Source organism: Oncorhynchus kisutch, unplaced genomic scaffold (assembly GCF_002021735.2).
Source record: "Oncorhynchus kisutch isolate 150728-3 unplaced genomic scaffold, Okis_V2 scaffold3976, whole genome shotgun sequence".
NCBI classification, from domain to species: Eukaryota; Metazoa; Chordata; class Actinopteri; order Salmoniformes; family Salmonidae; genus Oncorhynchus; species Oncorhynchus kisutch.
In genome coordinates, this window is record NW_022265921.1 from 185755 (window position 1) to 246092 (window position 60338).

A 60338-nucleotide genomic window follows, 5' to 3' on the forward strand; every position below is an offset into this window, starting at 1 on the left:
CTGTACTGGTACCCCCTGTATATAGCCTCCACATTGACTCTGTACTGGTACCCCCTGTATAAAGCCTCCACATTGTCTCTGTACCGGTACCCCTTGTATATAGCCTCCACATTGACTCTGTACTGGTACCCCCTGTATATAGCCTCCACATTGACTCTGTACTGGTACCCCCTGTATAAAGCCTCCACATTGACTCTGTACAGGTACCCCCTGTATATAGCCTCCACATTGACTCTGTACCGGTACCCCCTGTATATAGCCTCCACATTGACTCTGTACCAGTACCCCCTGTATATAGCCTCCACATTGACTCTGTACTGGTACCCCCTGTATATAACCTCCACATTGACTCTGTACCGTAATACCCTGTATATAGCCTCCACATTGACTCTGTACCGTAATACCCTGTATATAGCCTCCACATTGACTCTGTACCGTAATACCCTGTATATAGCCTCCACATTGACTCTGTACCGTAATACCCTGTATATAGCCTCCCCATTGACTCTGTACCGTAATACCCTGTATATAGCCTCCACATTGACTCTGTACCGGTACCCCCTGTATATAGCCTCCACATTGACTCTGTACTGGTACCCCCCCTGTATATAGCCTCCACATTGACTCGATACCAGTAGCCCCTGTATATAGCCTCCACATTGACTCTGTACCAGTACCCCCTGTATATAGCCTCCACATTGACTCGATACCAGTAGCCCCTGTATATAGCCTCCACATTGACTCTGTACTGGTACCCCCCCTGTATATAGCCTCCACATTGACTCGATACCAGTAGCCCCTGTATATAGCCTCCACATTGACTCTGTACCAGTACCCCCTGTATATAGCCTCCACATTGACTCTGTACCAGTACCCCCTGTATATAGCCTCCACATTGACTCTGTACCAGTACCCCCTGTATATAGCCTCCACATTGACTCTGTACCAGTACCCCCTGTATATAGCCTCCACATTGACTCTGTACTGGTACCCCCTGTATATAGCCTCCACATTGACTCTGTACCAGTACCCCCTGTATATAGCCTCCACATTGACTCTGTACTGGTACCCCCTGTATCTAGCCTCCACATTGACTCTGTACCAGTACCCCCTGTATATAGCCTCCACATTGACTCTGTACCAGTACCCCCTGTATATAGCCTCCACATTGACTCTGTACCAGTACCCCCTGTATATAGCCTCCACATTGACTCTGTACCAGTACCCCCTGTATATAGCCTCCACATTGACTCTGTACCAGTACCCCTGTATATAGCCTCCACATTGACTCTGTACCAGTACCCCCTGTATATAGCCTCCACATTGACTCTGTACCAGTACCCCTGTATATAGCCTCCACATTGACTCTGTACCAGTACCCCCTGTATATAGCCTCCACATTGACTCTGTACCAGTACCCCCTGTATATAGCCTCCACATTGACTCTGTACCGTAATACCCTGTATATAGCCTCCACATTGACTCTGTACCGTAATACCCTGTATATAGTCTCCACATTGACTCTGTACTGTAATACCCTGTATATAGCCTCCACATTGACTCTGTACCGTAATACCCTGTATATAGCCTCCACATTGACTCTGTACCGGTAACCCCTGTATATAGCCTCCACATTGACTCTGTACCGTAATACCCTGTATATAGCCTCCACACTGACTCTGTACTGGTAACCCCTGTATATAGCCTCCACATTGACTCTGTACCGTAACACCCTGTATATGGCCTCCACATTGACTCTGTACCGTAATACCCTGTACATAGCCTCCACATTGACTCTGTACCGTAATACCCTGTATATAGCCTCCACATTGACTCTGTACCGTAACACCCTGTATATAGCCTCCACATTGACTCTGTACCGTAATACCCTGTATATAGCCTCCACATTGACTCTGTACCGTAATACCCTGTATATAGCCTCCACATTGACTCTGTACTGTAATACCCTGTATATAGCCTCCACATTGACTCTGTACCGTAATACCCTGTATATAGCCTCCACATTGACTCTGTACCGTAATACCCTGTATATAGCCTCCACATTGACTCTGTACCGTAATACCCTGTATATAGTCTCCACATTGACTCTGTACTGTAATACCCTGTATATAGCCTCCACATTGACTCTGTACCGTAATACCCTGTATATAGCCTCCACATTGACTCTGTACCGTAATACCCTGTATATAGCCTCCACATTGACTCTGTACCGTAATACCCTGTATATAGCCTCCACATTGACTCTGTACCGTAATACCCTGTATATAGCCCCTGTATATAGCCCCTGTATAAAGCCTCGTTATTGTTAGTTTATTGTGTTACTTTTTATTATGTTTTACTTTAGTTTATTTGGTAGATATTTTCTTAACTCTTCTTGAACTGCACTGTTGGTTAAGGGCTTGTAAGTAAGCATTTCACGGTAAGGTCTACACTTGCTGTATTCGGCGCATGTGACAAATAAAGTTGAATTTGATTTATCTCCTTATTCCCCTCTTCTCCTCTCCTTATTCCTCTCAACTGAAAGATAATTCGAAGCAAACTATACTCTCACCTATGAGAGGAGATGAACAGAGAGGTGGAGAGAAATGTTCTCAAACTATTTGTGTGTATTGTTGTGAATTGTTAGATATTACACAACATCTGCTAAATATGTGTATGGACCAATACAATTTGAATTGATTTTAGATAAACCCATATATCCATTTGGTTAAGCAGCCAGCATCCCATTAGTTTCCACTCGAGGTAAAGTCAGTTAAATGTAGAACTATCTGTCATCATACTCAGTGTGTTTTCTGGTTCAGTACCAACTAACATAATCAAACGTTGAATGCTGATAAACCCCATAAGAACAGAACTAAACGTTGGATGCTGATATACCCCATCAGAACAGAACTAAACGTTGGATGCTGATAAACCCATCAGAACAGAACTAAACGTTGGATGCTGATAAACCCCATCAGAACAGAACTAAACGTTGGATGCTGATAAACCCCATCAGAACAGAACCAAACGCGTTGTGACGGACGGGGCAGTTGTCCTCTGTTTGTACTTCATGGGATTCCGTAGTTGAAAGTGTAAACAGTGGCGCATGCACCCTGTCGCTTTAAAATATCTTCTCTTTCAAGGTAAGAAAGCGTTTCTATATTAACTGCGTAACTCGTGTAGTTACACAAACCCGTTGTAATAGAGCAAACAACAGCTACCATAGCTAGTTATTTTCTAGGATACAAACAAACCGACTATAACTCGCCTCTTTCCGTGGTTTGCTTGTTAAGCAGAGAGTATTGTAGTTTTGGGACACAACATGGGGAGTCTGTATATTGGTTGGGATGCCTTTTTGGCCGTTTTGGGATGGCAGTAATGACTAGTTGTTTAGCGTACCTCCGTTATTTGGTGGTATGAGTGCCTTACCAAACATCTTTACATTATTCAGCTTGAATAGCTGGTCCAAGTTGAATGGCGGCTTCCTGGGCATTAAGAAGGATCTGCATGTTCAACTTCTCCTGTACGGACAGATTATGGTTCACTATAGCTCCCCTGAGTGATGGCAGATACACTAGCTAGTTCCCCTGAGTGATGACTGGCAGATACACTAGCTAGCTAGATAGCTCCCCTGAGTGATGGCTGGCAGATACACTAGCTAGTTCCACTGAGTGATGGCTGGCAGATACACTAGCTAGCTAGATAGCTCCCCTGAGTGATGGCTGGCAGATACACTAGCTAGTTCCCCTGAGTGATGGCTGGCAGATAGCTCCCCTGAGTGATGGCTGGCAGATACACTAGCTAGCTAGATAGCTCCCCTGAGTGATGGCTGGCAGATACACTAGCTAGCTAGATAGCTCCCCTGAGTGATGGCTGGCAGATACACTAGCTAGTTCCCCTGAGTGATGGCTGGCAGATAGCTCCCCTGAGTGATGGCTGGCAGATACACTAGCTAGTTCCCCTGAGTGATGGCTGGCAGATACACTAGCTAGCTAGATAGCTCCCCTGAGTGATGGCTGGCAGATAGCTCCCCTGAGTGATGGCTGGCAGATACACTAGCTAGCTAGCTAGCTAGCTCCCCTGAGTGATGACTGGCAGATACACTAGCTAGCTAGATAGCTCCCCTGAGTGATGGCTGGCAGATATACTAGCTAGTTCCCCTGAGTGATGGCTGGCAAATACACTAGCTAGCCAGATAGCTCCCCTGAGTGATGGCTGGCAGATAGCTCCCCTGAGTGATGGCTGGCAGATACACTAGCTAGCTAGCTAGCTAGCTCCCCTGAGTGATGGCTGGCAGATACACTAGCTAGCTAGCTAGCTAGCTCCCCTGAGTGATGGCTGGCAGATACGCTAGCTAGCTAAGTGCAGCAAGTGAAGTTTTAAAACACTGTTCCATCGAGTTTATCAATGCTTTGCTATGTAAGATCATTCTATCTTGTTTAATGGACCTGATGATGAGTGTGTTACTGTGTGTTCTGATGTTTCAGGGACCTGATGATGAGTGTGTTACTGTGTGTTCCGATGTTTCAGGGACCTGATGATGAGTGTGTTACTGTGTGTTCCGATGTTTCAGGGACCTGATGATGAGTGTGTTACTGTGTGTTCTGATGTTTCAGGGACCTGATGATGAGTGATATGCGTCAGTCGTTGCTACGTCGAGATGCGCTGAGCGCCGCTAAAGAGGTTCTGACCATGTCTGGATATTTATCAGTCTGCTAATGTGTTGTAATGATTCTGGGTTAGTTGGAGGAAGCCCAGTTAGTGGTTATTAATGTGTTGTAATGATTGTAGGTTAGCTGCAGGAAGCCCAGTTAGTGGTTATTAATGTGTTGTAATGATTGTAGGTTATCTGCAGGAAGCCCAGTTAGTGGTTATTAATGTGTTGTAATGATTGTAGGTTAGCTGCAGGAAGCCCAGTTAGTGGTTATTAATGTGTTGTAATGATTGTAGGTTAGCTGCAGGAAGCCCAGTTAGTGGTTATTAATGTGTTGTAATGATTGTAGGTTAGCTGCAGGAAGCCCAGTTAGTGGTTATTAATGTGTTGTAATGATTGTAGGTTAGCTGCAGGAAGCCCAGTTAGTGGTTATTAATGTGTTGTAATGATTGTAGGTTAGCTGCAGGAAGCCCAGTTAGTGGTTATTAATGTGTTGTAATGATTGTAGGTTAGCTGCAGGAAGCCCAGTTAGTGGTTATTAATGTGTTGTAATGATTGTAGGTTAGCTGCAGGAAGCCCAGTTAGTGGTTATTAATGTGTTGTAATGATTGTAGGTTAGCTGCAGGAAGCCCAGTTAGTGGTTATTAATGTGTTGTAATGATTGTAGGTTAGCTGCAGGAAGCCCCGTTAGTGGTTATTAATGTGTTGTAATGATTGTAGGTTAGCTGCAGGAAGCCCAGTTAGTGGTTATTAATGTGTTGTAATGATTGTAGGTTATCTGCAGGAAGCCCAGTTAGTGGTTATTAATGTGTTGTAATGATTGTAGGTTAGCTGCAGGAAGCCCCGTTAGTGGTTATTAATGTGTTGTAATGATTGTAGGTTATCTGCAGGAAGCCCAGTTAGTGGTTATTAATGTGTTGTAATGATTGTAGGTTATCTGCAGGAAGCCCCGTTAGTGGTTATTAATGTGTTTCAGGTGCTGTACCATCTGGATATCTACCTGTCTGGCCAGGTTCAGAATAACCCTCCCCTCGGTGGACACGCCCACTCTGGAGCTAGTGGAGGAGTTTATCCTGCACAGGGTACCACACACACACACCACACACACACACCGAAACTGGTGGAGGAGTTTATACTGCACAGGGTACCACACACCACACACACACACACCAAATAAACACACACACACACACACACACACACACACACACACACACACACACACACACACACACACACACACACACTGTAACTGGTGGAGGAGTTTATACTGCCTAGGGTACCACACACACACACACACACACACACTGAAACTGGTGGAGGAGTTTATACTGCACAGGGTACCACACACAGACACACACACACACTCTCTCAATGTTGCCTCTTTAGGTTGCCTTTATGTCCTGTCCACATGGTTTCACAAGTATGTGTGTGTGTGTGTGTGTGTGTGTGTGTGTGTGTGTGTGTGTGTGTGTGTGTGTGTGTGTGTGTGTGTGTGTAGAGGATGAGTGCCTTACAGGAGCTGCAGCTGTTGGAGATCATGTGCAGCTGTTTCCAGGAACAGAGTCGAGACGCTGTGAGACAACTCATCTTCTCTGCCCTGTTCACTCTACAAGGTGATCTTTAACCCTGACCCTAACTCATCTTCTCTGTTCACTCTACAAGGTGATCTTTAACCCTGACCCATCTTCTCTGTTCACTCTACAAGGTGATCTTTAACCCTGACCCATCTTCTCTGTTCACTCTACAAGGTGATCTTTAACCCTGACCCTAACTCATCTTCTCTGCCCTGTTCACTCTACAAGGTGATCTTTAACCCTGACCCTAACTCATCTTCTCTGCCCTGTTCACTCTACAAGGTGATCTTTAACCCTGACCCTAACTCATCTTCTCTGCCCTGTTCACTCTACAAGGTGATCTTTAACCCTGACCCTAACTCATCTTCTCTGTTCACTCTACAAGGTGAACTTTAACCCTGACCCATCTTCTCTGTTCACTCTACAAGGTGATCTTTAACCCTGACCCATCTTCTCTGTTCACTCTACAAGGTGATCTTTAACCCTGACCCTAACTCATCTTCTCTGCCCTGTTCACTCTACAAGGTGATCTTTAACCCTGACCCTAACTCATCTTCTCTGCCCTGTTCACTCTACAAGGTGATCTTTAACCCTGACCCTAACTCATCTTCTCTGCCCTGTTCACTCTACAAGGTGATCTTTAACCCTGACCCTAACTCATCTTCTCTGTTCACTCTACAAGGTGATCTTTAAACCCTGACCCTAACTCATCTTCTCTGTTCACTCTACAAGGTGATCCTTAACCCTGACTCTAACTCATCTTCTCTGTTCACTCTACAAGGTGATCCTTAACCCTGACCCTAACTCATCTTCTCTGTTCACTCTACAAGGTGATCTTTAACCCTGACCCTAACTCATCTTCTCTGTTCACTCTACAAGGTGATCTTTAACCCTGACCCCTAACTCATCTTCTCTGTTCACTCTACAAGGTGATCTTAACCCTGACCCTAACTCATCTTCTCTGCCCTGTTCACTCTACAAGGTGATCTTTAACCCTGACCCTAACTCATCTTCTCTGTTCACTCTACAAGGTGATCTTTAACCCTGACCCTAACTCATCTTCTCTGTTCACTCTACAAGGTGATCTTTAACCCTGACCCTAACTCATCTTCTCTGTTCACTCTACAAGGTGATCTTTAACCCTGACGCTAACTCATCTTCTCTGTTCACTCTACAAGGTGATCTTTAACCCTGACCCTAACTCATCTTCTCTGTTCACTCTACAAGGTGATCTTTAACCCTTACCCTAACTCATCTTCTCTGTTCACTCTACAAGGTGATCTTTAACCCTGACCCTAACTCATCTTCTCTGTTCACTCTACAAGTTGATCTTTAACCCTGACCCTAACTCATCTTCTCTGTTCACTCTACAAGGTGATCTTTAACCCTGACCCTAACTCATCTTCTCTGTTCACTCTACAAGGTGATCTTTAACCCTGACCCTAACTCATCTTCTCTGTTCACTCTACAAGGTGATCTTTAACCCTAACTCATCTTCTCTGTTCACTCTACAAGGTGATCTTTAACCCTGACCCTAACTCATCTTCTCTGTTCACTCTACAAGGTGATCTTTAACCCTAACTCATCTTCTCTGTTCACTCTACAAGGTGATCTTTAACCCTGACCCTAACTCATCTTCTCTGTTCACTCTACAAGGTGATCTTTAACCCTGACCCTAACTCATCTTCTCTGTTCACTCTACAAGGTGATCTTTAACCCTGACCCTAACTCATCTTCTCTGTTCACTCTACAAGGTGATCTTTAACCCTGACCCTAACTCATCTTCTCTGTTCACTCTACAAGGTGATCTTTAACCCTGACCCTAACTCATCTTCTCTGTTCACTCTACAAGGTGATCTTTAAACCCTGACCCTAACTCATCTTCTCTGTTCACTCTACAAGTTGATCTTTAACCCTGACCCTAACTCATCTTCACTGTCACTCTACAAGGTGATCTTTAACCCTGACCCTAACTCATCTTCTCTGTTCACTCTACAAGGTGATCTTTAACCCTGACCCTAACTCATCTTCACTGTTCACTCTACAAGGTGATCTTTAACCCTGACCCTAACTCATCTTCTCTGTTCACTCTACAAGGTGATCTTTAACCCTGACCCTAACTCATCTTCTCTGTTCACTCTACAAGGTGATCTTTAACCCTAACTCATCTTCTCTGTTCACTCTACAAAGGTGATCTTTAACCCTGACCCTAACTCATCTTCTCTGTTCACTCTACAAGGTGATCTTTAAACCCTGACCCTAACTCATCTTCTCTGTTCACTCTACAAGGTGATCCTTAAAACCCTGACCCTAACTCATCTTCTCTGTTCACTCTACAAGGTGATCTTTAACCCTGACCCTAACTCATCTCTTCTCTGTTCACTCTACAAGGTGATCTTTAACCCTGACCCTAACTCATCTTCTCTGTTCACTCTACAAGGTGATCTTTAAACCCTGACCCTAACTCATCTTCTCTGTTCACTTCTACAAGGTGATCTTTAACCCTGACCCTAACTCATCTTCTCTGCCCTGTTCACTCTACAAGGTGATCTTTAACCCTGACCCTAACTCATCTTCTCTGCCCTGTTCACTCTACAAGGTGATCTTTAACCCTGACCCTAACTCATCTTCTCTGTTCACTCTACAAGGTGATCTTTAACCCTAACTCATCTTCTCTGTTCACTCTACAAGGTGATCTTTAACCCTGACCCTAACTCATCTTCTCTGTTCACTCTACAAGTTGATCTTTAACCCTGACCCTAACTCATCTTCACTGTTCACTCTACAAGGTGATCTTTAACCCTGACCCTAACTCATCTTCTCTGTTCACTCTACAAGGTGATCTTTAACCCTGACCCTAACTCATCTCTCTGTTCACTCTACAAGGTGATCTTAACCCTGACCCTAACTCATCTTCTCTGTTCACTCTACAAGGTGATCTTTACCCCTGACCCTAACTCATCTTCTCTGTTCACTCTACAAGGTGATCTTTAACCCTGACCCTAACTCATCTTCTCTGTTCACTCTACAAGGTGATCTTTAACCCTGACCCTAACTCATCTTCTCTGTTCACTCTACAAGGTGATCCTTAACCCTGACCCTAACTCATCTTCTCTGTTCACTCTACAAGGTGATCTTTAACCCTGACCCTAACTCATCTTCTCTGTTCACTCTACAAGGTGATCCTTAACCCTGACCCTAACTCATCTTCTCTGTTCACTCTACAAGGTGATCTTTAACCCTGACCCTAACTCATCTTCTCTGTTCACTCTACAAGGTGATCTTTTAACCCTGACCCTAACTCCATCTTCTCTGCCTGTTCACTCTACAAGGTGATCTTTAACCCTGACCCTAACTCATCTTCTTCTGCCCCTGTTCCTCTACAAGGTGATCTTTACCTGACCCTATCTCATCTTTGCCCTGTTCACCCATCTACAAGGTGATCTTTAACCCTGACCCTAACTCATCTTCTCTGTTCACATCTACAAGGTGATCTTTAACCCTGACCCTAACTCATCTCTCTGTTCACTCTACAAGGTGGATCTTTAACCCTGACCCTAACTCATCTTCTCTGTTCACACATACAAGGTGATCTGTTCACTCTTACAAGGTGATCTTAAACCCTGAACCCTAACTCATCGTCTCTGGTCACTCTAAAACAAGGTGATCTTTTAAAAACCCTGACCCTAACTCATCTTCGCTGTTCACTCTACAAGTGATCTTTTTAATAAAACCCTGACCCTAACTCATCTTCTCTGTTCACTCTACAAGGTGATCTTAACCCTGACCCTACTCGTTCTCTGTTCACTCTAGCCAAGGTGATCCGTAGCCCTGACCCAATCTTCTCTGGTCACTCTACAAGGGAATCCTTAACCCTGACCCAACCATCTTCTCTGTTCACTCTACAAGGTGATCTTTAACCCTGACCCCTAACTCATCTTCTCTGTTCACTCTACAAGGTGATCTTTAACCCTGACCCTAACTCATTCTTCTCTGTTCACTCTACAAGGTGATCTTAACCCTGACCCTAACTCATCTTCTCTGTTCACTCTACAAGGTGATCTTTAACCCTGACCCTAACTCATCTTCTCTGTTCACTCTACAAGGTGATCTTTAACCCTGACCCTAACTCATCTTCTCTGTTCACTCTACAAGGTGATCTTTAACCCTGACCCTAACTCATCTTCTCTGTTCACTCTACAAGGTGATCTTTAACCCTGACCCTAACTCATCTTCTCTGTTCACTCTACAAGGTGATCTTTAACCCTGACCCTAACTCATCTTCTCTGTTCACTCTACAAGGTGATCTTTAACCCTGACCCTAACTCATCTTCTCTGTTCACTCTACAAGGTGATCTTTAACCCTGACCCTAACTCATCTTCTCTGTTCACTCTACAAGGTGATCTTTAACCCTGACCCTAACTCATCTTCTCTGTTCACTCTACAAGGTGATCTTTAACCCTGACCCTAACTCATCTTCTCTCTGTTCACTCTACAAGGTGATCTTTAACCCTGACCCTAACTCATCTTCTCTGTTCACTCTACAAGGTGATCTTTAACCCTGACCCTAACTCATCTTCTCTGTTCACTCTACAAGGTGATCTTTACAACCCTGACCTAACTCATCTTCTCTGTTCACTCTACAGGTGATCTTTAAACCCTGACCCTAAACTCATCTTCTCTGTGCACTCTACAAGGTGATCTTTAAACCCTGACCCGAACTCATCTTCCTCTGTTCACATCTACAAGGTGATCTTTAAACCCTGACCCTAACTCATCTTCTCTGTTCACTCTACAAGTTGATCTTTAAACCTGACCCTAACTCATCTTCTCTGTTCACTCTACAAGGTGATCTTTAACCCTGACCCTAACCATCTTCTCTGTTCACTCTACAAGGTGATCTTTAACCCTGACCCTAACCTCATCTTCTCTGTTCACTCTACAAGGTGATTCTTTAACCCTGACCCTAACTCATCTTCTCTGTTCACTCTACAAGGTGATCTTTAACCCTGACCCTAACTCATCATTCTCTGTTCACTCTACAAGGTGATCTTTAAACCCTGACCCTAACTCATCTTCTCTGTTCACTCTACAAGGTGATAACCCCCTTTACCGAACCCTGACCCTAACTCATCTTCTCTGTTCACTCTACAAGGTGATCTTTAACCCTGACCCTAACTCAATCTTCTCTGCCCCTGTTCACTCTACAAGGTGATCTTTAACCCTGACCCTAACTCATCTTCTCTGTTCACTCTACAAGGTGATCTTAACCCTGACCCTAACTCATCTTCTCTGTTCACTCTACAAAGGTGATCTTTAACCTGACCCTAACTCATCTTCTCTGTTCACTCTACAAGGTGATCTTAACCCTGACCCTAACTCATCTTCTCTGTTCACTCTACAAGGTGATCTTTAACCCTGACCTCTAACTCATCTTCTCCTGTTCACTCTACAAGGTGATCTTTAAAACCCTGACCCTAACTCATCTTCTCTGTTCACTCTACAAGGTGATCTTTAACCCTGACCCTAACTCATCTTCTCTGTTCACTCTACAAGGTGATCTTTAACCCTGACCCTAACTCATCTTCTCTGTTCACTACCAAGGTGATCCTTAACCCTGACCCATCTTTCTCTGTTCACTCTACAAGGTGATCCTTAACCCTGACCCATCTTCTCTGTTCACTCTACCAGGTGATCTTTAACCCTGAACCCTAAACTCACTCTTCTCTGTTCACTCTACATAGGAATGATCTTTAACCCTGACCCTAACTCATCTTCCTCTTGTTCATCTACAAGGTGATCTTTAACCCTGACCCTAACGTCATCTTCTGCCTGTTCACTCTACAAGGTGATCTTAAAAAACCCTGACGCCTAACTCATCTTCTCTGTTCACTCTACAAAGGTGATCTTTACACCCTGACCTAAACTTCATCTTCCTGCCCTGTTCACTCACAAGGTGATCTTTTAAACCACTGACCCTAACTCATCTTCTCTAGTATCACTCTATACTAAGGTGGATTCTTTACCTGACCCTAAACTCATCTTCTCTGTTCACTCTACAGAAAGGTGATCGTTAACCCCTGACCCTAACTCATCTTCTCCCTGTCACTCTACAAGGTGATCTTTAACCCTGACCCTAAACTCATCTTCTCTGTTCACTCTACAAGGGTGAAATCTTTAACCCTGACCCTAACTCATCTTCTCTGTTCACTCTACAAGGTGATCTTTAAACCCTGACCCTAACTCATCTTCTCTGTTCACTCTACAAGGTGATCTTTAACCCTGACCCTAACTCCATCTTCTCTGTTCACTCTACAGGTGATCTTTAACCTGACCCTAACTCATCTTCTCTGTCACTCTACAAGGGTGATCTTAACCCTGACCTAACTCATCTTCTCTGTTCACTCTACAAGGTGATCTTTAACCCTGACCCTAACTCATCTTCTCTGTTCACGCTACAAGGTGATCTTTAACCACCTGACCCTAACTCATCTTCTCTGTTCACTCTACAAGGTGATCCTTAACCCTGACCCTAACTCATCTTCTCTGTTCACGCTACAAGGTGATCTTTAAACCCTGACCCTAACTCAATCTTCTCTGTTCACTCTACAAGGTGATCTTTAACCCTGACCCTAACTCATCTTCTCTGTTCACTCTACAAGGTGATCTTTAACCCCTGACCCTAACTCATCTTCCTCTGTTCACTCTACAAGGTGATCTTTAACCCTGAACCCTAAACTCATCTTCTCTGCTTCACTCTACAAGGTGATCTTTAACCCTGACCCTAACTCATCTTCTCTGTTCACTCTACAAGGTGATCTTTAACCCTGACCCTAACTCATCTTCTCTGTTCACTCTACAAGGTGATCTTTAACCCTGACCCTACCTCATCTTCTCTGTTCACTCTACAAGGTGATCTTTAACCCTGACCCTAACTCATCTTCTCTGTTCACTCTACAAGGTGATCTTTAACCCTGACCCTAACTCATCTTCTCTGTTCACTCTACAAGGTGATCTTTAACCCTGACCCTAACTCATTCTCTTCCTCTGTTCACTCTACAAGGTGATCTTTAACCCCTGACCTAACTCATCTTCTCTGCTTCACTCTACAAGGTGATCCTTTAACCCTGACCCTAACTCCATCTTCTCTGTTCACTCTACAAGGTGATCTTTAACCCTGACCCTAACTCATCTTCTCTGTTCACTCTACAAGGTGATCTTTAACCCTGACCCTAACTCATCTTCTCTGTTCACTCTACAAGGTGATCTTTATAACCCTGACCCTAACTCATCTTCTCCTGTTCACTCTACAAGGTGATCTTTAACCCTGACCCTAACTCATCTTCTCTGTTCACTCTACAAGGTGATCTTTAACCCTGACCCTAACTCATCTTCTCTGTTCACTCTACAAGGTGATCTTTAACCCTGACCCTAACTCATCTTCTCTGTTCACTCTACAAGGTGATCTTTAACCCTGACCCTAACTCATCTTCTCTGTTCACTCTACAAGGTGATCTTTAACCCTGACCCTAACTCATCTTCTCTGTTCACTCTACAAGGGTGATCTTTAACCCTGACCCTAACTCATCTTCTCTGTTCACTCTACAAGGTTGATCTTTAACCCTGACCCTAACTCATCTTCTCTGTTCACTCTACAAGGTGATCTTTAACCCTGACCCTAACTCATCTTCTCTGTTCACTCTACAAGGTGATCTTTAACCCTGACCCTAACTCATCTTCTCTGTTCACTCTACAAGGTGATCTTTAACCCTGACCCTAACTCATCTTCTCTGTTCACTCTACAAGGTGATCTTTAACCCTGACCCTAACTCATCTTCTCTGTTCACTCTACAAGGTGATCTTTAACCCTGACCCTAACTCATCTTCTCTGTTCACTCTACAAGGTGATCTTTAACCCTGACCCTAACTCATCTTCTCTGTTCACTCTACAAGGTGATCTTTAACCCTGACCCTAACTCATCTTCTCTGTTCACTCTACAAGGTGATCTTTAACCCTGACCCATCTTCTCTGTTCACTCTACAAGGTGATCTTTAACCCTGACCCTAACTCATCTTCTCTGTTCACTCTACAAGGTGATCTTTAACCCTGACCCTAACTCATCTTCTCTGTTCACTCTACAAGGTGATCTTTAACCCTGACCCTAACTCATCTTCTCTGTTCACTCTACAAGGTGATCTTTAACCCTGACCCTAACTCATCTTCTCTGTTCACTCTACAAGGTGATCTTAACCCCTGACCCTAACTCATCTTCTCTGTTCACTCTACAAGGTGATCTTTAAACCCTGACCCTAACTCATCTTCTCTGTTCACTCTACAAGTGATCTTAACCCTGACCTACTCATCTTCTCTGTTCACGCTACAAGGTGATCTTTAAACCCTGACCCTACTCATCTTCTCTGTTCACTCTACAAGGTGATCTTTAACCCTGACCCTAACTCATCTTCTCTGTTCACTCTACAAGGTGATCTTTAAACCCTGACCCTAACTCATCGTCTCTGTTCACTCTACAAGGTGATCTTTAACCCTGACCCTAACTCATCTTCTCTTTCACTCTACAAGGTGATCTTTAAAACCCTGACCCTAACTCATCTTCTCCTGTTCACTCTACAAGGTGATCTTTAACCTGACCCTAACTCATCTTCTCTGTTTCACTCTAACAAGGTGATCTTTAACCCTGACCCTAACTCATCTTCTCTGTTCACTCTACAAGGTGATCTTTAACCCTGACCCTAACTCATCTTCTCTGTTCACTCTACAAGGTGATCTTTAACCCTGACCCTAACTCATCTTCTCTGTTCACTCTACAAGGTGATCTTTAACCCTGACCCTAACTCATCTTCTCTGTTCACTCTACAAGGTGATCTTTAACCCTGACCCTAACTCATCTTCTCTGTCACTCTACAGGTGATCTTTAACCCTGACCCTAACTCATCTTCTCTGTTCACTCTACAAGGTGATCTTTAACCCTGACCCTAACTCATCTTCTCTGCTGTCACTCTACAAGGTGATCTTTAACCCTGACCCTAACTCATCTTCTCTGTTCACTCTACAAGGTGATCTTTAACCCTGACCCTAAACTCATCTTCTCTGTTCACTCTACAAGGTGATCTTTAACCCTGACCCTAACTCATCTTCTCTGTTCACTCTACAAGGTGATCTTTAACCCTGACCCTAACTCATCTTCTCTGTTCACTCTACAAGGTGATCTTTAACCCTGACCCTAACTCATCTTCTCTGTTCACTCTACAAGGTGATCTTTAACCCTGACCCTAACTCATCTTCTCTGTTCACTCTACAAGGTGTCTTTAACCCTGACCCTAACTCATCTTCTCTGTTCACTCTACAAGGTGATCTTTATAACCGCTGACCCTAAAAACCATCATCTTCTCTGTTCACTCTACAAGGTGATCTTTAACCCTGACCCTAACTCATTCTTCTCTGTTCACTCTACAAGGTGATCTTAACCCTGAACCCTAACTCATCTTCTCTGTCACTCTACAAGGTGATCTTTAACCCTGACCCTAACTCATCTCTCTGTTCACTCTACAAGGTGATCTTTAACCCTTGACCCTAACTCATCTTCTCTGTTCACTCTACAAGGTGATCTTTAACCCTGACCCTAACTCATCTTCTCTGTTCCACGCTACAAGGTGATCTTTAACCCTGACCCTAACTCATCTTCTCTGTTCACTCTACAAGGTGATCTTTAACCCTGACCCTAACTCATCTTCATCTGTTCACTCTACAAGGTGATCTTTAAACCCTGACCCTAACTCATTTCTCTGTTCACTCTACAAGGTGATCTTAAACCCTGACCCTAACTCATCTTCTCTGTTCACTTCTACAGGTGATCTTTAACCCTGACCCTAACTCGCTCTTCTCTGGTCACTCTAACAAGGGATCTTTAACCCTGACCCCTAACTCATCTTTCTTTCACTCTACAAGGTGATCTTTAACCCTGACCCTAACTCATCTTCTCTGTTCACTCTACAAGGTGATCTTTAACCCTGACCCTAACTCATCTTCGCTGTTCACTCTACAAGTGATCTTGACCCTGACCCTAACTCATTCTTCTCTCCTGTTCACTCTACAAGTGATCTTTAAAACCCTGACCCTAACTCATCTTCTCTGTTCACTCTACAAGGTGATCTTTAACCTGACCCTACTCACTCTTCTCTGTTCACTCTACAAGGTGATCTTTAACCCTGACCCTAACTCATCTTCTCTGTTCACTCTACAAGGTGATCTTTAACCCTGACCCTAACTCATCTTCTCTGTTCACTCTACAAGGTGATCTTAACCCTGACCCTAACTCATCTTCTCTGTTCACTCTACAAGGTGATCTTTAACCCTGACCCTAACTCTCTTCTCTGTTCACTCTACAAGGTGATCTTTAACCCTGACCCTAAACTCATCTTCTCTGTTCACTCTACAAGGGATCTTTAACCCTGACCCTAAAACTCATCTTCTCTGTTCACTCTACAAGGTGATCTTTAACCCTGACCCTAAACTCATCTTCTCTGTTCACTCTACAAGGTGATCTTTAACCCTGACCCTAATCATCTTCTCTGTTCACCTCTACAAGGTGATCTTTAACCCTGACCCTAACTCATCTTCTCTGTTCACTCTACAAGGTGATCTTTAACCCTGACCCTAACTCATCTTCTCTGTTCACTCTACAAGGTGATTACCCCCTAACTCATCTTCTCTTCACCTACAAGGTGATCTTTAACTGACCCTAACTCATCTTACCTACCATCTTCTCTGTTCACTCTACAAGGTGATCTTTAACCCTGACCCTAACTCATCTTCTCTGTTCACTCTACAAGGTGATCTTTAACCCTGACCCTAACTCATCTTCTCTGTTCACTCTACAAGTTGATCTTTAAACCTGACCCTAACTCATCTTCTCTGTTCACTCTACAAGGTGATCTTTAACCCTGACCCTAACTCATCTTCTCTGTTCACTCTACAAGGTGATCTTTAACCCCGACCCTAACTCATCTTCTCTGTTCACTCTACAAGGTGATCTTTAACCCTGACCCTAACTCATCTTCTCTGTTCACTCTACAAGGTGATCTTTAACCCTGACCCTAACTCATCTTCTCTGTTCACTCTACAAGGTGATCTTTAACCCTGACCCTAACTCATCTTCTCTGTTCACTCTACAAAGGTGATCTTTAACCCTGACCCTAACTCATCTTCTCTGTTCACTCTACAAGGTGATCTTTAACCCTGACCCTAACTCATCTTCTCTGTTCACTCTACAAGGTGATCTTTAACCCTGACCCTAACTCATCTTCTCTGTTCACTCTACAAGGTGATCTTTAACCCTGACCCTAACTCATCTTCTCTGTTCACTCTACAAGGTGATCTTTAACCCTGACCCTAACTCATCTTCTCTGTTCACTCTACAAGGTGATCCTTAACCCTGACCCTAACTCATCTTCTCTGTTCACTCTACAAGGTGATCTTTAACCCTGACCCTAACTCATCTTCTCTGTTCACTCTACAAGGTGATCTTTACCCTGACCCTAACTCATCTTCTCTGTTCACTCTACAAGGTGATGCTTTAAACCCTGACCCTAACTCATCTTCTCTGTTCCACTCTACAAGGTGATCTTTAACCCTACCTAATCATCTTCTCTGTTCACTCTACAAGTGATCTTTAAACCCTGACCCTAACTCATCTTCTCTGTTCACTCTACAAGGTGATCTTTAACCCTGACCCTAACTCATCTTCTCTGTTCACTCTACAAGGTGATCTTTAACCCTGACCCTAACTCATCTTCTCTGTTCACTCTACAAGGTGATCTTTAAACCCTGACCCTAACTCATCTTTCTGTTCACTCTACAAGGTGATCTTTACCCTGACCCTAACGTCATCTCTCTGTTCACTCTACAGGTGATCCTTTAACCCTGACCCTAACTCATCTTCTCTGTTCACTCTACAAGGTGATCTTAAACCCTGACCCAACTCATTTCTCTGTTCACTCTACAAGGGTGATCCTTAAACCCTGACCCATCTTCTCTGTTCACTCTACAAGGTGATCCTTTAACCCTGACCCTAACTCTCTTCCTCTGTTCACCGTCTACAAGGTGATCTTTTAACCCTGACCCTAACTCATCTTCTCTGTTCGACTCTACAAGGGTGATCTTTAACCCTGGACCTAACTCATCTTCTCTGTTCACTCTACAAGGTGATCTTTAAACCCTGACCTACCATCTTCTCTGTTCACTCTACAAGGTGATCTTTAACCCTGACCCTAACTCATCTCTCTCCTGTTCACTCTACAAGGTGATCTTTAACCCTGACCTAACTCATCTTCTCCTGTTCACTCTACAAGGTGATCTTTAACCCTGACCCTAACTCATCTTCTCTGTTCACTCTACAAGGTGATCTTTAACCCTGACCCTAACTCATCTTCTCTGTTCACTCTACAAGGTGATCTTTAACCCTGACCCTAACTCATCTTCTCTGTTCACTCTACAAGGTGATCTTTAACCCTGACCCTAACTCATCTTCTCTGTTCACTCTACAAGGTGAATCTTTAACCCTGACCCTAACTCATCTTCTCTGTTCACTCTACAGGTGATCTTTAACCCTGACCCTAACTCATCTTCTCTGTTCACTCTACAAGGTGATCTTTAACCCTGACCCTAACTCATCTTCTCTGTTCACCTCTACAAGGTGATCTTTAACCCTGACCCTAACTCATCTTCTCTGTTCACTCTACAAGGTGATCTTTAACCCTGACCCTAACTCATCTTCTCTGTTCACTCTACAAGGTGATCTTTAACCCTGACCCTAACTCATCTTCTCTGTTCACTCTACAAGGTGATCTTTAACCCTGACCCTAACTCATCTTCTCTGTTCACTCTACAAGGTGATCTTTAACCCTGACCCTAACTCATCTTCTCTGTTCACTCTACAAGGTGATCTTTAACCCTGACCCTAACTCATCTTCTCTGTTCACTCTACAAGGTGATCTTTAACCCTGACCCTAACTCATCTTCTCTGTTCACTCTACAAGGTGATCTTTAACCCTGACCCTAACTCATCTTCTCTGTTCACTCTACAAGGTGATCTTTAACCCTGACCCATCTTCTCTGTTCACTCTACAAGGTGATCTTTAACCCTGACCCATCTTCTCTGTTCACTCTACAAGGTGATCTTTAACCCTGACCCTAACTCATCTTCTCTGTTCACTCTACAAGGTGATCTTTAACCCTGACCCTAACTCATCTTCTCTGTTCACTCTACAAGGTGATCTTTAACCTGACCCTAACTCATCTTCTCGGTTCACTCTACAAGGTGATCTTTAACCCTGACCCTAACTCATCTTCTCTGTTCACTCTACAGGTGATCTTTAACCCTGACCCTAACTCATCTTCTCTGGTTCACTCTACAAGGTGATCTTTAACCCCTGACCCTAACTCATCTCTCTGTTCACTCTACCAGGTGATCTTAAACCCTAACCCATCTCTCTGTTCACTCTACAAGGTGATCTTTAACCCCTGACCCTAACTCATCTTCTCTGTTCACTCTACAAGGTGATCTTTAACCCTGACCCTAACTATCTTCTCATGTTCACTCTACAAGGTGATCTTTAACCCTGACCCTACTCATCTTCTCTGTTCACTCTACAAGGTGATCTTTAACCCTGACCCTAACTCATCTTCTCTGTTCACTCTACAAGGTGATCTTTAACCTGACCCTAAACTCATCTTCTCTGTTCACTCTACAAGGTGATCTTTAACCCTGACCCTAACTCATCTTCTCTGTTCACTCTACAAGGTGATCTTTAACCCTGACCCTAACTCATCTTCTCTGTTCACTCTACAAGGTGATCTTAACCCGGACCCTAACTATCTTCTCTGTTCACTCTACAAGGTGATCTTTAACCCTGACCCCTAACTCATCTTCTCTGTTCACTCTACAAGGTGATCTTTAACCCTGACCCTAACTCATCTTCTCTTTTCACTCTACAAGGTGATCTTTAACCCTGACCCTAACTCATCTTCTCTGTTCACTCTACAAGGTGATCTTTAACCCTGACCCTAACTCATCTTCTCTGTTCACTCTACAAGGTGATCTTTAACCCTGACCCTAACTCATCTTCTCTGTTCACTCTACAAGGTGATCTTTAACCCTGACCCTAACTCATCTTCTCTGTTCACTCTACAAGGTGATCTTTAAACCCTGACCCTAACTCATCTTCTCTGTTCACTCTACAAGGTGATCTTTTAACCCTGACCCTAACTCATCTTCTCTGTTCACTCTACAAGGTGATCTTTAACGCCTGACCCTAATCATCTCTCTGTTCACTCTACAAGGTGATCTTAACCCTGACCCTAACCATCTTCTCTGCTGTTCACTCTACAAGGTGATCTTTACCCTGACCCTAACTCCATCTCTCTGTTCACTCTACAAGGTGATCTTTAACCCTGACCCTAACTCATCTTCTCTGTTCCACTCTACAAGGTGATCTTTAACCCTGACCCTAAATACTCATCTTCTCTGTTCACTCACAAGGTGATCTTTAACCCTGACCCTAACTCATCTTCTCTGTTCACTCTAAAAGGTTGATCTTTAACCCTGACCCTAACTCATCTTCTCTGTCACTCTACAAGGTGATCTTTAACCCTGGACCCTAACTCATCTTCTCTGTTCACTCTACAAGGTGATCTTTTAACCCTGACCCTAACTCATCTTCTCTGTTCACTCTACAAGTGATCTTTAACCCTGACCCTAACTCATCTTCTCTGTTCACTCTACAAGGTGATCTTTAACCAGACCCTAACTCATCTTCTCTGTTCACTCTACAGGTGATCTTTAACCCTGACCCTAACTCATCTTCTCTGTCACTCTACAAGGTGATCTTTAACCCTGACCCTAACTCATCTCTCTGTTCCACTCTACAAGGTGATCTTTAACCCTGACCCTAACTCATCTTCTCTGTTCACTCTACAAGGTGATCTTTAACCCTGACCCTAACTCATTCTCTCTGTTCACTCTACAAGGTGATCTTTAACCCTGACCCTAACTCATCTTCTCTGTTCACATCTACAAGGTGATCTTAACCCTGACCCTAACTCATCTTCTCTGTTCACTCTACAAGGTGATCTTTAACCCTGACCCTAACTCATCTTCTCTGTTCACTCTACAAGGGTGATCTTTAACCCTGACCCTAACTCATCTTCTCTGTTCACTCTACAAGGTGATCTTTAACCCTGACCCTAACTCATCTTCTCTGTTCACTCTACAAGGTGATCTTTAACCCTGACCCTAACTCATCTTCTCTGTTCACTCTACAAGGTGATCTTTAACCCTGACCCTAACTCATCTTCTCTGTTCACTCTACAGGTGATCTTTAACCCTGACCCTAACTCATCTTCTCTGTTCACTCTACAAGGTGATCTTTAAACCCTGACCCTAACTCATCTTCTCCTGTTCACTCTACAAGGTGATCTTTAACCCTGACCCTAACTCATCTTCTCTGTTCACTCTACAAGGTGATTCCTTAACCCTGACCCTAACTCATCTCTCTGTTCACTCTACAAGGTGATCTTTAACCCTGACCCTAACTCATCTTCTCTGTTCACTCTACAAGGTTGATCTTTAACCCTGACCCTAACTCATCTTCTCTGCCGTTCACTCTACAAGGTGATCTTTAACCCTGACCCTAACTCATCTTCTCTGCCTGTTCACTCTACAAGTGATCTTTAACCCTGACCCTAACTCATCTTCTCTGTTCACTCTACAAGGTGATCTTTAACCCCTGACCCTAACTCATCTTCTCTGTTCACTCTACAAGGTGATCTTTAACCCTGACCCTAACTCATCTTCTCTGTTCACTCTACAAGGTGATCTTTAACCCTGACCCTAACTCATCTTCTCTGTTCACTCTACAAGGTGATCTTTAACCCTGACCCTAACTCATCTTCTCTGTTCACTCTACAAGGTGATCTTTAACCCTGACCCTAACTCATCTTCTCTGTTCACTCTACAAGGTGATCTTTAACCCTGACCCTAACTCATCTTCTCTGTTCACTCTACAAGGTGATCTTTAACCCTGGACCCTAACTCACTTCTCTGTTCACTCTACAAGGTGATCCTTAACCCTGACCCATCTTCTCTGTTCACTCTACAAGGTGATCCTTAACCCTGACCCATCTTCTCTGTTCACTCTACAAGGTGATCTTACCCTGACCCTAACTCATCTTCTCTGTTCACTCTACAAGGTGATCTTTAACCCTGACCCTAACTCATCTTCTCTGTTCACTCTACAAGGTGATCTTTAACCCTGACCCTAACTCATCTTCTCTGTTCACTCTACAAGGTGATCTTTAACCCTGACCCTAACTCATCTTCTCTGTTCCACTCTACAAGGTGATCTTTAACCCTGACCTAACTCATCTTCTCTGCCTGTTCACTCTACAAGGTGATCTTTAACCCTGACCCTAACTCATCTTCTCTGATTCACTCTACAAGGTGATCTTTAACCCTGACCGACTCATCTTCTCTGTTCACTCTACAAGGTATCTTTAACCCTGACCTAACCTCAAATCTCCTACAGGTGATCTTTAACCCTTACCCTAACTCTCTCCTGTTCCACTCTACAAGGTGGATCTTGTAACCCTGGACCCTAACTCCATCTTCTCTGTTCACTCTACAGGTGATCTTTAACCCTGACCCTAAACTTCATCTTCTCGTGGCACTCTACAAGGTGATCTTTAACCCTGACCCTACTCATCTCTCTGTTCACTCTACAAGGTGATCTTTAAACCCTGACCCTAACTCATCTTCTCTGTTCACTCTACAAGGTGATCCTTTAACCCTGACCCTAACTCATCTTCTCTGTTCCACTCTACAGGTGATCTTTAACCCTGACCCTAACTCATCTTCTCTGTTCACTCTACAAGGTGATCTTAACCCTGACCCTAACTCATTTCTCTGTTCACTCTACAAGGTGATCTTAACCCTGACCCTAACTCATCTTCTCTGTTCACTCTACAAGGTGATCTTAAACCCTGACCCTAACTCATCTTCTCTGTTCACTCTACAAGGTGATCTTTAACCCTGACCCTAACTCATCTTCTCTGTTCACTCTACAAGGTGATCTTTAACCCTGACCCTAACTCATCTTCTCTGTTCACTCTACAAGGTGATCTTTAACCCTGACCCTAACTCATCTTCTCTGTTCACTCTACAAGGTGATCTTTAACCCTGACCCTAACTCATCTTCTCTGTTCACTCTACAAGGTGATCTTTAACCCTGACCCTAACTCATCTTCTCTGTTCACTCTACAAGGTGATCTTTAACCCTGACCCTAACTCATCTTCTCTGTTCACTCTACAAGGTGATCTTTAACCCTGACCCTAACTCATCTTCTCGTTCACTCTACAAGGTGATCTTTAACCCCTGACCCTACTATTTCTCTGTGCACTCTAACAAGCGTGTTTCCTTAACCCTGACCCTAACTTCATCTTCTCTGCTTTCACTCTACAAGGTGATCTTTAACCCTGACCCTAACTCATCTTCTCTGCCCTGTTCACTCTACAAGGTGATCTTTAACCCTGACCCTAACTCATCTTCTCTGTTCACTCTACAAGGTGATCTTTAACCCTAACTCATCTTCTCTGTTCACTCTACAAGTGATCTTTAACCCTGACCCTAACTCATCTTCTCTGTTCACTCTACAAGTTATCTTTAACCCTGACCCTAACTCATCTTCTCTGCCTGTTCACTCTACAAGTGATCTTTAACCCTGACCTAACTCATCTTCTCGTTCACTCTACAAGGTGATCTTTAACCCTGACCCTAACTCATCTTCTCTGTTCACTCTACAAGGTGATCTTATAAACCCTGACCCTAACTCATCTTCTCTGTTCACGTCTACAAGGTGATCTTTAACCCTGACCCTAACTCATCTTCTCTGTTCACTCTACAAGGTGATCTTTAACCCTGACCCTAACTCATCTTCTCTGTTCACTCTCTACAAGGTGATCTTTAACCCTGACCCTAACTCATCTTCTCTGTTCACTCTACAAGGTGATCTTTAACCCTGACCCTAACTCATCTTCTCTGCCCCTGTTCACTCTACAAGGTGATCTTTAACCCTGACCCTAACTCATCTTCTCTGTTCACTCTACAAGGTGATCTTTAACCCTGACCCTAACTCATCTTCTCTGTTCACTCTACAAGGTGATCTTTAACCCTGACCCTACTCATCTTCTCTGTTCACTCTACAAGGTGATCTTTAACCCTGACCCTAACTCATCTTCTCTCTGTTCACTCTACAAGGTGATCTTTAACCCTGACCCTAACTCATCTTCTCTGCCCTGTTCACTCTACAAGGTGATCTTTAACCCTGACCCTAACTCATCTTCTCTGTTCACTCTACAGGTGATCTTTAACCCTGACCCTAACTCATCTTCTCTGTTCACTCTACAAGGTGATCTTTAACCCTGACCCTAACTCATCTTCTCTGTTCACTCTACAAGGTTGATCTTTAACCCTGACCCTAACTCATCTTCTCTGTTCACTCTACAAGGTGATCTTTAACCCTGACCCTAACTCATCTTCTCTGTTCACTCTACAAGGTGATCTTTAACCCTGACCCTAACTCATCTTCTCTGTTCACTCTACAAGGTGATCTTTAACCCTGACCCTAACTCATCTTCTCTGTTCACTCTACAAGGTGATCTTTAACCCTGACCCTAACTCATCTTCTCTGTTCACTCTACAAGGTGATCCTTAACCCTGACCCATCTTCTCTGTTCACTCTACAAGGTGATCCTTAACCCTGACCATCTTCTCTGTTCACTCTACAAGGTGATCTTTAACCCTGACCCTAAACTCATCTTCTCTGTTCACTCTACAAGGTGATCTTTAACCCTGACCCTAACTCATCTTCTCTGTTCACTCTACAAGGTGATCTTTAACCCTGACCCTAACTCATCTTCTCTGTTCACTCTACAAGGTGATCTTTAACCCTGACCCTAACTCATCTTCTCTGTTCACTCTACAAGGTGATCTTTAACCCTGACCCTAACTCATCTTCTCTGCCCTGTTCACTCTACAAGGTGATCTTTAACCCTGACCCTAACTCATCTTCTCTATTCACTCTACAAGGTGATCTTTAACCCTAACTCATCTTCTCTGTTCACTCTACAAGGTGATCTTTAACCCTGACCCTAACTCATCTTCTCTGCCTGTTCACTCTACAAGGTGATCTTTAACCCTGACCCTAACTCATCTTCTCTGTTCACTCTACAAGGTGATCTTTAACCCTGACCCTAACTCATCTTCTCTGTTCACTCTACAAGGTGATCTTTAACCCTGACCCTAACTCATCTTCTCTGTTCACTCTACAAGGTGATCTTTAACCCTGACCCTAACTCATCTTCTCTGTTCACTCTACAAGGTGATCCTTAACCCTGACCCTAACTCATCTTCTCTGTTCACTCTACAAGGTGATCTTTAACCCTGACCCTAACTCATCTTCTCTGTTCACTCTACAAGGTGATCTTTAACCCTGACCCTAACTCATCTTCTCTGTTCACTCTACAAGGTGATCCTTAACCCTGACCCTAACTCATTCTTCTCTGTTCACTCTACAAGGTGATCTTTAACCCTGACCCTAACTCATCTTCTCTGTTCACTCTACAAGGTGATCTTTAACCCTGACCCTAACTCATCTTCTCTGTTCACTCTACAAGGTGATCTTTAACCCTGACCCTAACTCATCTTCTCTGTTCACTCTACAAGGTGATCTTTAACCCTGACCCTAACTCATCTTCTCTGCCCTGTTCACTCTACAAGGTGATCTTTAACCCTGACCCTAACTCATCTTCTCTGTTCACTCTACAAGGTGATCTTTAACCCTGACCCTAACTCATCTTCTCTGTTCACTCTACAAGGTGATCTTTAACCCTGACCCTAACTCATCTTCTCTGTTCACTCTACAAGGTGATCTTTAACCCTGACCCTAACTCATCTTCTCTGTTCACTCTACAAGGTGATCTTTAACCCTGACCCTAACTCATCTTCTCTGTTCACTCTACAAGGTGATCTTTAACCCTGACCCTAACTCATCTTCTCTGCCCTGTTCACTCTACAAGGTGATCTTTAACCCTGACCCTAACTCATCTTCTCTGCCCTGTTCACTCTACAAGGTGATCTTTAACCCTGACCCTAACTCATCTTCTCTGTTCACTCTACAAGGTGATCTTTAACCCTAACTCATCTTCTCTGTTCACTCTACAAGGTGATCTTTAACCCTGACCCTAACTCATCTTCTCTGTTCACTCTACAAGTTGATCTTTAACCCTGACCCTAACTCATCTTCTCTGCCCTGTTCACTCTACAAGGTGATCTTTAACCCTGACCCTAACTCATCTTCTCTGTTCACTCTACAAGGTGATCTTTAACCCTGACCCTAACTCATCTTCTCTGTTCACTCTACAAGGTGATCTTTAACCCTGACCCTAACTCATCTTCTCTGTTCACTCTACAAGGTGATCTTTAACCCTGACCCTAACTCATCTTCTCTGTTCACTCTACAAGGTGATCTTTAACCCTGACCCTAACTCATCTTCTCTGTTCACTCTACAAGGTGATCTTTAACCCTGACCCTAACTCATCTTCTCTGTTCACTCTACAAGGTGATCTTTAACCCTGACCCTAACTCATCTTCTCTGTTCACTCTACAAGGTGATCTTTAACCCTGACCCTAACTCATCTTCTCTGCCCTGTTCACTCTACAAGGTGATCTTTAACCCTGACCCTAACTCATCTTCTCTGCCCTGTTCACTCTACAAGGTGATCTTTAACCCTGACCCTAACTCATCTTCTCTGCCCTGTTCACTCTACAAGGTGATCTTTAACCCTGACCCTAACTCATCTTCTCTGTTCACTCTACAAGGTGATCTTTAACCCTGACCCTAACTCATCTTCTCTGTTCACTCTACAAGGTGATCTTTAACCCTGACCCTAACTCATCTTCTCTGTTCACTCTACAAGGTGATCTTTAACCCTGACCCTAACTCATCTTCTCTGTTCACTCTACAAGGTGATCCTTAACCCTGACCCATCTTCTCTGTTCACTCTACAAGGTGATCCTTAACCCTGACCCATCTTCTCTGTTCACTCTACAAGGTGATCTTTAACCCTGACCCTAAACTCATCTTCTCTGTTCACTCTACAATGTGATCTTTAACCCTGACCCTAACTCATCTCTCTGTTCACTCTACAAGGTGATCTTTAACCCTGACCCTAACTCATCTTCTCTGTTCACTCTACAAGGTGATCTTTAACCCTGACCCTAACTCATCTTCTCTGCCCTGTTCACTCTACAAGGTGATCTTTAACCCTGACCCTAACTCATCTTCTCTATTCACTCTACAAGGTGATCTTTAACCCTAACTCATCTTCTCTGTTCACTCTACAAGGTGATCTTTAACCCTGACCCTAACTCATCTTCTCTGCCCTGTTCACTCTACAAGGTGATCTTTAACCCTGACCCTAACTCATCTTCTCTGTTCACTCTACAAGGTGATCTTTAACCCTGACCCTAACTCATCTTCTCTGTTCACTCTACAAGGTGATCTTTAACCCTGACCCTAACTCATCTTCTCTGTTCACTCTACAAGGTGATCTTTAACCCTGACCCTAACTCATCTTCTCTGTTCACTCTACAAGGTGATCTTTAACCCTGACCCTAACTCATCTTCTCTGTTCACTCTACAAGGTGATCTTTAACCCTGACCCTAACTCATCTTCTCTGTTCACTCTACAAGGTGATCTTTAACCCTGACCCTAACTCATCTTCTCTGTTCACTCTACAAGGTGATCTTTAACCCTGACCCTAACTCATCTTCTCTGTTCACTCTACAAGGTGATCTTAACCCTGACCCTAACTCATCTTCACTGTTCACTCTACAAGGTGATCTTTAACCCTGACCCTAACTCATCTTCTCTGTTCACTCTACAAGGTGATCTTTAACCCTGACCCTAACTCATCTTCTCTGTTCACTCTACAAGGTGATCTTTAACCCTGACCCTAACTCATCTTCTCTGTTCACTCTACAAGGTGATCTTTAACCCTGACCCTAACTCATCTTCTCTGTTCACTCTACAAGGTGATCTTTAACCCTGACCCTAACTCATCTTCTCTGTTCACTCTACAAGGTGATCTTTAACCCTGACCCTAACTCATCTTCTCTGTTCACTCTACAAGGTGATCTTTAACCCTGACCCTAACTCATCTTCTCTGTTCACTCTACAAGGTGATCTTTAACCCTGACCCTAACTCATCTTCTCTGTTCACTCTACAAGGTGATCTTTAACCCTGACCCTAACTCATCTTCACTCATCTGTGTGTAATTTGTCCTATTTTAAAGTTGATTTCCTTTGACATATTTTTCATACAGTTTTCAGATCTTCAAAGGAAACTTCATATTAGATCAAAGGAACTTGCGTGAACATATAACAGACTGATTTCATGTATTACATAAACAGCTTTATGCAACACCCAGTGCCCCTGTGTGAAGGTTGTGCAATCTTTAGCTGCAATGACTCCAACCAAACACTTCCTGTAGTTGTTGAGACCATCTCGTCCAGTTAACCCCAGCTTGTCAAAAAGCACCTGGATGATCATCAAGTGTTAAGGGCTGGTCAGTCAGCATTTCACTGTGAGGTCCACACCTGTTGGTTAAGGGCTGGTCAGTCAGCATTTCACTGTGAGGTCCACACCTGTTGGTTAAGGGCTGGTCAGTCAGCATTTCACTGTGAGGTCTACACCTGCTGGTTAAGGGCTGGTCAGTCAGCATTTCACTGTGTGGTCCACACCTGTTGGTTAAGGGCTGGTCAGTCAGCATTTCACTGTGTGGTCTACACCTGCTGGTTAAGGGCTGGTCAGTCAGCATTTCACTGTGAGGTCTACACCTGTTGGTTAAGGGCTGGTCAGTCAGCATTTCCCTGTGAGGTCTACACCTGCTGGTTAAGGGCTGGTCAGTCAGCATTTCACTGTGTGGTCTACACCTGCTGGTTAAGGGCTGGTCAGTCAGCATTTCACTGTGTGGTCTACACCTGTTGGTTAAGGGCTGGTCAGTCAGCATTTCACTGTGAGGTCCACACCTGCTGGTTAAGGGCTGGTCAGTCAGCATTTCACTGTGAGGTCTACACCTGTTGGTTAAGGGCTGGTCAGTCAGCATTTCACTGTGAGGTCCACACCTGCTGGTTAAGGGCTGGTCAGTCAGTATTTCACTGTGAGGTCCACACCTGTTGGTTAAGGGCTGGTCAGTCAGCATTTCACTGTGTGGTCTACACCTGCTGGTTAAGGGCTGGTCAGTCAGCATTTCACTGTGAGGTCTACACCTGTTGGTTAAGGGCTGGTCAGTCAGCATTTCCCTGTGAGGTCTACACCTGCTGGTTAAGGGCTGGTCAGTCAGCATTTCACTGTGTGGTCTACACCTGCTGGTTAAGGGCTGGTCAGTCAGCATTTCACTGTGTGGTCTACACCTGTTGGTTAAGGGCTGGTCAGTCAGCATTTCACTGTGAGGTCTACACCTGCTGGTTAAGGGCTGGTCAGTCAGCATTTCACTGTGAGGTCCACACCTGTTGGTTAAGGGCTGGTCAGTCAGCATTTCACTGTGAGGTCTACACCTGCTGGTTAAGGGCTGGTCAGTCAGCATTTCACTGTGTGGTCTACACCTGCTGGTTAAGGGCTGGTCAGTCAGCATTTCACTGTGTCTTCAGTGTGTTTGTGTTCAAGTTGTATTGAATCTGTGTTTTACTTTTCCTTCTGTCGCCAAGGTAACCAGGCTGACGAGAGTCGCATGGCGTTGCTAGGCAAGCTAGTCTCCATGGCGATTGCTGTGAGCAGGGTCCCCATCCTGGAGTGTGCTGCTACCTGGTTACAGGTTAGAACACAATAACACACACCTTCACTTATCGTGGACAGGACAGGTCTATTGAGTGATTTAGGTATAGGTTATCAATAACACACACCTTCACTTACTGTGGACAGGACAGGTCTATTGAGTGATTTAGGTATAGGTTATCAATAACACACACCTTCACTTACCGTGGACAGGTCTATGGAGTGATTTAGGTGTAGGTTATCAATAACACACACCTTCACTTACCGTGGACAGGTCTATGGAGTGATTTAGGTGTAGGTTATCAATAACAGAGTTTTGGCCTGCCTGCTGATAAATTAGATATTAGACCAATAAGAAAGAGCTTTCCCAACCTTTCTGCCAATAACGACTAGTTTTCTGTTTTCACTTCCCCACTCAGACCACTCCCAGACAGTCCTAGCTAAATTCTTGCTTGAGAAGTTGCTCTTTGCTAAGAAGCTATTTTTATTTATTTTTGATCGTTTTAATGTAAAACAATCACAGTGAGGTACTTAATTGTTAACCAGAAATGAATTGATATTGTGTGTGTGTTCCAGCGGTCCCATCCTGTCTACTGTAGAAGACTAGCCAGAGTGTGTGTGTGTTCCAGCGGTCCCATCCTGTCTACTGTAGAAGACTAGCCAGAGTGTGTGTGTGTTCCAGCGGTCCCATCCTGTCTACTGTAGAAGACTAGCCAGAGTGTGTGTGTGTTCCAGCGGTCCCATCCTGTCTACTGTAGAAGACTAACCAGAGTGTGTGTGTTCCAGCGGTCCCATCCTGTCTACTGTAGAAGACTAGTCAGAGTGTGTGTGTGTGTTCCAGCGGTCCCATCCTGTCTACTGTAGAAGACTAGCCAGAGTGTGTGTGTGTTCCAGCGGTCCCATCCTGTCTACTGTAGAAGACTAGTCAGAGTGTGTGTGTGTTCGTGTGTTCCAGCGGTCCCATCCTGTCTAGTGTAGAAGACTAGCCAGAGTGTGTGTGTGTTCCAGCGGCCCCATCCTGTCTACTGTAGAAGACTAGCCAGAGTGTGTGTGTGTTCCAGCGGTCCCATCCTGTCTACTGTTGAAGACTAGCCAGAGTGTGTGTGTGTTCGTGTGTTCCAGCGGTCCCATCCTGTCTACTGTAGAAGACTAGCCAGAGTGTGTGTGTGTTCCAGCGGTCCCATCCTGTCTACTGTAGAAGACTAGTCAGTGTGTGTGTGTGTTCCAGCGGTCCCATCCTGTCTACTGTAGAAGACTAGTCAGAGTGTGTGTGTGTGTTCCAGCGGTCCCATCCTGTCTAGTGTAGAAGACTAACCAGAGTGTGTGTGTTCCCAGCGGTCCCATCCTGTCTACTGTAGAAGACTAGTCAGAGTGTGTGTGTGTGTTCCAGCGGTCCCATCCTGTCTAGTGTAGAAGACTAACCAGAGTGTGTGTGTTCCAGCGGTCCCATCCTGTCTACTGTAGAAGACTAGTCAGAGTGTGTGTGTGTGTTCGTGTGTTCCAGCGGTCCCATCCTGTCTACTGTAGAAGACTAGCCAGAGTGTTGGTGGATGACTATTGTTCCCTACTTCCTGGTTCCATGGTTCCAACCCTCAACAACCTCAGCTGTTCCTGTCCTCCATTCTGCTGCCAGTTCATCACTGCTGTTACCACCCTGTATGACCTCTCTACAGGTACACACACTGTTGTTACCACCCTGTATGACCTCTCTACACACCGTTAGGAAAATGTGTTGCCAGACATTTGACCGTTTTAATTGACCAGACTCATATGCATTGGGTGCGTAACCTGATTAGGGCGTTCAGCCACAGTGCTCAGAATGACAGAAATAACATTTATGGTAATTCATCTCAACAGAAGGTGTAAGTGAAGGATGTAACGCTGTGCGTCCTGACTGGAATTCCACTTTAAAGATGTTAGAAGAACTGGCCACACGTACTGTTCCTCAGCCAACAAGTAGAGTAACGAACAGCTAAATCACTAGCCTGTCAATCTACTATCAGCCAACAAGATGAGTAACGAACAGCTAAATCACTAGCCTGTCAATAAACTATCAGCCAACAAGATGAGTAACAAACAGCTAAATCACTAGCCAACAAGATGAGTAACGAACAGCTAAATCACTAGCCTGTCAATCTACTATCAGCCAACAAGATGAGTAACGAACAGCTAAATCACTAGCCAACAAGATGAGTAACGAACAGCTAAATCACTAGGCTGTTAATCTACTATCAGCCAACAAGATGAGTAACAAACAGCTAAATCACTACCCTGTCAATCTACTATCAGCCAACAAGATGAGTAACTAACAGCTAAATCACCAGCCTGTCAGTCTACTATCAGCCAACAAGATGAGTAACGAACAGCTAAATCACTAGCCTGTCAGTCTACTATCAGCCAACAAGATGAGTAACGAACAGCTAAATCACTAGCCAACAAGATGAGTAACGAACAGCTAAATCACTACCCTGTCAATCTACTATCAGCCAACAAGATGAGTAATGAACAGCTAAATCACTAACCTGTCAGTCTACTATCAGTCAACAAGATGAGTAACTAACAGCTAATTCACCAGCCTGTCAGTCTACTATCAGCCAACAAGATGAGTAACGAACAGCTAAATCACTAGCCTGTCAGTCTACTATCAGCCAACAAGATGAGTAACGAACAGCTAAATCACTAGCCAACAAGATGAGTAACTAACAGCTAAATCACTAGCCAACAAGATGAGTAACGAACAGCTAAATCACTAGCCAACAAGATGAGTAACGAACAGCTAAATCACTAGCCAACAAGATGAGTAACGAACAGCTAAATCACTAGCCAACAAGATGAGTAACGAACAGCTAAATCACTAGCCAACAAGATGAGTAACGAACAGCTAAATCACTAGCCAACAAGATGAGTAACGAACAGCTAAATCACTAGCCAACAAGATGAGTAACGAACAGCTAAATCACTAGCCAACAAGATGAGTAACGAACAGCTAAATCACTAGCCAACAAGATGAGTAACGAACAGCTAAATCACTAGCCAACAAGATGAGTAACGAACAGCTAAATCACTAGCCAACAAGATGAGTAACGAACAGCTAAATCACTAGCCAACAAGATGAGTAACGAACAGCTAAATCACTAGCCAACAAGATGAGTAACGAACAGCTAAATCACTAGCCAACAAGATGAGTAACGAACAGCTAAATCACTAGCCAACAAGATGAGTAACGAACAGCTAAATCACTAGCCTGTCAATATACTATCAGCCAACAAGATGAGTAACGAACAGCTAAATCACTAGCCTGACAATCTACTATCAGCCAACAAGATGAGTGACGAAAACCTGTACAGCTGTTACTAGGCTGTGTCATGTCAACATCTCTAAATACCTCTTGGTGTGTATAGAGGAGTTGACTCCCCTGTACAGCTGTTACTAGGCTGTGTCATGTCAACATCTCTAAATATATCTTGGTGTGTGTTCGGTGTGTATAGAGGAGTTGACTCCCCTGTACAGCTGTTACTAGGCTGTGTCATGTCAACATCTCTAAATATATCTTGGTGTGTATAGAGGAGTTGACTCCCCTGTACAGCTGTTACTAGGCTGTGTCATGTCAACATCTCTAAATATATCTTGGTGTGTGTTCGGTGTGTATAGAGGAGTTGACTCCCCCTGTACAGCTGCTACAGATGGTGGTGTCCTGGATCCAAGACCAACCTCGATTGGTCCTCATCACTCTGCTGAACACACCCCCCTCCTCCAGCCAGCCAATCGGCTCCCTGGACCTCACACCGCTGGCTGGGCTGGTGCGCTGGTGTGTCAAAGCCCCATTGGCTTACAGAAGAGACGGGAAGCAGGACTTGGCCAATGGGATGACAGAGACTGAGCTGGAGGCAGGGCCTCTCTTCTCTGAGCTACATCTCAGTGTCCTGCAGGTTTGTCCAGTATCAATGTCCAGTATCAATGTCCAGTATCAATGTCCAGTATCAATGTCCATTATCAATGTCCATTATCAATGTCCAGTCTCAAACCTGACTTTTGGGACATTTGTGTAACTGAGGTCGTCAGGACGTACATGAGGGTCGGGTTTGGATTACAAACCTTCAGACAGTGAGACAGACCTGTCCATTACTCAGCACCTCAGACTTGTTTACATGCGACAACACTTTGCTAATATTATGAGAGAACACTTGGCCCTAATGGAGTGGCTACTTTCTGTATTTGATAGAGATCACTCCAGTCTGCCACTAACCAGGTTTCCATCTAATCTTGCTGTATTTGATAGAGATCACTCCAGTCTGCCACTAACCAGGTTTCCATCTAATCTTGCTGTATTTGATAGAGATCACTCCAGTCTGCCACTAACCAGGTTTCCATCCAATCTTGCTGTATTTGATAGAGATCACTCCAGTCTGCCACTAACCAGGTTTCCATCCAATCTTGCTGTATTTGATAAAGATCACTCCAGTCTGTGTCAATTTGAAGGAATCACATCTCTGTTTTTATGTGGATTTTAGAATATTGGCACGAAAATCTGTCTCCACCTGGATGGAAGCCTAGCTACTGTTTTTGGCCAAATCTGTCTCCAACTAGATGGAAGCCTAGCTACTGTTTTGGGCCAATGAGAATTAAGATGATGTGCACTTGCATCCCACTTGTCAAGATTCCAGAATTCTAAACCCATTGGCGAGTGTGCTGCCAGCTGTTTATTTTCTTTTAAACAATTTAAATGTAACCTTTATTTCACTAGTCAGTTAAGAACAAATTCTTATTTATAATGACAGCCCACACCGGCCAAACCTGGACCGCTTGTATGCCGCCCTATGGGACTCCCAATCACGGTCGGTTGTGATACAGCCTGGATTCAAACCAAGATGTCTGTAGTGATGCCTCTAGCACTGGGATGCAGCCCAGTAATATGATTCCCTATGAAACACTGCCAGACAGATGCACACTGGTAATAGATTGTGAGAAAGATGTAAAAACCAAACGTCACCACTTGCCAGTGACTTGATAAGCTGATTTAGCTAACGTGACCTGCTCATGGTGCCTGCTATTTACTAGCTTCAAATCAAATCAAATCAAATTTTATTTGTCACATACACATGGTTAGCAGATGTTAATGCGAGTGTAGCGAAATGCTTGTGCTTCTAGTTCCGACAATGCAGTAATAACCAACAAGTAATCTAACTAACAATTCCAAAACTACTGTCTTATACACAGTGTAAGGGGATAAAGAATATGTACGTAAGGATATATGAATGAGTGATGGTACAGGGCAGCATAGGCAAGATACAGTAGATGGTATCGAGTACAGTATATACATATGAGATGAGTATGTAAACAAAGTGGCATAGTTAAAGTGGCTAGTGATACATGTATTACATAAGGATGCAGTCAATGATATAGAGTACAGTATATACGTATGCATATGAGATGAATAATGTAGGGTAAGTAACATTATATAAGGTAGCATTGTTTAAAGTGGCTAGTGATATATTTACATAATTTCCCATCAATTCCCATTATTAAAGTGGCTGGAGTTGAGTCAGTGTCATTGTCAGTGTGTTGGCAGCAGCCACTCAATGTTAGTGGTGGCTGTTTAACAGTCTGATGGCCTTGAGAAGCTGTTTTTCAGTCTCTCGGTCCCAGCTTTGATGCACTTGTACTGACCTCGCCTTCTGGATGATAGCAGGGTGAACAGGCAGTGGCTCGGGTGGTTGATGTCCTTGATGATCTTTATGGCCTTCCTGTAACATCGGGTGGTGTAGGTGTCCTGGAGGGCAGGTAGTTTGCCCCCGGTGATGCGTTGTGCAGACCTCACTACCCTCTGGGGAGCCTTACGGTTGAGGGCGGAGCAGTTGCCGTACCAGGCGGTGATACAGCAGAGATGGAACTTAGCGAACTAGTGATTTGGGGTTCTGATATATGGCTTGTAGCAGCTTTATTTAGGATCGTTTGACAGCTGGCTGATGAAGAACTTGTAGACATGTTCTCAGAAATCAGTCCTGAGCGCAGCCAGCAGCAACGGACTCCATACTGTCTACTGATTCTTTCCTGCTCATGTTTTTATTTAAGAAATACTGTATTAAACACCTTAGCTGCTTGACGTAAGCACTGGCAGAAACGTCAACATGAGTTACAGGTTAACAACAATAACTGCCAATAAAGCAAACATAAAGCACCCCCGGGGAACCGCACCCCCGTGGAACCACACCCCTGTGGAACCACACCCCTGTGGAACCACACCCCCGTGGAACCACACCCCCGTGGAACCACACCCCCGTGGAACCACACCCCCGGGGAACCACACCCCTGTGGAACCGCACCCCCGGGGAACCACACCCCCGTGGAACCGCACCCCCGGGGAACCACACCCCCGGGGAACCGCACCCCCTTGGAACCGCACCCCCGTGTTTAGACGTCATCGACTTTTCCTCCCGGGAGTCCTGGGCCAGGTCATGTTTAGAGGTCAGAGGTGATGAACTCAACACTTATCTGTTCCAGGTGTTGCTGCTCCTCCCGGGCGTTCTGAGAGAGAAGGGGCTTCTGGGTCGCCTGGCGTTGCTGCAGCCCGACCAGCTGACTTCTCTGATCTCTGACCTCTCTGGTCTTCTGGAGGAGCTGAACCCTCTCCACTCGGATACACAAACACACATCCAGCTCACTCTGGATAGGCTGGCCCAGGCCCTGCAGGTGTCCATGGCAGCAGGGGCGCTACTCTGCTCTAGAGGTAGGGATGTCATATCCTGTGTCTTCTACAGTTGTGATGTCCTGTGTCTTCTACAGTCTTATCCTGTGTGTTCTCTCCACAGAGGACCTGAGAGCTCTCTGTTCCCGCCTCCCACACAACAAGTAAGAACCAGTCACAGTGTACCCCTAGCCCTCCCCACAACCAATCACAATGTACCCCTAGCCCTCCCCACAACCAATCACAATGCACCCCTAAACCTTCCCCACAACCAGTCACAATGCACCCCTAAACCTTCCCCACAACCAGTCACAATGCACCCCTAAACCTTCCCCACAACCAGTCACAATGCGCCCCTAGCCCTCCCCCACAACCAATCACAATGCAACCCTCCTCCTGTCAAGATCTGTTCTTACCCTCCCCCTGTTCAGACCTGTTCTGTCCTGTTTCCAGCCTAAGAGGTGTGTGTGTGTGTGTGATCTTCCCAAATAGTGCATGATGTCATAGATCCTCATAGTTCCAGGATGTTATGATAATGGCAGCCATTTTGGCGAAGGAGAAATCCAAACCAGTTTAATACCCTCAATGCACATTCTACATTCGAACGTTCCAAGCCCTCTTCATATCGGGGGAGTCGTTTCCTGTGCGTTGTCAGGCATTGCCAACAGGGAGAAGATCTCGTTAAATATGGTTTAAATTCGTTAAAATTAGTAAATTACATTGAGGATTTAGAAGCTACAGCAATGCGCTTGAGAGAAAAATGTAAGAAAATTTGAAAACGAGTGTTTCAACATAGTAAAACCACTACATAGCTGATGCTAGCTAGCCTCTTACATAGACTTGACTGGTTAGCTAGCTAGAATCAGAGCCATCAGGATAATATCATAGACAGACTGGATCTAACGTTGTTTTACAGAGAAATAGGTCTATGTACTTGTCATTTTTTAAATGTATTTTATTTCACCTTTTATTTAACCAGGTAGGCTAGTTGAGAACAAGTTCTCATTTGCAACTGCGACCTGGCCAAGATAAAGCATAGCAGTGTGAACAGACAACACAGAGTTACACATGGAGTAAACAATTAACAAGTCAATAACACAGTAGAAAAAAAGGGGGTCTATATACATTGTGTGCAAAAGGCATGAGGAGGTACGCGAATAATTACAATTTTGCATATTAACACTGGAGTGATGAATGATCAGATGGTCATGTACAGGTAGAGATATTGGTGTGCAAAAGAGCAGAAAAGTAAATAAATAAAAACAGTATGGGGATGAGGTAGGTAAAAATGGGTGGGCTATTTACCGATAGACTGTACAGCTGCAGCGATCGGTTAGCTGCTCAGATAGCTGATGTTTGAAGTTGGTGAGGGAGATAAAAGTCTCCAACTTCAGCGATTTTTGCTATTCGTTCCAGTCACAGGCAGCAGAGAACTGGAACGAAAGGCGGCCAAATGAGGTGTTGGCTTTAGGGATGATCAGTGAGATACACCTGCTGGAGCGCGTGCTACGGATGGGTGTTGCCATCTTGACCAGTGAACTGAGATAAGGCGGAGCTTTACCTAGCATGGACTTGTAGATGACCTGGAGCCAGTGGGTCTGGCGATGAATATGTAGCGAGGGCCAGCCGACTAGAGCATACAAGTCGCAGTGGTGGGTGGTATAAGGTGCTTTAGTGACAAAACGGATGGCACTGTGATAAACTGCATCCAGTTTGCTGAGTAGAGTGTTGGAAGCAATTTTGTAGATGACATCGTCGAGGATCGGTAGGATAGTCAGTTTTACTAGGGTAAGTTTGGCGGCGTGAGTGAAGGAGGCTTTGTTGCGGAATAGAAAGCCGACTCTTGACTTGATTTTCGATTGGAGATGTTTGATATGAGTCTGGAAGGAGAGTTTACAGTCTAGCCAGACACCTAGGTACTTATAGACGTCCACATATTCAAGGTCGGAACCATCCAGGGTGGTGATGCTGGTCAGGCGTGCGGGTGCAGGCAGCGAACGGTTGAAAAGCATGCATTTGGTTTTACTAGCGTTTAAGAGCAGTTGGAGGCCACGGAAGGAGTGTTGTATGGCATTGAAGCTCGTTTGAGGTTAGATAGCACAGTGTCCAAGGACGGGCCGGAAGTATATAGAATGGTGCCGTCTGCGTAGAGGTGGATCAGGGAATCGCCCGCAGCAAGAGCAACATCATTGAACAGCGGAGAAAGTACGGTGGGATTCGAGATGTTCAGTGACCTGTTGGTTGACTTGGCTTTCGAAGACCTTAGATAGGCAGGGCAGGATGGATATAGGTCTGTAACAGTTTGGGTCCAGGGTGTCTCCCCCTTTGAAGAGGGGGATGACTGCGGCAGCTTTCCAATCCTTGGGGAACTCAGACGATATGAAAGAGAGGTTGAACAGGCTGGTAATAGGGGTTGCGACAATGGCGGCGGATAGTTTCAGAAATAGAGGGTCCAGATTGTCAAGCCCAGCTGATTTGTACAGGTCCAGGTTTTGCAGCTCTTTCAGAACATCTGCTATCTGGATTTGGGTAAAGGAGAACCTGGAGAGGCTTGGGCGAGTAGCTGCGGGGGGGCAGAGCTGTTGGCCGAGGTTGGAGTAGCCAGGCGGAAGGCATGGCCAGCCGTTGAGAAATGCTTGTTGAAGTTTTCGATAATCATGGATTTATCGGTGGTGACCGTGTTACCTAGCCTCAGTGCAGTGGGCAGCTGGGAGGAGGTGCTCTTGTTCTCCATGGACTTCAGTGTCCCAGAACTTTTTGGAGTTGGAGCTACAGGATGCAAATTTCTGCCTGAAGAAGCTGGCCTTAGCTTTCCTGACTGACTGCGTGTATTAGTTCCTGACTTCCCTGAACAGTTCCATATCGCGGGGACTATTCGATGCTATTGCAGTCCGCCACAGGATGTTTTTGTGCTGGTCGAGGGCAGTCAGGGCTATATCTGTTCTTAGTTCTGCATTTTTTGAACGGAGCATGCTTATCTAAAATGGTGAGGATGTTACTTTTAAAGAATGACCAGGCATCCTCAACTGACGGGATGAGGTCATGTCCTTCCAGGATACCCGGGCCAGGTCGATTAGAAAGGCCTGCTCACAGAAGTGTTTTAGTTTGACAGTGATGAGGGGTGGTCGTTTGACTGCGGCTCCGTAGCGGATACAGGCAATGAGGCAGTGATCGCTGAGATCCTGGTTGAAGACAGCGGAGGTGTATTTGGAGGGCCAGTTGGTCAGGATGACGTCTATGAGGGTGCCCTTGTTTACAGATTTAGGGTTGTACCTGGTGGGTTCCTTGATGATTTGTGTGAGATTGAGGGTATCTAGCTTAGATTGTAGGACTGCCGGGGAGTTAAGCATATCCCAGTTTAGGTCACCTAACAGAACAAACTCTGAAGCTAGATTGGGGGCGATCAATTCACAAATGGTGTCCAGGGCACAGCTGGGAGCTGAGGGGGGTCGGTAGCAGGCGGCAACAGTGAGAGACTTATTTCTGGAGAGAGTAATTTTCAAAATTAGTAGTTCGAACTGTTTGGGTATGGACCTGGAAAGTATGACATTACTTTGCAGGCTATCTCTGCAGTAGACTGCAACTCCTCCCCCTTTGGCAGTTCTATCTTGACGGAAAATGTTAAAGTTGGGTATGGAAATCTCAGAGTTTTTGGTGGCCTTCCTGAGCCAGGATTCAGACACGGCAAGGACATCAGGGTTAGCAGAGTGTGCTAAGGCATTGAGTAAAACAAACTTAGGGAGGAGGCTTCTGATGTTAACATGCATGAAACCAAGGCTTTTTTGATTACAGAAGTCAACAAATGAGGGTGCCTGGGGACATGCAGGGCCTGGGTTTACCTCCACATCACCTGCGGTACAGAGGAGGAGTAGAATGAGGGTGCGGCTAAAGGCTATCAAAACTGGTCGCCTAGAGCGTTGGGGACAGAGAATAAAAGGAGCAGATTTCTGGGCATGGTAGAATATATTCAGGGCATAATGCACAGACAGGGGTATGGTGGGGTGCGGGTACAGCGGAGGTAAGCCCAGGCACTGGGTGATGATGAGAGAGATTGTATCACTGGACATGCTGGTTGTAATGGGTGAGGTCACCGCATGTGTGGGAGGTGGGACAAAGGAGGTATCAGGGGTATGAAGGGTGGAACTAGGGGCTCCATTGTAAACTAAAACAATGATAACTAACCTGAACAACAGTATACAAGGCATGTTGACATTTGAGAGAGACATACAGCGAGGCATACAGTAATAACAGGTGTTGAATTGGGAGAGCTAGCTAAAACAGTAGCTAAAACAGTAGGTGAGACAACAACAGCTAATCAGCTAGCACAACAACAGCAGGTAAATGGCATTGACTAGGCAGGGAGGGTCATGTTAGTTGCATCTAACATTAGTTTACAAAATTATTGTTTGCTAAGGTGTAATCTAGGGCTTTGCAATCTAGGGCTCCCGAGTGGCGCAGCATCTCAGTGCTTGAGGCGTCACTACAGACACCCTGGTTCGATTCCAGGCTGTACATGTTTTTTATTGGTCACATACACGTGGTTAGCAGATGTTATTGTGAGTGTAGCGAAATTCTTGTGTTTCTAGTAATGACAGTGCAGTAATATCTAACAAGTAATATCTAACAATTCCACAACATCTCCCTAATACACACAAATCTAAGGAAAGGAATAAGAATGTATAAATATATGGATGAGCAATGTCAGAGCAGGATAGGCTAAGATGCAATAGATAGTAAAGAATAGAGTTGAAGTCGGAAGTTTACATACTTAGGTTAGAGTCATTAAAACTATTTTTTCTACACATTTCTACACATTTCTTGTGAACAAACTATAGTTTTGGCAAGTTGTCTACTTTGTGCATGACACAAATAATTTTTCCAACAATTGTTTACAGAGATTATTTCACTTATAATTCACTGTATCACAATTCCAGTGGGTCAGAAGTTTACATACACTAAGTTGACTGTACCTTTAAACAGCTTGGAAAATTCCAGAAAATGATGTCATGGCTTTAGAAGCTTCTGATAGGCTAATTGACATTTAAGTCAATTGGAGGTGTACCTGTGGATCTATTTCAAGGCCTACCTTCAAACTCAGTGCCTCTTTGCTTGACATCATGGAAAAATCAAAAGAAATCAGTCAAGACTTCAGAAAACAATTGTAGACCTCCACAAGTTTGGTTTATCATTGGGAGCAATTTCCAAATGCCTGAAGGTACCACGTTCATCTGTACAAACAATAGTACGCAAGTATAAACACCATGGGACCAAGCAGCCGTCATACCGCTCAGGAAGGAGACGCATTCTGTCTCATAGATTAACGTATTTTTGTGCGAACAATGCAAATCAATCCCAGAACAGCAGCAAAGTACCTTCTGAAGATGCTGGAGGAAACAGGTACAAAATTATCTATATCCACAGTAAAACGAGTCCTATATCAACATAACCTGAATGGCCGCTCAGCAAGAAAGGACACTGCTCCAAAACTGCCATAAAAACTACAGATTATTTGCAACTGTACATGGGGACAAAGATTGTACTTTTTTGAGAAATGTCCTCTGGTCTGATGAAACAAAAATATATCTGTTTGGGTATAATGAACATCGTTATGTTTGGAGGAAAAAGGGGGAGGCTTGCAAGCCGAAGAACACCATCCCAACCGTGAGGTACGGGGGTGGCAGCATCATGTTGTTTGGGTGCTTTGCTGCAGGAGGGACTGGTGCACTTCACAAATAGATCACATCATGAGGAAGTAAATTATGTGGATATATTAAAGCAACATCTCAAGACATCAGTCAGGAAGTTAAAGCTTGGTTGCAAATGTTGTGGCAAAATAGCTTAAGGACAACAAGTCAAGGTATTGGCGTGGCCATCACAAAGCCCTGATCTCAATGGGAATGTGATGAAAGAAATAAAAGCTGAAATTAATCATTCTCTCTACTATTATTCTGACATTTCACATTCTTAAAATAAAGTGGTGATCCTAACTGACCTAAGACAGGGCATTTCTACTAGGATTAAATGTCAGGAATTGTGAAAAACAGAGTTTAAATGTATTTGGCAAAGGTGTATGTAAACTTCTGACTTCAACTGTACATATGAGATGAGTAATGCAAGATATGTGAACATTGTTAAAGTGGTATTATTAAAGTGATTCGTGTTCCATTTTATTAAAGTGGCCAATGACTTCAAGCCTGTATATAGCCTCTCTGTGCTAGTGATGGCTGTTTAACAGTCTAATGACCTTGAGATAGAAGCTGTTTTTCAGTCTCTCGGTCCCAGCTTTGATGCACCTGTACTGACCTCGCCTTCTGGATGATAGCTGGGAGTACAGGCAGTGGCTCGGGTGTTTTTTTGTCCTTGATGATCGGGATGCGTTGTGCAAACCGCACCACCCACTTGAGAGCCCTGCGGTTGTGGGCGGTGCAATTGCTGTACCAGGCAGTGATACAGCCCGACAGGATGCTCTCAATTGTGCATCTGTAAAGGTTTGTGAGGGTTTTAGGTGACAAGCCAAATTTCTTCAGCCTCCTGAGGTTGAAGATGCGCTGTTGCGCTCCACGCCTGTGGGTGGAGCATTTCAGTTTGTCAGTGATATGTACTCAGAGGAACTTAACTTTGCACCCTCTTCATTGCTGTCCTGTCGATGTGGATAGGGGGTGCTCCCTCTGCTGTTTCCTTAAGTCCAGGATCAACTCCTTTGTTTTGTTGATGTTGAGGGAGAGGTTATTTTCCTGACACCACACTCCGAAGCCCTCACCTCCTCCCTGTAGATTGTCTTGTCGTTGTTGGTAGTCAAGTCTACTACTGTTGTGCCATCTGCAAACTTGATGATTGAGTTGGAGTTCATGGCCACGCAGTGAACAGGGAGTACAGGTGAGGGCTCAGAACCTATCCTTGTGGGGCCCCAGTGTTGAGGATTAGTGAAGTGGAGATGTTGTTACCTACCTTCACCACCTGGGGGTGGCCCGTCAGGAAGTCCAGGACCCAATTGCACAGGGCGGGGTTGAAACCCAGGGCCTCAAGCTTAATGATGAGCTTGGAAGGTACTATGGTGTTGAATGCTGAGCTGTAAGGCAGTATGCAGTGTGATGGCTATTGCGTCGTCTGTAGACCGAATGGGGCAGTAAGCAAATTTAAATGAGTTTAGCCGTAGCAACTAATGACAATAAACAATAGTAAATGAGACATCAGCTGATGTCACAAAGTGCTGTACAGAAACCCAGCCTAAAACTCCAAACAGCAAGCATTGCAGGTGTAGAAGCACGGTGGCTAGGAAAAACTCCCTAGAAAGGACAGAACCTAGGAAGAAACCTAGAGAGGAACCAGGCTATGAGGGGTGGGCCAGTCCTCTTCTGGCTGTGCCGGGTGGATTTTATAAGAGAACAACCTACTACCCTGAGAGAAGGCTGAGTATAGCCCCCACACCACTAGAGGGATATCTACCACCCTACTACCCTGAGACAAGGCTGAGTATAGCCCCCACACCACTAGAGGGATATCTACCAACCTACTACCCTGAGACAAGGCTGAGTATAGACCCCACACCACTAGAGGGATATCTACCAACCTACTACCCTGAGACAAGGCTGAGTATAGCCCCCACACCACTAGAGGGATATCTACCAACCTACTACCCTGAGACAAGGCTGAGCATAGCCAGCATATAGCAGATGTTAATGTGAGTGTACACACAAGTATAAAGGAATTAATAAGAATATGTACATATAAATATATGAATGATCGATGGCCGAACGGCTTAGGCAAGATGCAGTAGATGGTATAGAGTACACTATATACAGTGGGGCAAAAAAGTATTTAGTCAGCCACCAATTGTGCAAGTTCTCCCACTTAAAAAGATGAGAGGCCTGTAATTTTCATCATAGGTACACTTCAACTATGACAGACAAAATGAGAAAAAAAATCCAGAAAATCACATTTTTTATGATTTATTTACAAATTATGGAGGAAAATAAATGTCTTCCATTTTCTCACTCTGGCCTTGCTGGCCTTACTAATTCTATTCTCCCTCCCTAAGTTAGGGTTAGGGTGGGGGGTAGGGTTAGCGACATCTCCTCCCTCCCTAAATTAGGGTTAGGGTGGGGGGTAGGCTTAGCGACATCTCCTCCCTCCCTAAATTAGGGTTAGGGTGGGGGGTAGGGTTAGGTATATACATTTAATCCATATTTAGTGACATCTCCTCCCTCCCTAAGTTAGGGTGGGGGGTAGGGTTAGCGACATCTCCTCCCTCCCTAAGTTAGCGAAACATTGCGACAGGACGGAATTCAAACCGAAGTCAAACGGTAATGAAACCACGCTATGAAGAAGAATGGAAGGTGCTTAGAATGCATTGACGGAACTGGAATGAATAGCAGTAGAGGCTATAGGTGATGCATTCCCTGCTGTTACAGATGCAGGACAAAGTGTGTTGTAATTCCTAATTCTATGGTGTCTCTCAGTTTGCTCCAGCTGGTGATGTCTGGTCCAGTGCAGCAGAGTGGATTCTACCCCCACATCCACACCCCTCCTCTGGGGTACAGCCCCCGGCCCAGCCCCTTAGGACCTCACCCCTCCTCTCACTCTCCCCATCCCTCCTTCCCTTCTCCACCTTTCCTTCCAAGCATGGCCTTTCCCTTCCGCCCCAGCCACTAAAGAGATGTGTGGACACATGGAAGACAACATTGGTGTATACTGAGTATTTGGACTGTTTGTCAAATCAATCTGTTTTACCATGTTTCATTAATAAATTGTACACCCTTCCACCCATGTTTTGTATAATAAATTGACCACAGCCTGTACGCCCTCCCACCTATGTTTCATGAATTGTATATATTTATTTAACCTTTATTTTGACAGGGAAGACATATTGAGACGTATGTCTCTTTTCCAAATGCGCCCTGTATAGTACAATATAAATATACACATGAAATACTACATATATCATTTAAAGTATTGATGGGGGAATGGAAAAAATCATGGATTTATCGGTGGTGACCGTGTTACCTAGCCTCAGTATTGATGGGGGAATTATTTGTGGGTGAATGGAACTGTTTTTTCTGGGTGATGTGACATTTTATTTGTGCTTACCGTGCCTGTGTTTTGGACCTTCTCATTCAGGGTTTTTCTTAATTTTTTATTTCACCTTTATTTTACCAGGGAGGCTAGTTGAGAACCATTTCTCATTTACAACTGCGACCTGGCCAAGATAAAACAAAGCAGTGCGACACAAACAACAGTAACACATGGGATAAACAAACGTACAGTCAATAACACAATGGAAACATCTATATATAGTGTGTGTAAATGTAGTGTGTAAATGTAAGATTAGGGAGGTAAGGCAATAAATAGGCAATAGCGTTGAAATAATTACAATTTAGCATTAACACTGGAGTGATAGATGTGCAGAAGATGAATGTGCAAGTAGAGATACTGGGGTGCAAAGGAGCAAAAAAATAACAATATGGGGATGAGGTAGTTTGGTGGGCTATTTACAGGTGCAATGATCAGTAAGCTGCTCTGACAGCTGATGCTTAAAGTTAGTGAGGGCGATGTAAGTCTCCAGCTTCAGTGATTTTTGCAATTAGTTCCAGTCATTGGCAGCAGAGAACTGGAAGGAAAGGCGGCCAAAGGAGGAGTTGGCTTTGGGGATGTTCTACATTGTAGAATAATAGTCAAGACATCAAAACTAGGAAATAACACATATGCAATCATGTAGTAACCAAAAAAGTGTTGAACAGATCAAAATATATTTTATATTTGAGATTCATCAAAGTAGCCACCCTTTGCCTTGAAGAGAGCTTTGCACACTTGGCCTTCTCTCAACCAGCTTCATGAGGTAGTCACCTGGAATGCATTTAAATTAACAGGTGTTCTTTGTTAAATGTTCATTTGTGGAATTTCTTTCCTTCTTAATGTGTTTGAGCCAATCTGTCTGTCCTTTGGTCTGATGAGTCCAAATTCACGATGTTCCAACCGCTGTGTCTTTGTGAGATGCGGCGTAGGTGAATTGGTAATCTATGCATGTGTGGTTCCCACCGTGAAGCATGGAGGAGGAGGTGTGATGGTGTGGGGCTGCTTGCTGGTGACACTGTGAATTATTTAGAATTCAAGGTACACTTAACCAGCATGGCTACCACAGCATTCTGCAGCGATACGCCATCCCGTCTGGATTGGGCTTAGTGGGACTATCATTTGTTTTTCAACAGGACAATGACCCAACACACCTCCAGGCTGTGTAAGGGCTATTTGACCAATAAGAGTGATGGAGTGCTGCATCAAATGACCTGGCTTCCACAATCACCCGACCTCAACCCAATTGAGATGGTTTTGGATGAGTAGGACCGCAGAGTGAAGGAAAAGCAGCCAACAAGTGCTCAGCATATGTGGGAATTCCTTCAAGATGGTTAGAAAAACATTCCAGGTGAAGCTGGTTGAGAGAATGCCAAGAGTGTGCAAAGCTGTCATCAAGTCACAGGGTTGCCACTTGTAGTAAATTAAATTGATAGCACATGATTTGGAAATGCACACACCTGACCCCCCCCCCCCATTTGTTTTTTACACTGCTGTTCCTCACTGTTTATTTTCTATGCATAGTCACTTCACCCCTACCTACATGTACAAATCACCCCGACTGACCTGTACCTCCACACATTGACACTGTACTGGTACCCCCTGTATATAGCCTCCACATTGACTCTGTACCGGTACCCCCTGTATATAGCCTCCACATTGACTCTGTACCGGTACCCCCTGTATATAGCCTCCACATTGACTCTGTACCGGTACCCCCTGTATATAACCTCCACATTGACTCTGTACCGGTACCCCCTGTATATAGCCTCCACATTGACTCTGTACCGGTACCCCCTGTATATAGCCTCCACATTGACACTGTACTGGTGCCCCCTGTATATAACCTCCACATTGACTCTGTACTGGTACCCCCTGTATATAACCTCCACATTGACTCTGTACCGGTACCACCTGTATATAGCCTCCACATTGACTCTGTACCGGTACCCCCTGTATATAGCCTCCACATTGACTCTGTACCGTAACCCCCTGTATATAACCTCCACATTGACTCTGTACTGGTACCCCCTGTATATAACCTCCACATTGACTCTGTACCGGTACCCCCTGTATATAGCCTCCACATTGTCAAATTACCCCGACTAACCTGTACTCCTACCTACACTTTGACTCGGTACCGGTACCGCCTGTATATAGTCTCGTTATTTTATTGTGTTATTTAAATTATTTGTTTACCAAGCCATGAGGTCGAAGGAATTGTCCGTAGAGCTCAGAGACAGGATTGTGTCAAGGTACAGATCTGGGGAAGGGTACCAAAAAATGTCTGCAGCATTGAAGGTCCCCAAGAACACAGTGGCCATTATTTTTAAATGGAAGAAGTTTGTAACCACCAAGACTCTTCCTAGAGCTGTCAGCCCGGCCAAACTGAGCAATCAGTGTAGAAGGGCCTTGGTCAGGGAGGTGACCAAGAATCCGATGGTCACTCTGAGAGAGCTCCAGTTCCTCTGTGGAGATGGGAGAGCCTTCCAGAAGGACAACCATCTCTGCAGCACTCCACGAATCAGGCCTTTATGGTAGAGTGGAAAGATGGAAGCCACGCCTCAGTAAAAGGCACATGACAGCCTGCTTGGAGTTTGCCAAAAGATGCCTAAAGGACTCTGACCATGAGAAACCAGATTCTCTTGTCTGATGAAACCAAGATTGAAAATCTTTGTCCTGAATGCCAAGTGTCACGTCTGGAGGAAACCTGGCACCATCACTACGGTGAAGCATGGTGTTGGTGGCAGCATCATGCTGTGGGGATGTTTTTCAGCGGCAGGGACTGGGAGACTAGTCAGGATCGAGGGAAAGATGAACGGAGCAAAGTACAGAGAGATCTTTGATGAAAATCTGCTCCAGAGCACTCAGGACCTCAGACTGGGGCGAAAGTTCACCTTCCTACAGGACAACGACCCTAAGCACACAGCCAAGACAACGCAGACCTGAAAATAGCTGTGCAGCAAAGCTCCCCATCCAACCTGACAGAGCTTGAGAGGATCCGCAGAGAAGAATAGGATAAACTCCCCAAATACAGGTGCTGTGTGTGTGTGGGGTGTGTGTGTGTGTGTATATATATACACACACACATCTTTCTATAATAGTGAGGAACTTCAAGTGAAAACCATAATTTCTGATAGAATTGGGAACAAACAGACACCTCATTCCAGCACTTGGTGGTCCCACAAACACAGATATCACTTCGATCGAAACCTAAAAAAAACTCTAATGAAATAATAGACATGCAGAGCACCAGTCTAGTGAGGAACAATGGTTGCTAGGCAGTTTCTGCATCACAGGTTCTAGAACAGTTTCTAACCCTAAACTGTTTCCGGTTCTGGATTACAGGTTCTAGAACAGTTTCTTTCCAGTTCTATCTGCCTGTTAAATCATCAACCTAAACTGTTTCAGTATCTGAATCACAGGTTCTAGAACAGTTTCTAACCCTAAACTGTTTCCGGTTCTGGATTACAGGTTCTAGAACAGTTTCTTTCCAGTTCTATCTGCCTGTTAAATCATCAACCTAAACTGTTTCAGTTTCTGGATCACAGGTTCTAGGAAAAATTGTAACGTTAAGAGTTTTCCTACTGATCTACTGTCTCTATTATATTATGACAGACCAGCTAGATCTACTGTCTCTATTATAATATGACAGACCAGCTAGATCTACTGTCTCTATGTCTTTATTATATTATGACAGACCAGCTAGAGCTACTGTCTCTATTATATTATGACAGACCAGCTAGATCTACTGTCTCTATTATATTATGACAGACCAGCTAGATCTACTGTCTCTATTATATTATGACAGATCAGCTAGATCTACTGTCTCTATTATAATATGACAGACCAGCTAGATCTACTGTCTCTATGTCTCTATTATATTATGACAGACCAGCTAGATCTACTGTCTCTATTATATTATGACAGACCAGCTAGATATACTGTCTCTATTATATTTTGACAGACCAGCTATATATACTGTCTCTATTATATTATGACAGACCAGCTAGATCTACTGTCTCTATTATAATATGACAGACCAGCTAGATCTACTGTCTCTATGTCTCTATTATATTATGACAGACCAGCTAGAGCTACTGTCTCTATTATATTATAACAGACCAGCTAGATCTACTGTCTCTATTATAATATGACAGACCAGCTAGATCTACTGTCTCTATGTCTCTATTATATTATGACAGACCAGCTAGATCTACTGTCTCTATTATATTATGACAGACCAGCTAGATCTACTGTCTCTATTATATTATGACAGACCAGCTCGATATACTGTCTCTATTACTGTCTCTATTATATTATGACATACCAGCTAGATCTACTGTCTCTATTATATTTATGATAGACCAGCTAGATCTACTGTCTCTATTATATTATGACAGACCAGCTAGATCTACTGTCTCTATTATATTATGACAGACCAGCTAGATCTACTGTCTCTATTATATTATGACAGACCAGCTAGATCTACTGTCTCTATTATATTATGACAGACCAGCTAGATCTACTGTCTCTATTATATTATGACAGACCAGCTAGATCTACTGTCTCTATTATATTATGACAGACCAGCTAGATCTACTGTCTCTATTATATTATGACAGACCAGCTAGATCTACTGTCTCTATTATATTATGACAGACCAGCTAGATCTACTGTCTCTATTATATTATGACAGACCAGCTAGATCTACTGTCTCTATTATATTATGACAGACCAGCTAGATTCTACTGTCCTCTATTATAATATGACAGACCAGCTTGCTACTGGTTCTATGCTCTTATTATATATGACGACCAGCTAGATCTACTGTCTCTATTATATTATGGACAGACCAGCTAGATCTACTGGTCTTCTTTATATTATGACAGACCAGCATAGATCTACTGTCTCTATGTCTCTATTATATTCGGCAGACCAGGCTAGATCTACTGTCTCATATATTATGACAGACAGCTAATCTACTGTCTCTATATATTATGACAGGGGGCCAGCCTAGATCTACTGTCTCTATTATTTATACAGACCAGCTAGATCTACTGTCTCTATTCTCTATATATTATGACAGACCAGCTAGATCTACTGTTCTCTATGTCTCTATTTATTATTTCGTCAGACCAGCTAGATCACTGTCCTCTATTATATTATGACAGAGCAGCCTAGATCTACTGTCTCGATGTTCTCTATTATATTATGACAGACCAGCTAGATTTCTACTGTCTCTATTCTCTATTATATTTCGGCAGACCAGCTAGATCTACTTCTCTATTATTATATATGACCATACCAGCTAGAGTCTACTGTCTCTATTATAAATATGACAGATGAGCTAGATCTACCTGTCTCTATTATATTATGACAGACCAGCTAGATCTACTGTCTCTATTATATTATGACAGACCAGCTAGATCTACTGTCTCTATTATATTATGACAGACCAGCTAGATCTACTGTCTCTATTATATTATGACAGACCAGCTAGATCTACTGTCTCTATTATATTATGACAGACCAGCTAGATCTACTGTCTCTATTATATTATGACAGACCAGCTAGATCTACTGTCTCTATTATATTATGACAGACCAGCTAGATCTACTGTCTCTATTATATTATGACAGACCAGCTAGATCTACTGTCTCTATTATATTATGACAGACCAGCTAGATCTACTGTCTCTATTATATTATGACAGACCAGCTAGATCTACTGTCTCTATTATATTATGACAGACCAGCTAGATCTACTGTCTCTATTATATTATGACAGACCAGCTAGATCTACTGTCTCTATTATATTATGACAGACCAGCTAGATCTACTGTCTCTATTATATTATGACAGACCAGCTAGATCTACTGTCTCTATTATATTATGACAGACCAGCTAGATCTACTGTCTCTATTATATTATGACAGACCAGCTAGATCTACTGTCTCTATTATATTATGACAGACCAGCTAGATCTACTGTCTCTATTATATTATGACAGACCAGCTAGATCTACTGTCTCTATTATATTATGACAGACCAGCTAGATCTACTGTCTCTATTATATTATGACAGACCAGCTAGATCTACTGTCTCTATTATATTATGACAGACCAGCTAGATCTACTGTCTCTATTATATTATGACAGACCAGCTAGATCTACTGTCTCTATTATATTATGACAGACCAGCTAGATCTACTGTCTCTATTATATTATGACAGACCAGCTAGATCTACTGTCTCTATTATATTATGACAGACCAGCTAGATCTACTGTCTCTATTATATTATGACAGACCAGCTAGATCTACTGTCTCTATTATATTATGACAGACCAGCTAGATCTACTGTCTCTATTATATTATGACAGACCAGCTAGATCTACTGTCTCTATTATATTATGACAGACCAGCTAGATCTACTGTCTCTATTATATTATGACAGACCAGCTAGATCTACTGTCTCTATTATATTATGACAGACCAGCTAGATCTACTGTCTCTATTATATTATGACAGACCAGCTAGATCTACTGTCTCTATTATATTATGACAGACCAGCTAGATCTACTGTCTCTATTATATTATGACAGACCAGCTAGATCTACTGTCTCTATTATATTATGACAGACCAGCTAGATCTACTGTCTCTATTATATTATGACAGACCAGCTAGATCTACTGTCTCTATTATATTATGACAGACCAGCTAGATCTACTGTCTCTATTATATTATGACAGACCAGCTAGATCTACTGTCTCTATTATATTATGACAGACCAGCTAGATCTACTGTCTCTATTATATTATGACAGACCAGCTAGATCTACTGTCTCTATTATATTATGACAGACCAGCTAGATCTACTGTCTCTATTATATTATGACAGACCAGCTAGATCTACTGTCTCTATTATATTATGACAGACCAGCTAGATCTACTGTCTCTATTATATTATGACAGACCAGCTAGATCTACTGTCTCTATTATATTATGACAGACCAGCTAGATCTACTGTCTCTATTATATTATGACAGACCAGCTAGATCTACTGTCTCTATTATATTATGACAGACCAGCTAGATCTACTGTCTCTATTATATTATGACAGACCAGCTAGATCTACTGTCTCTATTATATTATGACAGACCAGCTAGATCTACTGTCTCTATTATATTATGACAGACCAGCTAGATCTACTGTCTCTATTATATTATGACAGACCAGCTAGATCTACTGTCTCTATTATATTATGACAGACCAGCTAGATCTACTGTCTCTATTATATTATGACAGACCAGCTAGATCTACTGTCTCTATTATATTATGACAGACCAGCTAGATCTACTGTCTCTATTATATTATGACAGACCAGCTAGATCTACTGTCTCTATTATATTATGACAGACCAGCTAGATCTACTGTCTCTATTATATTATGACAGACCAGCTAGATCTACTGTCTCTATTATATTATGACAGACCAGCTAGATCTACTGTCTCTATTATATTATGACAGACCAGCTAGATCTACTGTCTCTATTATATTATGACAGACCAGCTAGATCTACTGTCTCTATTATATTATGACAGACCAGCTAGATCTACTGTCTCTATTATATTATGACAGACCAGCTAGATCTACTGTCTCTATTATATTATGACAGACCAGCTAGATCTACTGTCTCTATTATATTATGACAGACCAGCTAGATCTACTGTCTCTATTATATTATGACAGACCAGCTAGATCTACTGTCTCTATTATATTATGACAGACCAGCTAGATCTACTGTCTCTATTATATTATGACAGACCAGCTAGATCTACTGTCTCTATTATATTATGACAGACCAGCTAGATCTACTGTCTCTATTATATTATGACAGACCAGCTAGATCTACTGTCTCTATTATATTATGACAGACCAGCTAGATCTACTGTCTCTATTATATTATGACAGACCAGCTAGATCTACTGTCTCTATTATATTATGACAGACCAGCTAGATCTACTGTCTCTATTATATTATGACAGACCAGCTAGATCTACTGTCTCTATTATATTATGACAGACCAGCTAGATCTACTGTCTCTATTATATTATGACAGACCAGCTAGATCTACTGTCTCTATTATATTATGACAGACCAGCTAGATCTACTGTCTCTATTATATTATGACAGACCAGCTAGATCTACTGTCTCTATTATATTATGACAGACCAGCTAGATCTACTGTCTCTATTATATTATGACAGACCAGCTAGATCTACTGTCTCTATTATATTATGACAGACCAGCTAGATCTACTGTCTCTATTATATTATGACAGACCAGCTAGATCTACTGTCTCTATTATATTATGACAGACCAGCTAGATCTACTGTCTCTATTATATTATGACAGACCAGCTAGATCTACTGTCTCTATTATATTATGACAGACCAGCTAGATCTACTGTCTCTATTATATTATGACAGACCAGCTAGATCTACTGTCTCTATTATATTATGACAGACCAGCTAGATCTACTGTCTCTATTATATTATGACAGACCAGCTAGATCTACTGTCTCTATTATATTATGACAGACCAGCTAGATCTACTGTCTCTATTATATTATGACAGACCAGCTAGATCTACTGTCTCTATTATATTATGACAGACCAGCTAGATCTACTGTCTCTATTATATTATGACAGACCAGCTAGATCTACTGTCTCTATTATATTATGACAGACCAGCTAGATCTACTGTCTCTATTATATTATGACAGACCAGCTAGATCTACTGTCTCTATTATATTATGACAGACCAGCTAGATCTACTGTCTCTATTATATTATGACAGACCAGCTAGATCTACTGTCTCTATTATATTATGACAGACCAGCTAGATCTACTGTCTCTATTATATTATGACAGACCAGCTAGATCTACTGTCTCTATTATATTATGACAGACCAGCTAGATCTACTGTCTCTATTATATTATGACAGACCAGCTAGATCTACTGTCTCTATTATATTATGACAGACCAGCTAGATCTACTGTCTCTATTATATTATGACAGACCAGCTAGATCTACTGTCTCTATTATATTATGACAGACCAGCTAGATCTACTGTCTCTATTATATTATGACAGACCAGCTAGATCTACTGTCTCTATTATATTATGACAGACCAGCTAGATCTACTGTCTCTATTATATTATGACAGACCAGCTAGATCTACTGTCTCTATTATATTATGACAGACCAGCTAGATCTACTGTCTCTATTATATTATGACAGACCAGCTAGATCTACTGTCTCTATTATATTATGACAGACCAGCTAGATCTACTGTCTCTATTATATTATGACAGACCAGCTAGATCTACTGTCTCTATTATATTATGACAGACCAGCTAGATCTACTGTCTCTATTATATTATGACAGACCAGCTAGATCTACTGTCTCTATTATATTATGACAGACCAGCTAGATCTACTGTCTCTATTATATTATGACAGACCAGCTAGATCTACTGTCTCTATTATATTATGACAGACCAGCTAGATCTACTGTCTCTATTATATTATGACAGACCAGCTAGATCTACTGTCTCTATTATATTATGACAGACCAGCTAGATCTACTGTCTCTATTATATTATGACAGACCAGCTAGATCTACTGTCTCTATTATATTATGACAGACCAGCTAGATCTACTGTCTCTATTATATTATGACAGACCAGCTAGATCTACTGTCTCTATTATATTATGACAGACCAGCTAGATCTACTGTCTCTATTATATTATGACAGACCAGCTAGATCTACTGTCTCTATTATATTATGACAGACCAGCTAGATCTACTGTCTCTATTATATTATGACAGACCAGCTAGATCTACTGTCTCTATTATATTATGACAGACCAGCTAGATCTACTGTCTCTATTATATTATGACAGACCAGCTAGATCTACTGTCTCTATTATATTATGACAGACCAGCTAGATCTACTGTCTCTATTATATTATGACAGACCAGCTAGATCTACTGTCTCTATTATATTATGACAGACCAGCTAGATCTACTGTCTCTATTATATTATGACAGACCAGCTAGATCTACTGTCTCTATTATATTATGACAGACCAGCTAGATCTACTGTCTCTATTATATTATGACAGACCAGCTAGATCTACTGTCTCTATTATATTATGACAGACCAGCTAGATCTACTGTCTCTATTATATTATGACAGACCAGCTAGATCTACTGTCTCTATTATATTATGACAGACCAGCTAGATCTACTGTCTCTATTATATTATGACAGACCAGCTAGATCTACTGTCTCTATTATATTATGACAGACCAGCTAGATCTACTGTCTCTATTATATTATGACAGACCAGCTAGATCTACTGTCTCTATTATATTATGACAGACCAGCTAGATCTACTGTCTCTATTATATTATGACAGACCAGCTAGATCTACTGTCTCTATTATATTATGACAGACCAGCTAGATCTACTGTCTCTATTATATTATGACAGACCAGCTAGATCTACTGTCTCTATTATATTATGACAGACCAGCTAGATCTACTGTCTCTATTATATTATGACAGACCAGCTAGATCTACTGTCTCTATTATATTATGACAGACCAGCTAGATCTACTGTCTCTATTATATTATGACAGACCAGCTAGATCTACTGTCTCTATTATATTATGACAGACCAGCTAGATCTACTGTCTCTATTATATTATGACAGACCAGCTAGATCTACTGTCTCTATTATATTATGACAGACCAGCTAGATCTACTGTCTCTATTATATTATGACAGACCAGCTAGATCTACTGTCTCTATTATATTATGACAGACCAGCTAGATCTACTGTCTCTATTATATTATGACAGACCAGCTAGATCTACTGTCTCTATTATATTATGACAGACCAGCTAGATCTACTGTCTCTATTATATTATGACAGACCAGCTAGATCTACTGTCTCTATTATATTATGACAGACCAGCTAGATCTACTGTCTCTATTATATTATGACAGACCAGCTAGATCTACTGTCTCTATTATATTATGACAGACCAGCTAGATCTACTGTCTCTATTATATTATGACAGACCAGCTAGATCTACTGTCTCTATTATATTATGACAGACCAGCTAGATCTACTGTCTCTATTATATTATGACAGACCAGCTAGATCTACTGTCTCTATTATATTATGACAGACCAGCTAGATCTACTGTCTCTATTATATTATGACAGACCAGCTAGATCTACTGTCTCTATTATATTATGACAGACCAGCTAGATCTACTGTCTCTATTATATTATGACAGACCAGCTAGATCTACTGTCTCTATTATATTATGACAGACCAGCTAGATCTACTGTCTCTATTATATTATGACAGACCAGCTAGATCTACTGTCTCTATTATATTATGACAGACCAGCTAGATCTACTGTCTCTATTATATTATGACAGACCAGCTAGATCTACTGTCTCTATTATATTATGACAGACCAGCTAGATCTACTGTCTCTATTATATTATGACAGACCAGCTAGATCTACTGTCTCTATTATATTATGACAGACCAGCTAGATCTACTGTCTCTATTATATTATGACAGACCAGCTAGATCTACTGTCTCTATTATATTATGACAGACCAGCTAGATCTACTGTCTCTATTATATTATGACAGACCAGCTAGATCTACTGTCTCTATTATATTATGACAGACCAGCTAGATCTACTGTCTCTATTATATTATGACAGACCAGCTAGATCTACTGTCTCTATTATATTATGACAGACCAGCTAGATCTACTGTCTCTATTATATTATGACAGACCAGCTAGATCTACTGTCTCTATTATATTATGACAGACCAGCTAGATCTACTGTCTCTATTATATTATGACAGACCAGCTAGATCTACTGTCTCTATTATATTATGACAGACCAGCTAGATCTACTGTCTCTATTATATTATGACAGACCAGCTAGATCTACTGTCTCTATTATATTATGACAGACCAGCTAGATCTACTGTCTCTATTATATTATGACAGACCAGCTAGATCTACTGTCTCTATTATATTATGACAGACCAGCTAGATCTACTGTCTCTATTATATTATGACAGACCAGCTAGATCTACTGTCTCTATTATATTATGACAGACCAGCTAGATCTACTGTCTCTATTATATTATGACAGACCAGCTAGATCTACTGTCTCTATTATATTATGACAGACCAGCTAGATCTACTGTCTCTATTATATTATGACAGACCAGCTAGATCTACTGTCTCTATTATATTATGACAGACCAGCTAGATCTACTGTCTCTATTATATTATGACAGACCAGCTAGATCTACTGTCTCTATTATATTATGACAGACCAGCTAGATCTACTGTCTCTATTATATTATGACAGACCAGCTAGATCTACTGTCTCTATTATATTATGACAGACCAGCTAGATCTACTGTCTCTATTATATTATGACAGACCAGCTAGATCTACTGTCTCTATTATATTATGACAGACCAGCTAGATCTACTGTCTCTATTATATTATGACAGACCAGCTAGATCTACTGTCTCTATTATATTATGACAGACCAGCTAGATCTACTGTCTCTATTATATTATGACAGACCAGCTAGATCTACTGTCTCTATTATATTATGACAGACCAGCTAGATCTACTGTCTCTATTATATTATGACAGACCAGCTAGATCTACTGTCTCTATTATATTATGACAGACCAGCTAGATCTACTGTCTCTATTATATTATGACAGACCAGCTAGATCTACTGTCTCTATTATATTATGACAGACCAGCTAGATCTACTGTCTCTATTATATTATGACAGACCAGCTAGATCTACTGTCTCTATTATATTATGACAGACCAGCTAGATCTACTGTCTCTATTATATTATGACAGACCAGCTAGATCTACTGTCTCTATTATATTATGACAGACCAGCTAGATCTACTGTCTCTATTATATTATGACAGACCAGCTAGATCTACTGTCTCTATTATATTATGACAGACCAGCTAGATCTACTGTCTCTATTATATTATGACAGACCAGCTAGATCTACTGTCTCTATTATATTATGACAGACCAGCTAGATCTACTGTCTCTATTATATTATGACAGACCAGCTAGATCTACTGTCTCTATTATATTATGACAGACCAGCTAGATCTACTGTCTCTATTATATTATGACAGACCAGCTAGATCTACTGTCTCTATTATATTATGACAGACCAGCTAGATCTACTGTCTCTATTATATTATGACAGACCAGCTAGATCTACTGTCTCTATTATATTATGACAGACCAGCTAGATCTACTGTCTCTATTATATTATGACAGACCAGCTAGATCTACTGTCTCTATTATATTATGACAGACCAGCTAGATCTACTGTCTCTATTATATTATGACAGACCAGCTAGATCTACTGTCTCTATTATATTATGACAGACCAGCTAGATCTACTGTCTCTATTATATTATGACAGACCAGCTAGATCTACTGTCTCTATTATATTATGACAGACCAGCTAGATCTACTGTCTCTATTATATTATGACAGACCAGCTAGATCTACTGTCTCTATTATATTATGACAGACCAGCTAGATCTACTGTCTCTATTATATTATGACAGACCAGCTAGATCTACTGTCTCTATTATATTATGACAGACCAGCTAGATCTACTGTCTCTATTATATTATGACAGACCAGCTAGATCTACTGTCTCTATTATATTATGACAGACCAGCTAGATCTACTGTCTCTATTATATTATGACAGACCAGCTAGATCTACTGTCTCTATTATATTATGACAGACCAGCTAGATCTACTGTCTCTATTATATTATGACAGACCAGCTAGATCTACTGTCTCTATTATATTATGACAGACCAGCTAGATCTACTGTCTCTATTATATTATGACAGACCAGCTAGATCTACTGTCTCTATTATATTATGACAGACCAGCTAGATCTACTGTCTCTATTATATTATGACAGACCAGCTAGATCTACTGTCTCTATTATATTATGACAGACCAGCTAGATCTACTGTCTCTATTATATTATGACAGACCAGCTAGATCTACTGTCTCTATTATATTATGACAGACCAGCTAGATCTACTGTCTCTATTATATTATGACAGACCAGCTAGATCTACTGTCTCTATTATATTATGACAGACCAGCTAGATCTACTGTCTCTATTATATTATGACAGACCAGCTAGATCTACTGTCTCTATTATATTATGACAGACCAGCTAGATCTACTGTCTCTATTATATTATGACAGACCAGCTAGATCTACTGTCTCTATTAT

At 42.8% G+C, this 60338-nt stretch overlaps 1 protein-coding gene across 1 annotated transcript; it reads left to right on the forward strand.

Annotated features, from left to right (window-relative positions):
• Positions 1-3037: 3037 nt before the first annotated feature.
• Positions 3038-45639, forward strand: LOC109887903 (uncharacterized protein C7orf26). The gene is given in 11 exon segments (XM_031821447.1): positions 3038-3146; positions 4620-4686; positions 5634-5692; positions 5694-5739; positions 6159-6273; positions 30080-30186; positions 31651-31819; positions 33798-34075; positions 36648-36873; positions 36956-36995; positions 45291-45639. Coding segments are annotated over 10 exon segments (1293 nt in total). The 5' UTR covers positions 3038-3146; positions 4620-4626; the 3' UTR covers positions 45484-45639.
• Positions 45640-60338: the final 14699 nt, after the last annotated feature.